This window comes from Dermacentor variabilis, unplaced genomic scaffold (genome assembly GCF_050947875.1).
Source record: "Dermacentor variabilis isolate Ectoservices unplaced genomic scaffold, ASM5094787v1 scaffold_15, whole genome shotgun sequence".
NCBI lineage: Eukaryota > Metazoa > Arthropoda > Arachnida > Ixodida > Ixodidae > Dermacentor > Dermacentor variabilis.
The window spans coordinates 146683-207630 of record NW_027460313.1 but is presented as its reverse complement, the minus strand read 5'-3'; the positions used below and the strand labels follow the sequence as shown (position 1 = coordinate 207630).

Below are 60948 nucleotides of genomic sequence, written 5' to 3'. Positions count from 1 at the left end.
GGGTCAGATTTTGTGGTAAATGCCACGACTTTTATTTTTGCGGTATTCATTTCCATTTCCTATTGCGTGCACCAATCGTTAATCTTATCTTAGTCTGATTGCAACTGAAGTGAATTAGAAGGCTAATTAATATACCTGTATATTACGCAATCATCTGCAAATAATCTGACCGTAGAACTCAGGTTATTGCTTATGTTATTAATATAAACCAAGAATAAGATTGGTCCGAGTACAGACTCTTGTGGTACTCAATATTTAACGTGGGAGAAGGTTGATCAATGGTCATTAGCGAAGACTTGTCATTTGCGAAGTTTCACAAACACTGCATTCCACCTGAGGCAATTGAGTACTAGGATTGTGCACTAGTTCTCTTGCCGTGACTTCTGAACTACATGTGGGAAATCGTCTTTGTGTATTGATGTGAGTTTGTTATGCTAAGTGTGTGTGTCGGTGCAGAGGAGCAGCAGGCGCCTCTTCACGTCTCCGTGCATTAGAAAATGAACCTTTTCTTTTTGTACCTTAGAATAATGTATCTTCCTTTTTTTACCTTAATGTAACAGCACGTTACCTATATATATATATATATATATATATTATTCCGTGTAGTTTAATACAATTTCTGCTCTGAGACGGCCCTCATGTCATGGATTCTATTTTTTTTTTAGCAAGTATGATCCTGTATTACAACTAGCCCATGTTGCCGTCCCGATTCAAACAGGCCTTGTTGGGCTAGCCGCCAGCTTGCCTGGTGGTCACTTTGGCTCGGTCGCATGCTCATACACCGTGTCCCATTCACAGATGAGCCGTTGCTTGTGCTTAAGTGTGAGCCAACATCATTGTAAGGATAGGAAGTTATTATTGTGCGATGAAGAAAAAGCACATGACATATGCGGTTTTGTAGTGCTTCTTTCCTGTCTTCCCGCGCACTAATAATATGTGCACTTCATCAGGATGGCACTATGTGGCCTTGGAGGTAATTCATTGAAAGGAGAACCCTATTTCGTTTAGATGGGTAGCTAATTTACACTATGTTGTTTTCGTGCAAAAATATTGCACTAGATTGGAAAACATAGCAAAACGTCGCTTAGCCTGATGCTGTTAACCTTCTCCCGGAAACAGCATATTCAATTGCTTTATGTTGACATGATAACAAGTGATAAATTAATTGACAGTGGCGAACGAGCACACAGCAATAGTGTGTTGGTGAAGTTCAGCAGACCGAGAGCATGCATTTGGCTTTATTTTCACACCAGTGTCAAAAACGTAAAAAAAAGGTTACGTACCAAACAGTTCCAGCATTGCGCTGGCAGCTGCGGATGAGGTCGCAGCAGGCGGTGGGATACCCTCCAGGGGTGGTCAGCATTCAGTCCCCGTGGTCCTTGAGAAAGGTTAACCACGCGCTTGAGCTGCTGCTGGCCCCTCACGTAGCGCGGTGCTAGCACCCGTATCGGTGGTGGCGGATATCTGCAGCCTGCTGGACAGCTGGCGGGAACTGCCTGTCACCATCGTCCTCTTCGAGGGCAGGCTCACGTGCCGCCGAGGCAATGTTGTGGAGAGCTACGCAAGCAGCATTGATGTTGGCTGCCCCATTCGGTTTGTAGAGCAGGATCCGGTAACGCTACAAGGAGCGGAATCTGCTCTGCAGGACTCCGAAGCACCCCTCCACAACAATGAGCATGACAGTGTGCTCCTTCTTGTTGTGGTCTCGGGGGTGCCACCAGCTGGATACTCAGGCACTCGTGTCAACAGCCATAGCTCCAACGCATAGCCGGAGTCTCATGCGCAAGGGCACGATGACAGCTTTAGTGATATCACCTTCAATGTGGCATACATTTGCAGCATTTACCAAGCAAATATTCACCAGGCCGCCGTTCTGCTTCTAGGTAGCCACGGAGAGGGTTCTTACGCCACACCCATGAATCGTCACATGATCACGGGAAGCAGGGGCTTATGTGTGGGCCCGGCAGCAAGGTAGCGATGGCCCGTGCTAACGTTCCACGCTTCTTCCTGGTGCAGTTCCTCGGACTTTGGAGCTTGCAGCTTCTGGAGCCTTCCAGCTTTCGTTCCCCGTGCCCAGAATCTGTCGCCGGGTTAGGTCCACGCGCAAGACTTCCGGTCTACGGGCGTATTGCGGCGGAGCCAGTGGAGCCGTGCTGGGCTTCAAATCACCGGCTCACCAACAGCACATCGCGGTCCGCGCACTTTGTACACGGCCGCCGACTATATCTGCAAGCATCGTGGCATTCACTCAGTCATCTAAACACCGGAACCACCCCTGTGCATTCTGCGCATGCGTGGAGTTTTGTTAAAAAGCTGCGCCCGAGCAACGCGCCCTTCAGTGGGCCCGGCAGCAAGCTAGTGATGGCCCGTGCTAACGTTCCACGCTTCTTCCTGGTGCAGGTAACCAACTCTTATTGCCTTTACGCAAAACCTAGTAGCCACCGTGCACTTTTTGTGCTGCCGGGCCCACGGCGCTTTTGTTCCATTGTGTGTGATTGTGCGCATATACTGTTAAAACTTCTCATGCTAGCTGGTGATATCGAATCTAACCGCGGCCCCGACAAAGAGATTCTTAATGTATTGAAAGAACTGCAATCTGGACAGACGGTAATGCTTGAACAGCTAAAGTGTATTGAAAAAAAACTAGTTGATCATGATAAAACGTTCAGTGAAATTAAAACACGGCTAGACAAAATTGAGACAGCCTGTGCTGGTATCGATGACATGCAAACTAAATTAGGCAGACTACATGAGCTAAGCACTCAAAATACGGCACAGATAGGTGTACTGTCTGCCCGGATAAACGATGCTGAAAATAGATCTAGAAGAAATAACCTTGTTTTTTACAGCATCGCCGATAAACCTAAAGAATCATGGTCTGATTCTGAGAAAATTATTATTGCACATTGTACACAACATTTAGATGTACAAATAGAACCGCGTGATATTGAACGTGCACATCGCATTGGGTCTTTCCAAACTGGAAAGTCCAGGCCTATAATTGTGAGGTTTGCTAACTTTAAAAGCAAAGATCTTGTCCTTTATTCGGCTCGTAAGTTCAAAGGTACGTGCTATGCCGTTGCACAAGATCTCGCCCCCAGCACGCGCCTTGTCCAGAAACGCCTCATCGAGTTTGGAAGGGCCCGTAAACTGCGGTTCAAGTTGCGACATGAAAAGCTTATAGTAGGTGAAAAAACCTACTACTTCGACCACACTACTAACCAGGTCATTGAGGAACGCCTTTAGCCATCATTGAGACCAAAATGTACACCGCAACCACAGAACTGTCAGCTTTTATCATTCCTGCTCGCTAACATTCGAAGTGTTGTTCCCAAGCGTGATGCACTGTGCAGTCTAATAGGCTCATCTTCTTGCGATGTCTTGCTGCTAACAGAAACATGGCTTAACACATCAATCTATGCTACCGAAATTCTCCCTTAGCTCTCGCATTTTGACATTTTTCAGAAAGATAGACCCGATAACTCACGCGGTGGGGGTGTATTAATCGCCACTAAGCGTAAGCTACATTGTTCACTTGTAAACCTCTCTTCACAACTGGAAATGATTTGGATTCGATGCATTGCTACACACCCGCACATTCTGATTGGTATTTGCTATCGGTCTCCTAGTACCGACAGTTCTTTCACGCCTTCACTTCATGAAGCCTTAAATACGTTAACAAAAACATATCCTAACAGTCCTGTCCTTCTGTTTGGCGATTTTAATTTTCCAACTATTGATTGGTCCGATCCTGCCTCTACATTATCTAAAAGCAGCCCCGCTAGTGACTTCTTAAACATGTATAACATTCGGCTTAACGCAGCTCGTCACTGACTCAACACGCGTCACTGCTCACTCGTCCAACGTTTTAGATCTTGTACTAACAACTCACCCCGATAACTTTACCCCTGTCACCTTATTGCGCGGTTTGAGCGACCACCTGACAGTACATATTTCGTTTCGTTGCAACGCACTAAAGAAACAAAAAAATCGGAAAACACTTACACTCTATGATAAAGGGGACTATGTCAGCATGAACCGAGAATTATCGGAGTACTTCGATACGTTCGTCGCTAACTTTCAACTAAATTCTATCGAGTCGAACTGGCTGATTTTCAAAGCAGAGATGCATCGCCTTATACGTCTTTACATCCCCACCATTACAATAACAGAAAGAACAACATCAACGTGGTTTAATGTATCCTTCAAACGACTAAATAATAAGAAAAAACGGTTGTTTCGATCAGCCAAACGATCTAATTCTTCTTGCACATGGCAGAAGTATTACGCAGTCGAGAAAAAATATGACAAGTTAACCTCTCAAACTAAACACAAGTTTCTTTCTACCACTTTACCAGCTATGCTACAAACTAACCCGAAGCGATTTTGGAAAACTATTAATCCTAATCAGCGGAATGAGATATCACTTATCAATAGCTCCGGACTTCCGATCCCTGAGACTGAGGCTGCGGATCTTCTTAACAGAACATTTAGTTCCGTTTTTACTAATGAATTACTTGATGGCTTGCCCGATCCACCATACTTCGCATATCCGCTCATGCAAAATATCACATTCGATCCCATTGGCATTGTCAAAGTAATTGAATCATTGAAGAACTCGTCATCTACAGCAGTAGACGGTATCAATGCCAAAGTTCTAAAAAATACCAAACATGTGTGTAGCCTGTTTTTATCACTCATATTCCAGGAATCGCTTAAGAGCGCCTCAATTCCACATGACTGGCAGGTGGGCAAGGTCATCCCAGTCTTCAAGAAAGGAAGCCGATCATCACCGAGTAACTACCGCCCTATTTCCATAACAAGCGTGTCTTGTAAAATAATGGAACATATTTTATACTCGCATATTGCTAACTTCCTAACATCCGTCAATTTTTTTCACTCAAGTCAACACGGTTTCCGCAAAAATTATTCCTGTGACACTCAACTTGCTCTTTTCTTGCACGACTTACATTTAAACCTAGATCGTAACATCCCGACTGACACAATATTTTTAGATTTCGAAAAACCATTCGATAAGGTCTCTCATGATCGTCTCTTAATAAAGTTATCGCGTCTTAACATTCATCCTTGTGTTCTAAGCTGGATTCGAGGGTTTTTAACTAACCGTGAGCAATTCGTATACGCTAACTCACACTCTTCATCCTTAACACCCGTGCTTTCAGGCGTACCTCAAGGTACCGTACTTGGTCCCCTCCTTTTCTTAATATACATCAATGACCTATCTTGTAATATTTCTTCTCATATCCGACTCTTCGCTGATGATTGTGTGGTTTACCGAGCAGTTACTAACCCCAGCGACCATTTGGCGTTACAAAATGACCTATCGCGCTTACAAAACTGGTGTACCACTTGGCTCATGTCATTAAATGTAGCTAAAACCGTGTTAATGTCTATTCATCGTCGTCGTAATTACGATATCCCTAATTATAGCATCAGTAACACGCAGATTGCAACAACGCATTCATTCAAATATCTTGGTGTGTACATCTCGCGTGACTTAACTTGGACCTGTCATGTTAACCACATAATAAACTCTGCTAATCGTACTCTAGGTTATCTACGCCGTAACCTTTTCCTCGCTCCTCCCTCTATTAAACAACTTGCTTTTCTAACCTTTGTGCGGCCCAAGCTTGAGTATGCCGAAGCTATTTTTGACCCCCACCACAATAACCTTATTAAAGCCCTCGAGTCGGTTCAGAACCGCGCGACACGATTTATCCTGTCAACTTATTCATACAATTCAAGCATCTCGGCACTAAAAGCCCAAATAAACCTACCCTCTCTAGCCTCACGCCTTAGAATAGCCCGTCTTAACCTTTTTCATAAATTCTTTCATTCCTTGCCTTTTGACAACCCGCACATAAAAAGAGCACATCGCATTGCCCGCACCAGTCACTCTAATACGGTATATCCCCCACAAGCCCATACCGTTACTTTTCAGCAATCATTTTTTCTGCGCACAACACGAGACTGGAATGGCCTGCCCGCCGAAGTTGCCACTATCATCGACCCACTTGCATTCAAGCGACTCATCGGAAATATCCCTTTGTAATTTGTAGTATCTATATTTGTCACTAACTCCCCACTCCCTCATGTAATGTCTCAACAGAGACCTTTGAGGAAATGAATAAATAAATAAATGTGCTGGATTCAGAGTTCGGCATCGTATGGTCTGCAAATTAAAAATTAGTGCAAATTGTAGTCGTAAAGGTTCTCTAAACACTTTGTTCTATGGGCCTAACTGAATCTGTGTACACTTTGACGAACTATCCGAGTACCACGGGCACAAATGGCAGACAATGAAGGACTTGTAGCCAACGTTTCAACACGCGGACACGCCTTCTGCAGGATATTGTCAGATGATAGCCAGCCTGTCCACAGCTCGGAACGTCTCAGTTTCGTGTCACCGCCTCGTTTTACCCACAACAGTGCTACATTATTTCAGCCGATGTTCCATAATACCTCCAACATAAAAAACTGCTGACCCAAAACCGGGATAAAATAGACACGTTTACTACTATTAAGGGCATATGTATTGCTACACAGAACACTTATCACGAAACGCGTAAACATTGAACAACGAGGACGCAGGACTGCTGCAAAGGACAGCGAGTACTACGGCGCCGTCTAGGAGTGGTATTCTGAATCTATCCACATTGGGAATCAAGCTTCGGGGATATCTGGCGATCGAGGACTGATAATGTTATGCGCTGTAGAGCCTGCTGAACTGAAGCGTGTCCCGCATCGCATGATTTCATCACTGTTGCATCGCCAAGTACGCTCGAAACGAATAAATTCCCGTTGAGGGGAGAAATAGAATGCCGCTCCTACTTGATTCTGTCGCAACAGTCAGAGTAAAATGGCAAATTTCAGCGATACAAAAGAAAAAAAATGACTGCGGATACAATGCGATATGTCGTCAGAAGACAACGATGAAATGCGCATGCGAAGGCGCTGGCGACTTTTGGCACAAGCGCGACTCACGGAACGAACGCCTCGCCAGTGCTCGCTCCTACGCCGGAACTAGTGTCTGCTACTACGTGCCTGTTTCTTTGACTTAATAAATCGCCGGCAGTCAACCGCGGCTGTACCGACGTAACAATTGGCGTCGAGGAAGACGCTGGACTGACCGGCACTTCGACGACGTCAAGGATGAACATGGCGACGCCTGACTTTGGTCGGCTACCCGAGTTCAGTGGCAGCTCCTGCTCCTGGAGATCCTAGTATAAGTAGCTTCAATTCTTTTTCGAAGCTAACGACATTACGAACGCTTCCAAGAAACGTGCTCATCTGCTAACGCTGTACGGGGAACAGACGTACGACGTTGTGTGCGCGAAAGGCCGTCGGAGATGAGAAAAACGTGAAGGCGGAATTTAAGGGCATTCACGAAACCAGCACAAGCATCTACAATAAAGAAAAGCAAGGTAGCTCTAGTACTACATATACCCAAAAGAAGAATCAGCGCTGTTGGCTTTGTGACGCGCTACATAGTCCGGACACTTCCAAGTTTCAGACAGCTTCCTGCAACTATTGCAAGAAACACGGACACTGAACTTGAAAATCAGACCATGAACTTGTTTCGAAGGTTCTGGGCAAGTACCAGTCTGTGTTCGACGAGGACATCTCAGGACATGTCGGTCCTGTGGTACAAGTCGAACTTTTGGAAGGAGCAACGCCAATGTTTCTAAAAGCACGTCCGGTTCTCTTCGCGCTGCGGTTAGCCGTAGAGGTTCAATTGGATCGACTGCAAGATCAAGGCATAAACTAGCCTGCGCAGCATTCGGATTGGGCAACGCCTCTCTTACTCTTTCGAAAGAAGAATGGTTCGTTACGAATTTGCGGTGACTACCGTTGTACATTGAATTAGGTATCGAAGAAGGCAGAGAACCCGCTTCCCACAACAAATGAGGTCCTCAGCCACTTGAGGGGCGGCAAGGTTTTCAGCACCCTGGATTTAGCATAAGCTTACCACAACTTCACGTGACACCACAGAGAGCAGAGCTATTGCCCCTGAACGCGCTGAAAGGGCTCTACAAGGTCAAACGGTTGCCCTTTGGAATCTTTGCAGCACCAGCCATTTTTCAGTGGTTCATGGAGACTTGATGTGTGGCATCACAGGCGTTTGTTCATACTTAGATGACGTTATTACCAGTGAAAAGGACGCCGCGGAACACGCCGTCCGATTGGAAGAAGTCCTTAAGAGGCTGCACAAGTACAATCTGCGCCTCGGAAAAGACCCCCGTTTTGCGGTGAGACAAGTTACATTTCTAGGACACCGAATTGACGAAACAGGAGTTCACACCAGCGAATAGAAAGTTCGAGCTATCTATTGAGGCTCTAGCACCAAACTGCAAACAAGCGCTGCAGTCTTTTTTCGGAATGCTGGCTTTCTGCGACAGATTCGTGAAGGCGACAGATTCGTGAATAGGGCAACAATTTCCAGCTGTCTCTACCAGCTCCTTCAGCAGGACGCCACGTTGAGATGGGGAAACTCGGCATCAAGAAGCACTTGACGAACTTAAGAAATTGCTGCTCAATTAGACCGTACTGGCACACTACGACTAACGGAAGGAGCTTCTTGTCTCATGCGACGCTTCACCATACAGCATAGGAGTTGTTCTGTCTCAACGTGACGACCAGAATAGAGAAGCACCGATCGCATTTGCATCCAGGACTCTTGGGCCTGCGGAATGAAACTATGCACAGCTGGACAGAGAAGGCCTTGCTGTAGTGTTTGCAGTTCATCAGTTCCACAAATATATTGTGGGAAGAAAGGTAACTTTCGTCGCTGACTATCAGCCGCTGCTCGGCATACTGGGCCCGAAGAAACCAACGGCTCAAGTACTTTCACCACGAATGACCATATGGTGCATCAAGTTATCTGCGTATGACTACGACATTGTCTACAGGCATGGCAAGAGCCAAAACGCAGACACGTCGACCCGATTGCCATTACGAGAACGCACCGACGAGCCATGGCCACCAGGCGACGTGCTCTTGTTTGAGGCGTTGTAGAGGCTGCCGTTTACAGTCACTGAGATAGAACGTCTGACCCAACAAGACAGTATTCTGCAAAGGCTATACAAGTCAGTAGAGAATGGTACAGTGGAGAAACTCACTGGAGGTGACTTCACTCCTTACCGACAAACAGCGATTACACTGGCAGTTCATCGTGACTGTCTCACGATTGGGTCACGGGTGATTATACCAAGCTCAGCGCGATCTCACGTCTTCGAACTTCTACATGCTGATCACCGAGGAATGGTAGCCATGAAAAAGTGCACAAAAAGCTACGTATGGTGTCCCGGAATCGACGAGGTTTTCGAAGAAACGGTACGACAGTGCTGCGAATGCCAATCAACGCAGAAGAGTCCACCCAAAGTTCCTACTCCCACCTGGGACCGCCCCCAGACACCCTGGAACACAGTGCACGTTGATATCGCGGGGCCACTACACGGGCACACCTACGTAGTTGTTGTGGACGCGTACACAAGATGGGTGGAAGTCCGTCACGTGACACAACCAACATCCGCACCAACATCCGCAGCTGTCATCTATGTACTCCAAAATTTCTTTGCTACTTTCGGCTTTCCCCGAAAGGTCGTCTCCAACAACGGAAGAGCCTTTATTTCTAGCGATATAAAGCAGTTCTATGCGTCAAATGGCATACAGGCCATCACATCAGCAGCGTATCACCCTGCGACAAATGTCCAGGCAGAAATGCTATGTGGCAGAACTGCAGGGAGCGCTCCTGATGGATACAAAGTGGTCCATACAGTGTCGACTTGCGAGGTTCCTGTATCGGCAACACACGACAGTTCATACAGTTACAGGAATGACACCTGCGAGAGCGATGTTTGAACGGGAACTCTTGTGTCCCCTCGACCTACTCAAGCCGGAGACGGAAACACAAGTCCATGAACGCCAGGACACACTGAAGCAATCACATCGCTTCTCAGTAGGGGAAAAATGCTTATCCGTCAGTTTTTAAAAAAGCCAGACTGGATTGAAGGCGACATACTGCGCCGTGTCGAACCACGACCCTGAATTATAAAGAGCGTCCTCGCAAAGGTTCGGCGTCACCTCAACCACATAAAAAAAAACGAGTCAGTATGGACCCCCGCCCACACGGACCCTCCGCTCCCGGGAAACGAGACGGCCCACGCCACGGCTTGAGGACTTACATGCCGAGCCGCGGCGCCCGCCGGCAATCCCGACGTCTCGCCCACCGCGAGAGCGATGCGGGAGTGGACGTGGGGGGATCGCATGACCACTTTCAGAGACATCACGTAACACTACAGATTGAACAGATGTAAATACCCACCACCGCACGCCAAACTAAACAAGAAACAGGCGGTTGCCTGGAGGCAATTGCAGACACACACATATCCTAACCCGGCGATCCTTGACCTCTGCTACCCCGACATTTATCCGTCCGACGACTGTAAAGCGTGCGGAGCCAGAGCGGCGCTGCAGCACATGCTGTGGGCATGCGCCGGTAGCCAGCAGCAGGAGTTCCCGACGAACGGGATAGAAATGGCAGTCTCGAACCGAGGGGCACGTTGGGAGGCGGCCCTGCTCAGCCACGACCTCGCCGATCAACTGTGGGCCGTCCGGCACGCCGAGGAAGCCGCCCGAGTCCAAGGACTCGAGGCCATCACCTAGGCTGGGGTGCTTATGGCCCCACCCCGCCCAAATCGCCGGACATTTTCAATAAAGTTTTCACTACTACTACTCAGGCTAGGCAAGCAACCCAAGCGCATAGCAGAGCATAGGAGACGAATTGTCGGACGCTATGCCAAAAGTAACAAGTTCTGCTATTCCTCTGGTACCAGACGCACTCGATACAAAAGACACTTCCTGTCAACCATCGACCTCGACGTCACGAGCAGAGAGAACGACGCGGCAACTGCGGCCACCAAAGGTTAGGCAGCCTCCAGACCGCTATGGAGACTTCGTCTATGGGAGGAAAAATTTATTGGTCGTCAGAAGACGACAACGATGAAGTGCGCGTGCAAAGGCGCTGGCGGCTTTTGGCATGCGCGGGCCTCACGGAACGAACGCCTGGTCAGTGCTGGCTCCTACGCCGGAAGTAACTTCTGCTACTATGTGCCTGTCTCCTTGACTTAATAAATCGTCGGCACTCAACCACGGCTGTACCGACGTAAGAGAATGCAAGAATAATACTTACGATCATGGTGTTCATTGCGCAGAAACCTTTCCTGGATATGTAGCTTTGCGTATCGCCGGGTCTCGTGCCTTGGGGCTGCTCAATAACGACGAGTGTGCATTTACGCAGCCGAGCGCACCGGGATTCAGTCTGAACCGCGCAAACGCCGCCTTTGCTATGGCCTTCACGGCTGTGGTCAACGGGAAGTCCACCCACCGCTTTTGTCTGTCAACGACAGTTATGGCGTTTTCAAATTCGTGGATAGTGTAGCAGACGGACGACTGCGACCAGTTGATGAATTCTTCGCTGCCGACACCCCGCTGGAATCTTCCCGTAGCAAAAAACCTAATTTCGCACATCTTATGCTCTGTTGAAATTCTACAGCCTCGCTGGCACCTCATGTTGGCGTCGAGTTCGCCGCACAACCAACGCACTGTTCGTTTCGAGAGACGAAAGCGACGCCGGAATTCACTTCCTGCCGTCTCTTCAAACGCATTTCGCGTCTCCAACCGCTCGCCTTTCTCCTGCAACAACGCCCACGCGCTAACCGAAGCTTCCATTTCAAGCGCCATATTATCGAATTAAACAATGGATTGTATTCAAACGTGCTGTTCCGTAGCCGCAGCCGCCGTTTGCATCCAATCCAATTCACCCGACGTGCCAAGCGAAGCCGGTCTCGTAGCGAGCGCATGACCACTCGAAGTACGCACCTCTCGTCGCGTTTTGCTCCTAGCAGACGACGTGCTCGGTTTAAAAATGATTGACAGAAGTGTGTCGTCATTTTGACGCCACCAAAAATGTGCCGCGCCCCAAGACCGACGACGTCGGCGCGGCCTAGTCCAATCGCGCGCGGTGCAACCGAACGCTGCTCCGAACAACGACCTCCGATCGCGCCCTGATCTGTTCAAGACACGGCGTTTAGCTTCAGAATCGAGTCAGGCACATCGGCGATACTTTGGATGACGCCACGACCATATTCCCCAATCAAAGCCGCTATTACTGCGATCCTCCTTCCCGGCTCTGTGCTACTTGTCCTTTTTTTTTTTTTTGCTAAATTAAACCGACTTGAGGTGTCTAGTAAGCTGCGATTTTCGCATTCACATGGCGATTGACGGTAATAACTCGCTGCAAGCTCGCTTTTTTCGTTTGGAAAGATTCGTTGCGCTTTGTAGACGATCACAAGGAAGAAGACAGGAGAGGCGCTTTTTTCATGTAGCGCTGCAGCTTCCCTTGAAACAGCCCTTCGCCAAGCTGAGCTAAATTATTGGTTTATGAAGCTTTATTTGCATTCTAAATAGTTATGGGCACATTGCAAGGGGTACGACGACTGAATATAAATAAATAATTAGCAACCCAAAAGGAAATAACATCAGTAGTGGCCAATCCATTGTATGTGGCCCATACCTAAAACCTGTCTACGAAATATCGCATACCTAAAGTACATATCATCTACGAAGCCAGACTTGTAGGCCAAATTTATTTTAGTGTCAAATGGAACAATTCCCCTGCTCGTAAAACTTGCAAACTTATCCCGAAATTTATGTCAGTATAACAAATCTACACCAAAAACATGAGACATTTTCCGTTTTAGAACTTCGGCACGAAAATGCCAAAAAACCGTCATAACTACTGAATTTGTACGCAACAGGTTCAAATGTGCACAATATAACGCTGTTGTAATTATTTCTTACCCGCTCTCCCTTTTTTATCCTATGCTGTACTCGCGTATGTCGAGTGGGAACACTCGACTGCGCCGTGTCCACTGATGTTTTTTTCCGCATGCACCTCACGCCTCCTGAAACCTGGCTGCCCCGCATCCCACACACGCGTGGAGGGACCCAATGTAGTAGCTACGCAATGCGAGAGATGGCGTGAGTGTTCCAGTGCTAACGCCATCTGACGGGCTCGATACTAGGGTGCGAAAAAAACTTACTCTTCAGCTTGAGAACGCTCTCGTGGGCGGACTTACCCGGCATTCACCAGTGCGCTTGGCGGGGCCGATGTGGGTAAAAATTAGCGATCCTTGCATTGCGAATAGGACGTCATCGATTTCTCAACGCGTGCTATTTGTTGTATTGTGGCCGGTGGAAATTCTCGTGTAAACGGAGCAGCTAAATGTCCGTGTTTGTGTTTACAATATTGTGTGTGCTATCTCCAATGTTTCTTGAACACGAGACCCCACAGTTATGAAGTTTAGGTTTTAGATATTCTTTTTTCACTGTAGCAATTCACGATGTCTTACCAAATATTTCCTGCATTTTTCAGTCACAACCTACATTATCTTTTATGCATCTGTGCTTTGTCATCGTGTTACGTGTTTGATTTTATGCAGCCAGATGTAACAACGGGGTCAGTGTCCCTCATGATGGGTTTGTGTGGCGTTTATGTCACCTTCCTCTATTTAATATGCGTACATATGCAGTTCAATAAAAAGAAATCATGTTTGCGTTATATGTGATTTTGTCGTTGCAGACATGACAACAAGGGCACACTTCATGTGCTCAAACAATTAAGCATAGAACCTCGCCTTAAGACAATAAAAGCATGTATCACAAATCACTAGTCGCTCAATGCGAAGATCTCCAATTGCAGTGGTAATGGTGCAAAACAAGCTATAAAACTAAAGGCGTGGTTGGGCAAATGAACAGATGCATGCCAAAGCAACAGTCAAGAGGAGAGCAGCTAGCAATTTTGGAAACTTGAGTTCTCCTAAATGTTTTTCTTCAGCGCTGCAGCTGTTAAATTTTTTTCGGATGCAAAGCAGTCTTTGGCACACCACAGGCACATTGCCGTAAGTAGATATATATGTTCCTGTCTAGTCTAGTTTTTGGCATCTACAATAAAAATAAAATACAACAGTGCGATCTGGGGATTGAGCCGGACTGTCAGCACAAAAGCGTGATGCTCAGTCCATTTGCGCACAATCGCTTCTTTTCTTACCGAACACACTGAAAGAACGGCAACACCTTTTCTGTCAACGACACGTACCAAGTGATGTGATCTCGTGGATCAGGTTCATCCTGAACGCATCTCTAATATGAATAGCATCCTCAATAACATTCTCAAGTACAAAACGGAACCTTGATAGCTGCGTGGTGAACTTGCACGCGCGTATTCCGTAAACTGTGTCGGCCCAGGAGCATTATAAGTCATACAGTATTATAAATCATCATGCATTAAAAATACCTAATTGAAACGTTAGAGCGGACCCAGAACAAAGAAAGCCGCTTCATCATAAACGATTACAGCAACCAGTCCCACTGTAATACGTATAAAACTTAAGCTTTTTTTACAATCCTTGAACACTTGCCGAGACATTGTCATTTTATCGCTGTTCCACAAATTCATTCACTCCATTCGAAGACCAGCATGCTTGAAACGACCTTACTCCATGTCACGTAGGCTTCATAATCATTTCAGCTATGCCCGCATTTTGCTGTTCAACAAATGCATTACACTACTCTGTTGTTCCTCGTGCTATCAGATTATGGAATTCTCTCCCGGATAGCATTTTGGGAGAGAATTCATTCCCGGCATGGCGGTAACCTACGATTCATTCCGTGACGCCTTGACGGACTAGATGGCTAAAAAATTGTGAGGTTTTACGGTTGTCGCACCATGCTTTCTTGTACTTGCAATATGCTTTACACCTTATTGTCGCGTTAGTACCGTTATGTCGCTATGTTTACCGTTCCGTCAGAATGTCGCGTTAGTAAGTTTTCTGTCATTCTTTAAAATCTCTAATACTGTTTAACACTCTGGTCTTTTTATTTACATGATTTCATTGTAAATACTCTATGTGATTCATTCCTTGTAATTATATTATGTTTTTTTTACAAGTGAATCATGAACTAAGCAATTTTTTCCCACCTTGGTTGCACTTACGGTTGTGGTATGTAAACTGCTGCGGTTTTGCGGATGTCATATATTCTATGTATTTTCAATGTTACCCCCCTTACTCCATGCCTGACCTTGAGACCTGTAAGGTACATTTGAATAAATAAATTAGGAACACGGCCTCTATTATAAAGCTGCAAGAATCGTATACCGTACGCGTCCAGTGGCAACATTCTTTAAAAATCGTTCACTCGAGCATATCCCAATAGAGAACTCCTGGCCAACACAATGAAAAAAAAACATGTTCAATTGCTTTTTTTATATATAAGAGACCATCAATCGTTCAGGGAGCAAAAATTCGTTTTTACGGGATTGACATTTTAACGGGTAATGTATTTGTGTGTAGCTTAAAAGAGGAACTCCAAGCAGTATGTGCGACCTGCATTTTTTTAAACACTTTGCTACACTTTCTCCTTATCCTCCAGAATGTGATAGGCGTTACAGTGGCGCAGGCATCATACCATCAAATGACCTTTGTAAAGTTCATTTTGTGACAAAAATATAAATGGAACGACCTGAATTGCCGAATGCGGCAAACAACCAAGACCGCGCACATATATCCAGTAATAAAATTTCTCAAGTAGCGTACTAAGCGCATTAGTGCGGCTCTACGCAATTGCCCCATCGTTTTCACCATAAAGAAACAACAACAACGAGAAACCGTTCGCCTTGTAAATAGATGGGCCAGACCGAGACCACCTTGTTTAACAGAGAGAAACAGATTTGTCCAAACACTTCCCTTCCTCGTTCAAGTCGAACTAAAAACAGCAAACGCAAAATCAATTGTTTGTCTACAGTGTGCGATGAATACAATAGCAGATGTTAGATATTGCAGACCGTAAAACGCGCGACCAATAAGAGTTGCCTGCTTTCCCACGTGTCTGTATTTTCTTTGACGCTTCACGTTGGGTCTACCCAGTGATCATTGTTCTCATTGTACTTGTTTAAAGAAACGCTGAGGTACTACATCGGCAAAGCTTACCAACGCAAACGAGAAACGTGTTTGGACATTGTAACCCATTCGCCATTCCAGAAATCAGATGTCTTGGGTCAAAATATACGGGAACCTGTTTCTTTGAAAATTACTTCGACAAGATCAACAGCCGCGCGTATACGCTGCACATGGTGTAAAGCATAGCGATGTCGTCCGCATAATCTCAGATGTCTTCATTTTACACTAACATCTTGCACAGGTATGCTCCAAGTTACCTTCACAATGTAATTTGCAGTTTCACCTGCAAGTCAAGCAACCTAGTCCACTGTCTAGAGCGTGCCATTTGTAACAAACAATACATATGTGAGACCGGACGATAAATTCATACCAGACTTAACGGTCATCGCGCACATACAAAACACAAATTACCTAAAGCAGTAGGCAGTCACTTCAATGAACACGGGAATATGTATTCGATAAAGCAAGGCTCTATATAGTACAAAGCCATTACCGCTCACCTCCCGAGAGGAAATATACAGATCATAACTGACACACAAGTCTAAATACCTACACCCGACGTGAATCAATTTCATACGTGGCAACTTAGAATCACTGAAAGCTGTAACTTAAACCTGAAATTCTCATACCACTACCAAAGGAACAAAATCACTCTATCTCACCAGGTGACCTCGATTCTTAAGCTCCGTCTATTGCTCCGTTTCCAGCTCTTCCTTACCCCTACCCTTAAATTTAATATTTTTTCACCGGCACTTTTTCCGTGTGCACCTGCCCCTCCCCCTCCCGCTTTTTGGGCTGTTACCCTCCAATTTCTTCTTCCTTGTATTCTTTCCTCCTGCTTTTTTCCAATTATTTATCCTTTTTTGTTTGATAGACCTCCAGCGACACATTCAAAGTCCCAGAAGTGAGCATATATTTTTTCGATGCCTCCACCAAGCCGGGTCGTGCCATTTTTGTATGGCGCCATGACGACGCCTATGCCGCATTGTCGTCGAAATGTACATTAGCCGCTGTTCTTACGAACAAAGTTTGTGCGAATTTAGACCTCTGTATTTTCTTGTATATTCTCGCGCTAATCAACATGCTTTACCATCGTATACCAACACGGCCAACTTGCTTCGGCTGCGAACGTCATTTCTCTTCACAGCGGACGCCCTCAATTGTACGACCCTACAGCGCCAGTGGAGCCTTGCCAACGTGCCGCACTCGCTGACTCTCCTTCTTAGACGATGCCGCTTTCGTGTGGTAAGCCGTCAGACGGGTCACTGCCTCAATGACCGCCTCCGTGTGCATGCATGCAAATAATGGGGAAAATGCACGTGATGTTTGACTGGCGCTTCATTTTACAACCTGCGGATACAAGCCCTCTTTGATGCTTGTACTGTTGTCTGTAAAAATCGTGACCAGCTGACTTGCGAAATTATGGAAACGAGCCTGATTTTAAGACTCCGTCCACATAGTGTGTGTTCTCCATCAATGCTTTTGACTGATAAAGAAATTGACTTCCTAAAAAGGCGAATAATTGCTCTCACGTGCTGTAGTTGCAATGTATATTAGCCGCTGTTTTTACGAACAAAGTTTGTTGAAAGTTAGAGCGCTGTCTTTCCTGTTATTCTCACGTACTCTCCCTATTCAAAAATATTTTGCTTTGCTCCCTACAGTCACGAATTAGGACAGATGATTGATAAGTGCGTCGGTTATATAACTTCATTAAGAGAGTCTGTGGACTCCCCGGAAGAAAGATCAAGGCAGTAGGATGATGCTTTGTGCTGTTTCTAATAAGTACTCGTTATTGCGGAGCACCTAAATATTGATTTCGTGCAGAATTATTCATGTGTCATTTTTTTAAGTAGAGACACTTGACAGACAGCTGAAAGCACATGCACATGTTACTCATTGGTTGAAACGAATGCGAGAAAGTAGAAACAATTCTTTCGCCATGGCAAACACCTAACATGGCTTCTCAAAAAGGAGCTCAGCGTGAACTGAAATCAAGCCACACTCAGCCGGCAGATTTAGCCGCGGCGATAACTCAGACCTTTCTTTCATTGCACCAATTCAGAAGAACCGACAAAAATAGGTCGCCTACACAGATGTATATGCTGTGATTGAAGGGGTTCTGTAATAATGTCTATCATTCCTAGTTTTCAATTTTTTTTCGTGAACTTGACTTCATATCTTAAAGTCGTACCTGAAACGGCCGGTTGCTGTGTAGTTATGCCCCGTGCCAATACCGCAGCTCAGCGCAGTCAATTTCATGCCAGCGTACAAACATTGCAAAGTGAGTGCTGTGCATTACTGCTGTGCAAACACCAGGTAAATCACCGTTGTTTGCTTACTGAGCGCCACGGCCCCTCCCCCCCCCCCCCCAACCGACACTTTGCAGTGAATAAAAAAAATCATGTGCCAATAACGAACCGGCCAAAAGCTGCCTAGCGCGATATATTTACCATAAGGAAAGAATGCGTTAGGGGTATTCACTGACCAGGTGTTCTGATGCAGTCTAGGTGGGTACACCGCCTTCCAGGTTAAGAAAGGGGTTGACAACCAGCAAACAAACATCATTTTTGTGTTGTGCCCGCAAAGCAGGCGCTACAGCTCAATTTAGCGGGAAATCTACACAGAGCTACCGGAAAAGCTACAGGATGGCTACACAAACGGCTGCGAGTAGGCTCATGAGGGCCATAGATATGAGTCACATAAGCGCACCCTGTGCAGCTTCATCAGTGGCGTACTTTAGCGGCTTTCACTTCGTCATAAGACATGAAGGGCATGGGCTCTTTCTTTCGAGTAAGTGTCCTCTTTACGACATATCGATAGTGTAACGCTATAGGCGTCTATTCACTTGTTAGAGTAATGTTCCGCTCATCAGTACACGATGACGCAAGTCGTCTTTGCTCTACTGATGATGTGGTACGAGTTTTGCGATTGCTATGCGAACCAGCACTGTCAATTAGCGGACGCGTAGGATATGGTTTCGAGGTGGGCGGAGGGGCGGGTCATGTGGTGCCTACGAGCAAAATGCCACCCTCCAACCCATTGTCTAGCAATGTCAGCAGACGTTGGGGACTACAGAGCCACAAAACGGTAGCTTTCTTCCGCGATTTCGCATCCACTTCTACAAACTACTGAACGTTTATATATGTGTGGCTACGGAAATGCTCAACTTTAGTAGTGGATGATCCTTTCTAAGACGTGCACTTGGTAATCGCGCACGGGATTGTAGGCAAGTTCCAATGACTGGAAGGATGGTTTGCTAAGCGAGTTGGCATTCCATCTAAATGATCGTTTTGAAATACGGAGAGAAGGTCAACTCCTATGGTTTCTTTCATCTTGTTGTAGATGCAATTTCTGCTTTCACTGCAGGGTCGCTCACTGCATTACTAGCAGTGTGCTGTGGCCGCCAACTCAGCTATTGACAAATAAATCAGATAAATGGTCGCGCGATGGCTTTTGATTCGCATTCGATGTCCTTTTCTTTTGTCTGCAGCCAATAAGTTCTTTCTTGCCTGTTGCCGTAAGAATGAATGAATAATTCATCATCGTGTTATATTTTACATTGCAACACTTCACCTTCCTTATGAAATACTTCGTGAAAAAGAAGGGGAGCGCTCCAAAATTACTTTTTACGTAAGCATTCTTTTTACTAGCACCGAAGTTGTGTTCATCTTATTATCTCTGTTGTGAAGCTGAGAATGAAATTGACAACACATGCGCGATTCTCACAGCTTTTTACAGGCAATGCATTCGCATGCTGCACAACAAACGTCATAAACACCGCCAGGCGTGTATATCGCTGTATCACTTCACCTCTACTAGTGTTTTATCTCATTGTATCGTCTCTCAAAGTATATTCAAATATGCCTTTGTGTCATATATTTCGAGCGCAAGGTGTACTGAGGAATTAAAGCGTGTTAGACTCTGTGGCGTGCACGTGGGGCGGGCCTCGATCTGCATCACTGCACTCGGAAACGCTACATCGCCGGCGCAAATGCGTTCTTCGCGAGCCCCAACGCAAGCCTGACCCAGAGACGGTCAGGTCTACCCGCTGTGTCGCAGAGTTGCTGAGCCACGACCCTCGCCTCGTTTGCTTCTGCCCCGTCGACGCCATAGTATACGCAATTCGTTTTTTTTTTCGCTTCCACGTCTCGGTGTCCTCATTCCTTAATTTATTTTCTTTCGCTTCATTTACAAAGGTCTTTCGTGGTCGTTTCGTTTTGCGCAGGCGTGTTGTAATGATGTTGCGCGACAACTTTCTCCTACAGTGGAACACGAACAGAAAAGGGACGTGAACACGAAAAAGCCGGAACGAACGACGAACGCTGGAAGAAGAGGCGCGGGTCATACTTAAAGCGACATGATTAAAAAAAAATTTAACGAGACCCACTGCGTCTGTGTTAACACGTGATGAAGTCAAAGCAGTCAAATGTGGACTATTTCGACTATTTCGCAATTTATTTGGTTGTCCAATAGCCACATCCGCGTTAGGAGAGACTCCACAGCGGAAGAAATAATTTCCACAATCTGGTTAACTAGCTGAGTAATGCAGTCGCACTGTAGTCCACTTTATGGCCTGGAACCCAACCCACATCCTTACGCTCCACGATGTTATAAAACTCGACAGATGCCACTTGGGTTTTTTCCGTACTTGCAAAGTGTAACAGCCACACACTAGACCATTCAAGAAGCATGCTTCTTGCGCTGGAGTGCAGCCATACAGATTATCAATGAAACGTAACTTGCAAGTTTAACTCTGTATTGGGAATCGGATACTCTCTTAGGCATCCGCCGGAGACATTGAAACACGGGACAGGCTAGTTGACGCCATGCCGTACAATGGACACAACGGCAATGGCTAGACGAAATGCCTAACTTTAGAAAGCATTTTTGTGTGCCCTCATGAATTCTCATCTTCAACTTGTGAAACAACTCAAGGGAAAGAGTGATATTCAGCGAATATTGCGCAGGGCGTACCACACGACTGTCTCATTGCTCGCGTCATGCAAGCCACGCTTATAGCACTGCCAACTTGAGGCAAATAGTGTGAGTAGTCCCCATATGCAACCGCACTGGTTCGTTCTCTCCCTTCAGTGTAGGAATTACTCTATCGACCAGCCTTCGTTGCCAATTTTCAGTTCACTTTTTCAACAAAGGTGCTCTTGAAAATTTTGCATTCATTTAGCGATCTCCGCTTTTTTCTTCAGGAGTTTTTTCCCGAGTTGAGAGACTCGAAAAGAGGTGCCTTGTTGCCCAACTTAATCGTCGCCATTCCAGTCCCTCTCTTGTCTAATCATCGCGCACCGAAGGTTAGTGTAATGAATGCTCTCACCACAATCTCGCACCGTTAGAATCCCTTCAATAATGTTTTCTGCCTAAGTATTTGCCTACAAATACGCTCAACAGCTGAATTTTGGCATGGACAAGAAGATTGACCACATTTCGTTGAGTCGCTCAGTTGAGATGAAGCTTTAGCTTGGCGCCAACACCGACATCACCTATTCAAGTACATGCACATTCGTCATAAATGCATATACAATTAAAAAATAAGATTTGAAATAATTCTACAAATAGGTGTAAAACGGTCAGAAATACTTTTTGATACAACTAGTGGACCGATCTGAAGGAAATTTGTTGTATTTGAGAAAAACGTTTAACACTAGTAATTGTAGAAGAAGAATGTTAATTTACAATCTGAATGCTTGTACAAATAATTTCGAAAATTAGTGTGTAGAGAAAAAATAGAAGCATAAAGTTTCCAAATCCGTGACTCTGCACGCAAAACATATAGTTCTGTAAGCTCCGAGATCCGTACTTATCAGCACACCATGTATGTTATAGCACCCGTTGTGCGCAGAGCTTTTCACTGCAAGCAAACTAAATGCACGAGCCAGATTGTAACCACCATGTTATCGACCTTAGAGGGGACGCTTCCCTTAATTTTTACAGACCACGCCTAGTAGATAATGCGTGTTCCACAGGTCACATAGAATGTTCCCAGAAGGTACTTCATTGTAGCTAAACAGCACAAAATAACACGCACACGCATGAAGAAACAAGACAAAGCGCTAAATTTCGGCTACACTTTATTGCCAGGTCCACAAGCAGGCTGACAGTATTGCTAAATTAACGCACAAAAACAAGACAAGCGACTAAAATAACAGCAAGCGACAAACATAAAATTACAGTGAACACGGCGTTCAGGGTGGATTTTAAAGAGCTCTGGTATTTCGTTCCCCAAGATTAACTGTGTCTAGCACAGGAACTAATTGAATACCATGGAGACACTTTTCAAAGCAGCTACCGACTCTAAACAGACAACTACATCGAATTGTCAAGTTTTTTGCGCGTGCGCAACATTTGTTAATTTGATGACAATATGAACTACGGCATTTGTATAATGTAGCGCCTGTTGTGGGAAGCGTATTCGGGACAATATTTGACAAGTCTCTTTGTGGTACTGTAAATGATGACCGGGTTGCCCACATTTTTAGATGTGTTGCAGATTTTCTTTATTTTTGAAAATATCGGATCAAGTGGCTGTTTCACTAATTCAATTCAGGATGTCGTCTCAGTGTTTCCGGCTTGGTCGAGTCATCTTTGGTTCACTAGTTAGGTGTCCCAAGAAATTTACAACACGTTTTCAGATTTGTCACTAACCTTATTTTCCCCATGGTCATACTTGTTTGGATTTACAGTCGATGAACTAAAAGGTCGCTGCTTTCATACGAGTCCTCACAATCCAAACTTGTTAAGCGCAATATTGCCAACATGTGCCTTGCATTCGGTTGGGAAAAGTGGTACGCATCAAAGGCAAAGCGGTTTCATAGCAAGATGAAAGCCTGCTGACCGCAGGCTACACGCTGAACAGTATGACATACTTTGTGAATTCCTCCCCAAACGAGCAGCGCCCTTGTGGTGGTAATACAAGCACCCTTATTTGAATAAAACCCTTAAGAATTGTGCTCGGCTCAAGCAAAAGCGAAATGCCGTCCTCAGCTCGTTACTACACAAACGGCAACAAATGGCAAACAATTTATCCCTAAATAGGTTACGAAAGAAATGCATGGAGGTGGATTCCAACCAGGAACATCACGTGGAAACCAGGCACCCTAACCATGACTACACGCAAGAGCAACGCTTCCGCTCTTCAAATATCGGTATCTTATGTGTAAATTGTGCAAAAACTCTAACTGCTGTATTTTATAAGAGACCATGCACAAAGTCACACCGTGCATCGAAGAAAATGCATTCGTTACGCTCGAAACGTGACATTCTTATCGGGGAGAGGACTTGCGGAGTCGTCATCTGTCGGAAGCGCCTCGCTTGCGTAATATGAGGGATAATTTGCCACGCTCCTCATTGGTTTCGCTGCAGGCGTTCAATAAAAGCACCACGCGGGAGCCCTTCTGGAAGTTTCTGTATGTATTCTCGAAACGAGGGAAGTTTTTTACTGTCGAAATAACATTGGGCAAACAAAAAGCCCAGAATGATTTATAGACGCTATCTCTAGCGAATACGTACAGTGTACGCCCACTGCGCGAGGCCGCCACGATGGAGTCCCCCGAACGGGCCTCTTGCGTGAAAGGTAGGAGTCGCTGAGAGCATGCTATGTAAGATATGCTCTTACAGTGGGTTATTGTCACGATCCACCCGGGTTCGTGAACGAGGGAGGGCTCGCGGCAACCTCCGTTAGACAGACGCTCCGCACCGTGGTGGTGATGAACGATGACTGACCCGCGAGGAGCTGTGCTCGTCGGTGTCTATTGGGTGCGGTGCCCAATGTTGCCTACCGAGCATGGCAGGCCACCGAGCCTTGCGGGCCAACGAATATTATGCCCGAGGGCGCGTCACATGCTTCCTACTTGTTTATTTTAGTTACCAACAAACTGGGGGTAAGCCCGCAGTTTGTTTATTAACTAAAATAAACAAACGTCCAAGTTCAAAGTACGAGGCTCTGCCTCTGTACTAGCTGGGTCGACGGTGCCTGCTACACAGGCGAGTAACGGTCCGGTGGCCTCCGCCGTCGAGTACTCCGCCTGGGCACCGGTGTTGACGGGCCTGGTGTGGCAACACCGGGTGCTGCCTGAGACAGCCTCGCTCAGTCCGGAGTATTCGCAGTGGCCCTTGTGAGTGGTGACGACCTCGACACCGGCCGAATGGGTGCCACACCACTGGCAACGCTTGCCGCCTCCGAGGCAGGCGGTGCTCTGCTGGAAGCGACTGGTGCTGCCGCTAGTCCTCCTGCGGGTTGGAACTCGGAAGTGGCAGTCGACGGTGTTGGTCAGATCACAAGGCGAGGCCTCACATGGCCGGCGTGTCTGTGCCACGTGGCCCCGTCTGGTATGCGGACGAGCAGCGATGAGGCGCTGGAAGTAGACACCTCCTGTCCGGCGGACCAGGGTGGGCCAGGACGGAAGTTCCTGGCGAATACTGGAGCTCCCGACTCCGGCAAAGCCCCGGGACGGCACCCTCGGTCATCAGCCATCTTGTGCTTCAGCTGCTTAAGGAGCACTGTTGATCAGACGTCCCGATGCAAGACGTCCAAGGGTGTCTTGACCATCCGACCCAGCAGGAGCTCACAGGGGGCACGGCCAGTCACATCGTGGGGCGTGGTCCGGTACTGAAACAGTACCCGGATAATCTGCGTCCCGAAATCCCCAGTCTCGCTCTTCTTGAGCTTGTCCTTGACGGTTTGCGCCACCCGCTCGGCTGCACCATTTGAAGCAGGCTGGTACGGCAGATGATGGTTCCGTCTTCGTCAGCCAGGCCAGATACTCTGTGCTAGCGAAAGCGGCACCATTGTCGGACATTATGACACCCGGCAACCCCTGGGCGGCGAAGACCTGTCGTAGCGCTGCGATGATGGCGCCTGCTGATGGAGTGGTGACAGGTAGAACCTCCACCCACTTCGAAATGGCGTCCAGCACTACAAGGAAGTAATGATCTTTGAAGGATCCCCCAAAATCCACATGTACGCGGGACCAGGGTCTCTGTGGGAACGGCCAGGGGTGCTTTCCCCATGACGTGAGGCCCGCTGATGCTCCTGGCAGATTTGGCAGCTCTGCACCATTTTAGCGATGTCCTGGTCCAGGCCAGGCCACCAAACATGGGACCGGGCCACCATCTTGGTCTTTTCCACGCCAGCATGACCCGCGTGCAGCAACTGCAGGACCCTGGACCGATGACTTTGTGGGATCATCACCCTGGAACCCCACAGTAAGCAGCCTTGCTGCAAGCTCAGCTCAGCGGCCGTACGCCTATAGGCTTTCTGAACCAATTCCTCCCCACGGGATACCGCCTTGGCCACCTGAGACAGGACTGGGTCCCGGCTGGTCGCTTGCGATACCGCAGATCTGAAGAGCACCTCCGGGTACGCATGCTCCAGAATGAACACTTCAGCAGGTTCCGGGACAGCATCAGGCACCTCTGGCAGGAAAGGCGGCTCAGGGCATCAGCAGGTCGCAGCAGATCCTTTCCCGGAAGGCAAACCAGCTGGTAGCTGTAAGCCGCCAGCCTCAAGGCCCAGCGTACCACTCGAGGTGATGCCTGCACGGGGACTGCCTTGTCAGGCCCCAGCAGTTCCAATAGCGGCTTGTGGTCCGTGACCACCTCGAACTTCTGGCCCCACAGATACTGGTGGAAGCATTCGAGACCTTCCTTGTGCAGCTGGCTGTAGTGTTGCTCTGCAGCATGAAGCCGACGAGAAGCAAACGACACATTGCGTTCCTGGCCATCGTTGTCCCAGTCTGCCAGGACGGGTCCCACGCCGTACGGTGGCACATCTACGGTCGGGACGACAGGCTTGGCAGGGTCGAAGTGTGCCAGCACTGGAGCCTTGGTGATTAGCTCCTTGCTGCGCTGGAAGTGCCGGTCCTGGTCCTTTTTTCAGACCCATTGCTGACGATCTCGAAGCAGAAGATGGAGCGGCTGTAGATGCTCCGACATGTTCGGCAGAAAACTCCTGTAGAAGTTGATGAGGCCGAGGTAGCTCTGAAGCTCCTTCTTTTTCTGGGGCTTAGGCGACTTGAGCACAGCATCAACTTTGCGGGGAGGCGGGGCTAGGCCAGCCTAGGAAATGACATGTCCCAAGTAGTCAAAATTGGGGGCCGTGAAATTGCACTTTTCCACCTTAAGCTTGAGGCCGGCGTCCTGCAGCCGTGCCAGAACGTTGTGAAGGTTTTGCAGGTGGTCCCTGTTGTCGCTGCGACTAACCAGGATGTCATCCAAGTACACCGCCACGTGCCTCATGTCCCTGAAGAGGTTATCCATCTCCCTTTGAAATATGGCTGGGGGCTGAGGCCACGCCAAGGGTAAGCGCGTGTACTGGAAGAGTCTCAAAGTAGTCGATATTGTGACATACTTCCGGGAGGCATCCTGGAGCACCAGCTGCTGGTAAGCATCTCTGAGGTCCAGCTTGGTGAACTTATGTCCACTGGACAACGCTGACCAGAGATCTTCAATCCGGGGCACGGGTACTTTTCGACGGTAGCGACGGGGGTGATGGTAACCTTGAAATCCCCGCAGATATTGACCCTGCCGCCTCGCTTGAGGACTGGCACGATGGGAGCGGTCCATTCAGACGTCTTGACGGGCACCCAGATGTCGTCTCGCTGTAACCATTCCAGCTTCAGGGTGACTCCTTCCTTCAGGGCTGACGGCAGTGGGCCAGGCTTGAAAAAACGAGTCCGGCCTCCCTCAGGTACATAGATGCCAGCCGTCGTGCCGGCGAATGTGCCCACTCCTTGCTGGAACAGGGCCTTGAACTCGGTCAGAAGGCTGGGGACGTCTTTCACCACATGCAGGCTGGCTTCCTGGTACTCTGGCAGACGAACGCCCAGTGCATGAATCCAGTTTCGGCCCAGCAGCGTCGGTGAAGACCCCTTGGTTAAGTAAAGGGGAAGGCTTGCCTCTCTGTCGCCAATGCGAACGCTGACCTGTGCCTGACCTTGGACCTGGGAGAGCTGCCCGGAGTAGCTGCGCAGCATCATGCCCGAAGCCTCGACGGACACGCTGGGGAAAGTACGCTTGAAGAGTTTCCCGGCCATGACCGACACGCTGACCCCTGTGTCCAGCTCCATGGAAATGGGGTGCCCGCAGATTTCGACCGTCAGCATGTACGACGGCACAGACGCCGGTACAAGGCCTGTGTGCCACATGTCGAAAATCCGCTGGTCCTCGGCCACGACGTGGAGCCGGGCCGCGGAAGAGCCTGCTGCCGCACGCCCCCACCGCGTACCCTTGCGACGGCTACCCTGGCCGCGGGCTTGTGTAGTACCTGGGCTTGAACCAGGCTGCTGCTGCTGTTTGCTGTTCGTCCTCCCCCTTTTGCATACACGTGCCAGGTGCCCAGTTTTCCCGCAGGTGAAAAATTGTGCTTGAGAGAACTGGCTCTGTGAGGGGGCGTGGGCACCACCACAGCGACCGCAGGTACTACCCTTTGTCGCCAACTTGTTGACCGTCACTTCCGCCGACGGTGAGCCAGTCGCACGGGCTATCTCGCCGGCGTCCTTGGCGGCAGCTTCCATTGCCAGCGCTGCCTTCATAGCGTCGTCCAGCGAGGCGTGCAGAAGCTCCAGGAGTCGCGTCTGCATGGCGGGGTTGTTGATGCCACGGGCGAAACGGTCCCGCAGCAGGGAGTCCAGCTGGTCCCCGAAAACACAGGCACTCGCTAACCCTCGTAGCGCAGCAACGAACTGCCCGAGGGTCTCTCCTTTCCGGCGGCTCCTGTTGTTGAAGCGGAAATGCTCCATTAGTGTGGACGGTGCTTGGTTGAAATGCGAACGCAGTATGATGAGCAGCTCACCCAGCGTGTGAACATGCGGCGTGGCTGGCTTGAGAAGGTTGAGCAGGAGACTGTAGACGCAGGTCCCGCAGCTGGCCAGGAAAATGTCCGGCTGTTTGGCCTCGGGTGTGTCGTTCGCCCGGGAGAACACGAGGACTTGTTCCTCGTATATTGGCCAGGCGGACCCATCTCCCTCTAACGGCTCGAGCCTTCCGTACAGCGGCATGGCGGCAGCAACGGGGGGCGGTGTTTCGCCGCTCGCGGTGGCGTGGGACGATCCGTGTGTACTCCTCGCCAGTGTCACCAGCCGCCCGGGTTCGTGAGCAAGGGAGGGCTAGAGGCACCCTCCGTTAGACGGACGCTACACAGCGTGGTGGTGATGAACGATGACTGACCCCCAAGCAGCCGTGCTCGTCGGTGTTGGGTGCGGTGCCCAATGTTGCCTACCGAGCATGGCAGGCCACCGAGCCTGGCTGGCCAACGAAGATTATGCCCGAGGGGGAGTCACACGCTTGCTACAGTTATCTCTATAACCAAATGGAACATAACAGAACGAAGCCTCAATGCAGCGATTGCACGGGTTCGTAGCGCCCGACAGTGCGTCTGCATGCATGTCCGTGCACAATGTTACGCTTCGTGCCATGAGCTTTAGGCCGCAGCATGTGAGCACTTGATAGTACACAAGCAACCATTGTTGCATTAACGATCAGAGAGAGCTGTTCACAAATAATTTCCTTATATCTAGGGACTTCGACGCCTATGGAGACTTGTGACGTGCCGTCGGGACAATTAAATCTTATTTTTCTTCTTCTAAATTCTTGTACGTTTCAGCATTATTCTTTCTCAGGTTGTGTCGCACTGCGTGTGTATCGGTCTTCTCAGCGAACAATTTCCCGCTGCTTCTTTTTCTTAATCCAGTACAATCATTGTTTGGTGCTAACATAAACATGAGCACATGCTATGGCCTTTTACACTGTGCTTCTTACCGTTCATTTTCCATTCCAGTGAACGTGCCACTATCTGGCATCAACCAATTCCTAGACCAAATATTCATGACATTAGCCGGGCAGTGCGTGCGGGCGAGCGTCTCAGCGCGCACTTTCTGCTACTCACTGGGAAAATCGCAGCCTCGACCCCGTTGCAGAAATCTTCCTCGCGGAAGTGCTGGCTGCGTACCCGGGTGTAGCTGATGACTGCTTGCCGGTTCTAAGTTTCGTGATCCAAGCTTCACGCACCTTCTTATCCTGCAGGTACGTGGGAAGACTGACACCGAGATTCGTTCCGTACGTCCGGCACTGCGGCCCCGAGCAGCAGCCTAACATGTTGGACGCCTTCAAAGACAGCCACTACCTATTGCTTCCAAGTGTTGTTAAACAGGCACCCGAAGCGGGAAAGACCTCGCCACTTAATCAGATCCGCAGTGCGTGTGGTACTTTAAATTTTCGTTTTCAGCTCGCTTCGGCGCTTTCAAAGCAGCCGACGCGGCTGCTGTTTCCCCGTGATGCCTCATACCACGTCACGCCGCATCAGCGTCAGCATTTCCAGTGGTGTCGCTCGCTCCCAGTAGCTGCAAAGACAGTTTTGAACGTAGCGAACGGGCGAACACTTTTCGTATAGAGAGTTTTCTTCTTAAGGTGTTAATTTTTTTATTGTGTTTTGATTTTTTTCACGCAACCCCTTGCTAGAGTAATCTGTTATAGGGTGTTTCGAGTAATATAGTTGATAAGTTGGTTTAATAAAGGATGTAGAGTGAGAAAACACCATCAAGAGTGCGAAGATGTTTAGAGTACCCCTCCTCTGAGGTCATAGCTGTGGCTGACTCTTTGCACAAGCGACAGAACGTGATTCGCAAAAGCCATAGCGATCCTGAAGAGAGCAATCAAGTGAGAAACAATATAATTATAGTGCTGAACTTACACTACTTTTCACGCAATGTTAAATAAATTGCGGCTAGGAACGCCGTTATGCTGGTTTTTTCTTTCTCTTGAAAGTTGGCTAATATGTGTAAGCGGATCTCAGAGCACGCTGCGCAAAAGGCCGAGTGCGATATCAAACATGTGAACAAGATTTGTAGGTGCGACACTTGTGTGGTTTACAGCATATATTGCCATTGCTTGTGACAAGCAGTATACACATGCAGTCAGCTAGATGTGCTAATATTAGGATGCGTGATCATTTCCATTGAGTTCCCATAAGCACGACCAGAAAGCTACCGATACGCCCTATTCAGTGTGGTTGCGTCCCCCTCTTCAGTAACGCCTCAGTAGTTGCCAAATCTAAGACGCAAAAGGAAAGAGATTATAGAAGCTTTTGATATTATTACGGTGAGGCGGGGAAAAGAACGACGACGGTCCCGATGACGACGAAAAGTCGACATAGCCTCGTTTGGCTCTCTTCCGTTTCCGCGAACATTCTCTATTTCTAAATACCTCTGGTATATAGTTAAATACGCGCAGCATTCGGTGGAGCTACTGGGCGCCCGTCTTCTCTGCAACGGAGCTCTGCAGCGGTCTCCAGATCCTGCTTGTGAGCATGCCTCCTGGGGTGACACGTCGTCTACGCCTGCACCTGCATCGTCGGCTACCCAGACCAAGTACGTTGCCCTTCCACACCCGCATGACCCGGGCAGGTTCTCAGGCCTCGGTGGTATGGGTGTAGAAGAATGGCTCAACATGTTGGAACATGTCAGCAAAGGGAACAGGTGGGACTCGACCATAACCCTAAGCAATGTCATTTTCTATCTGGATGACAGTCTGCGCATTTAGTTCCAAACATAGGAGAGTAACTCTCTGCCTGGGAGCTATTCAGGCAGAAACTGTCCTACCTTTCTGGCAATCCATCTGGTGGACAGCTAGCTGCCATAAAACAGGTCCCTACTCGCGCCCAAAGTGCTACCGAGTCATACGTCTCCTACACTGAAGACGTCCTCACCCTTTGCCAAAACATCTGCAAATCAATGGGAGAGTCCTACAGAGAAGGACATATCCTCAAAAGTATGCGAATGACGCATTCAATCTCCTGGTTTTCAACATCTCTACTGTCGACACCATCATAAAGCAATGACGCTGCTTCTAGCTAGCGCAGAGCCGCCGTGTCGCCCGTCCGTTTTTCCATCTTCCGAATACCACCGCGGCATCGTCCTGCATCGACCAAGACAGCCCGCCACCATCTTGCGACAACGTGACTCGTATTGTGTGTCGCGAACTCAAAGCTGCGCTTCCCGCCTCGCCCTAGCACATTCCATGGGACCACTCCGACGCAACAATATCTTTAATCAAGTTCATGGTTCGTCAGGAAGTTGGTAACTTGGGCCTTCCCATCGCCTTCTCTCTTAATCGCCCTGAAGTCAGGATGGCTCCTCCTGTGTATGGCTGTTCTATGACCATGTCCCGCCGCAGCCAGTCCATTACTCCCCGTAACCGAAAGAGATCTGAATGGAGCACACCTAACGACAAGCCACTCTGTTTCTGCTGCGGCCGAATTGATCAGGTTTCCCGTACCTGTCACAGTCGTTGGACGACCCAGCCCCAAGACACCTTTTGGAATCTCTTCTCCACGAAGCGCTTCTCCTTGCCGCTTGAACGGCGCTTCCGATGCTTCTTCTGCTGATCGCCATTAGGCTCGCTCGTCCTGACTACAAGGTCGTCAGCCACGTCCGCGCCAACTTCGCCGCTCTTCTTCGGCGACGTACCCAGGATCCAGCCAATCAGAAACCTAGACGGTGCGGCACCTAGCCGTGGTGCATAAATGTTCGATTTGCCGAAAAATCCTCCAATGACGCTATCAACAAGACTAAACTTTCTAGATATTGAGATCGATGGCGCACCTGCCACAGCACTCGTCGCTACCGGCCCACACATCTCCATTATAAGCGCTCAGCTTCGCCATGATCTAAAGAAAATTCTCACACTTGGCATCCCTCGTGTCGTATGCATCGACGACGGCAGAACGCTTAGCGTGGTGGGAATGTGTATTGCTCGCGTAAGCATTGCTAGTCGGCATACTGTCCCTTTCACCACGCTCGCCTACTGCGTCTATGATCTGAAACCTGGCATAGACTTTTCTGTGATCATGCGGCGCTTATCAATTGTTTGGTACGCACTGTCCTCCTTGACCTGCCTCTCCTCTCCGATCCTCCTGCTCCCCCCAAGATTCGCCTAAGTCCGACCTATTACGTTCATGCGCACCGCAGGGCCTGACGTATGTACATCGAACTGTCGCTTTCGCCGCCAGTTCCAGATGGTGGTTACATCACAGCCCCAATCACTGCCGTTGTTATCACACACAACATCACCGTCCCCCGTACCGCAATGACTGTTACCGACAACCGTACGAGCCTTGCCATGGAGAATTTTGGTCTCACACAGCAAGGGCTACCACAGAGATTATCCTTGGCCACTGTGCTTTAACAGATCGCAGTGTTCAGACTTTCGCCGTTGACGACTCCTGTGAGCCATTCAAGTCTGCCAGCTGTTCTGACGACGACATTGCGAAAAGGATTGTCCTGGACCTCTTGCCTGGCGGAGCTGAAGCTCTCTACAACTTGGTTTTTATAGAGGTATTTTTTAACTAAATGACCATCCATTTGGCCAGGCAACCCTTGCATCCACACCGGATCCACACCGGAGACGTTCAGCGAATTCCTCTGTGACCCTACCGAGCTTCAGCGCAAGCCTGTGGCTTTTTTCGCCAGGCTTACACGCAGCTCAACTCGAAAAAAATTCCACTTTGGCCACCGTCAGGTAAATGTGCTTGGACCTCTCGTGGACGCTTCTGGAATGCGACCTCACCCGGGGAAAAATTTCCCCGTCAAAGACTTGTTTGTGCCGCGCTCAGCAAAAGATGTTCGCAGCTTCGTGAGCCTTTGCTCTTACTTCCACCGCTTTGTTAATGATTTTGCCACGATAGCGCTGCCTCTCACAGACCTCCTCAAAGAAGGCGCGCATTTTTCATAGGGCTCCTCTCCAACTGCCTCCTTCTATCGTATCACTACTTTACTCACCACCCCTCCTATCCTCGGTCACTTCGATCCTTCCGCCCCTACAAAGGTGCGCACCGATGCACGCGACCACGTAATTGGTGCTCTTTTGGCGCAGGTTAAGCGTAGTCGAGAACTTGTTATTGCGTACGGTAGCCGCCTTTTATCATATTCGGAGTGAAACTGCTCTATTACCGAGTCATACTGTCTGGGCGGTTGCAAAATCCCGTACCTACTATATGGCCGGTCCTTTTGTCACCGACTATCACGCTCTGTGTTAGCCTTCTTTTTAAAAGGGCCCGCAGGGCGGCTTGGACGATGGGGTGTGCGCCTCCAGGAGTATTCCTATTCAGTGGTTTACAAATTTGCACGCCACCACATCGACGCCGAATGCGTGTCCCGTTATGACGCAGACACGCCCACCATCGACGACACGGACATTTCCGCTTGCGTTCTCTCCATCTACCACTTTTCGGTATGGCCGATGATCAACGCCGTAAGGCCACTTTGAGGGAGAGAGAGAAAGAAACAAGCTTTAATGGTATGCTGGCCTCCTTGAGGACCCTCATTGATCGAGTTGAATCTGCGCCTACTAATCCATCTATACGGTTATTCATCCTCCAGGACAGCGTTTTGTACCACCGTAATTTTCACGTCGACGATCCTTCCCTTCTTTGCGTCGTCCTTCGACGCCTTTGCTCAGCCATTCTCTATTAGCTTCATGACGCGCAAATTGCAGACCATCTTAGTGTCACAACTACAACCGTGTCATTCGTCGCTAATTCTACTGGCCCGTCCTTGCTCGCTCTGCACGGCGATACGTTGCTGCGTGCGAGCGATGTCAGCATCGAAAAAAAATAAGAATCAAGTGACGCTTCCTCCCGGGTATCTTTCACACCTGGACATTCGAACTGAGCCATTCTTTCGTGGGGGTTTTGATTTGCTCGGTCGTTTCCCCGAGTGCAGGTCCGGCAAGAGGTGTGTCGCTGTGGCTACTGATTATTCGACACACTACGCCATTACCCGATTGCTTCCGTCCAGTTTCATACCTGACGTCGCCGATTTCTTCCTCCACGACATAATTTTAGCGCACGGTGTCCCACGACAGCTACTCGCAGACCGTGATCGTATCTGCCTCTCCCAAGTCATCGCCGACATCTTGCACTCCTGTTCTGGAAAGCACGAGCTTATTTCCTCGTACCATCCTCAGGCCAATGGTGCGACTGAGCGATTGAACCGGACCATCACCGATGTGCTGTCTGAGTACATTTCGCCAGAATACCATGACTGGGACTTTGCACTTCCCTACGTCACGTTCGCTTACAATTCTTTACGCCAAGAAACTATCTGTTATTTGCCATTTTACCTGTTGTTTGGTCGCGACCCTGCATGCCCTTCGACGCTTCACTTCCTTCCGCTAGTGCGTCGAGCAGCGTGTATGGCCGCGACGCCATGTGCTATGCTGACCACACGAGGAAGCTTGCTCGTGCCCGTCTTTTGGCATCCCAAGAAACTCAAAAGCGCGTTTCTAATCAGCGGTACCGTGACCTAAACTTTTCACGAGGGGTCAAATTCTCAAAGCTTTTCCTTCATAAGTTCTGTTTTTTATTGACTGATCGCCTTCGCTAATAATTTGCCCTACATCACTATTGGCTGGCACAAACGCTTTTAGCATAAGAACGTTTTGTGAATACGGGCCGAGGTTTGCTTGTGATACTTGGGTCCGCTTCCCATCGAGTGTGGCTTACAGAAAAACTCTTTCCCTGCTAAAACGGCCCTTATCTCGCCTGACGTCAAGTGACAAATGTCACCTATGAGATAGCTCCCGTAAACTTGTCATATGTGAAGTGCGCAAAACCGTGCCGCGGTGAAAGAAGAGAAAGAAGAGGAGCACAGATTTCTTGCGCGGAGGCGAGTTCAGTGCTGAACGGAAAACGACGACGTCGAGGATCGTCAAGCACGCGAACGTGCGGTGCAAAAAGATAAAACGAAAAGGAAAATTATCCAATTGGGAAAGTGCACGGAGTTCCCAGGGGCGAATCAGGAAAAGGCAAATCGGCCAAAGTGGCAGCAAAACGAGGCGCGCTGGCGAAAGAGGGGGCAAGTTTGTAGAAGCGAAGCAAGGATGAAGAAGGGCCACCGGACCGGGAGCTGAAGACGGGTCGTCGGGTTCCGGACCCGAGCCTCCAGGACTTCACCTGACCGGGGTCTCCTGCCATCCTGTTCCCGGGCGTCGCTGCTCTTCCCGAGCATGGACGGCTACCGGAGGTCAGCGAACTTCTGCGCCCGCAGGCAGAGTGCGAGCAGTCGGGCCAGGGACCCGAGTTTACTCATAACTCGAGTGCTGTGGCTACTGTTATTGGTCTTACTGTATTTTGTGTCTTGTTATGAGTATTTTATTGAGTGGTTATATTATGTATTCTATTTTCGTTTGTGGCATTAAAAGTGTCGTGTGTGTTTTGGAAGAAACGGCTTTGTCCTCAATTGAGTTCTCGGAGGCTCCGCCTCAGGGAACCATTTGCAACAATTAAAGAACTTGCATCACACAGCGCTACCACGACATCTGGCATAGCCTCACCTGACTTCATTCATGTCACACGGCTATAACATTACCACACTCTTCCCGATAGTCCCGTTTGACGCACCCGGAAAGTGCCTTTTCCGCTAAGAGTCACGTTACGGTGAGGCGAAGAAGAGTACGATGACGGTCCCGAAGACGACGAAAGCTCGACACAGCCTGGCTCGCCTTTCTACCGTCTCCGTGAACATTCTCTGTTTCTAAAGACATCTTCTAAAGAGCTTTATACGCGTAACAATATATACAACTTGGTCCGGACGAGTGTCTGAGCGCGCCGTCTATGTTCCTGACATGCAAATAACTCCCGTTTCAAGATAAATATTGACTCTTGTAGCTAGAACGACTGCCTTGAAGTTACTTGCAGTGCTTTCCACGCATGCTACGTTTGGTCCTGGTGGACATGGTTTCTCAGAAATAAAATCAATTCTTACCAGCACCCTTGCTGTTCGTTTCTCTGTGCCTCCCCTGAACGTCGATCCTTTCCGTTTGCCGATGTACCATTTCAAAGTACCATGTAACAACTAGCCCAAGAAGCAGCTCTTATGAACCTGAATGCTGTCATAGACAGTCATGGTGGCACAGCCGTGTTTATCTTTCCTCATCTATCGTACTTGCGCAGACACAACCTTCCAATAAGTCATAGCGAGTGGGTTTGCGCTGATTTTATCCTGCTTTTCTACCTTCGCCTAGAAAGAATGTCCTGTTAGGATGCATTTAACCTTCACCGTCTGCACCAGTTCCGGGACTCTTACACGGCCTGGATAGCATCTCGCATGAATAAAGAAATGCGCTGCTCATAGGTGAGATTACCATAAATGTGTTTACAACTCCAGGAACTGCGTAGCCAATACTGATCACTCAAAAGGTTTTGGTTTCCAGTCGCTAATTACGATTCCTTCCGGACCCGCGCTGTATAGCACTTTCACGCTGCTTGACAACAGTTCAACTAAGATATCCCACTATCCCATCTCTAGAGTAGTGGCTTCTGACATTTCTGACCACTATATCCTGCTTTTACTAAGCCTAAAGGGACGGACAGCAGGCAAGAATATGTTCTGAGACTTTCATTGAAGTGAAATGGCTATGATTTAATTTGATAGAATCCAGCACGCTTTTCGCGATTCAGGTAGAAGATCTAATTTTAAATTGGCAAAGAATGTCTGAAAAACCAGTAACTGGCGAGGCCTCGCAGTGAAATCTTGGTACTTTGAATGTAGTCTATGAGATTACTGTACGTATGTCGGCTGTTGTTATGTACAACATAATTATTGCTTAAAATTGCAGTTGCTATATCGTCACACTTGCACTTCATTCTAAACTTTGGAAAACAAAAGCGCGCGCACAGCTACGGCAACACATTGGATTGCGTGTCACGTATAAAAGCGTCGTTTCCTTTTCGACCCAGTTGCTTTCGTTTTGACTGGTTGAATACCAAAGTAATTGGACAGGAAACCATGAAAACACGGAGTTATTATCGCAAGAATACTTTAACTCTTTGAAACACATGAATCGCAGTAACATCAACATCATAAGCAAAATAATGCTTTATCACAGTTACGGCCGCACTTGTCGTCTGCCTCCCACTAATGCCGGCGCATAATCGCTATCGCGCTCTCCTATCAACGTTTTCAACATGCTTCCAGTGAACGACAACATCCTCACTCCAGATATAAAAATTCTGATAAAAAATGTTACCACTTCATGATTAGACACTCTGACCGGCAAGCTTTCGATTCAATTAAAAGATCGGTACCATAAAAATTGGTTGTTATTTCTTTAAAACGGAAATTTCACGTGGTGTGACCGAATAAGTCGCGTCCATTCACGACCACTAAAAAGTTATCTATGGTATTAGTCTTATTGATTGGTCATTAACTTACTCCTTATCTATCCCAAACGTTGCCATGTGTAACTTCTGCAAAATTATTGGAGGTGGTAGGCCACGTTCACAGTTTTTTTCTTCTTGACAAGATTGTTTTTTTTTTACATTTTATGTATGCACAAACATTCCGCAACATACTGGGAGAAAATACCTCCCTGTCATCATATGGGAAGGAGTAACAGTGAGTTTTCCAAACCATACCCTCGTATCGCGAAAACGAAAACCAGTACTATTTCTTTAAAAGATATTGATAATACTTATGTTTTCATTTTATGTTTTCGCCGAGCAGCCACACGAAGAAAAGGAAACTATTGTCCCTCTCGCGGGGACTCTAGTTGTGAATCCGGTGCATTTTAGGCGTGTGTGTAGTTTTTGACATCTTTCACATGGTTGGAAGATTTGTTTACGTTTTTTCTCAAAACAAGATTTTGCTCCACCTAATGGTACGCAAACCTTGTTAACTGTTCTTTGAATGAACTTTTTGATATGAAATTTTGCCCACCCATTATTCAAACATAGAGATGTGTGCAACGAACAAGAACAAAAGAAGTTTGTGCAAAATTTTATGCATTTACAATTCATTTTACAAGTAAATTTGGTAGGCATTGGCAATTTTTGTTCCCCTTGCTTAGTTTTTCGAAGATTACTTCCTTAATATTTATCACATTGCATTTATCCAATTTCATTGCACAGATTTCACACTTAGTTAAATAAATTCCAAAGCTTTACTCGATTCAGTAATCCATTAATTACTTATCACTGCAGGCGCTACTATCACTTTTACCACATTTTATGAGAAAATTATGTGCCAAAAATAACATCAGCCAGTTTCTGTACTTTAAATACTTGAATAAGCTAAGACAGGAAAAATGTTTAAATACTACTTCAGAATTTTTTTTATTGCGATAGCAATTATAAGGACACTCCAGGCGCATCTCTGCCGTCGGCGTCGCGGTCGCCGTCGCCGTCACCGTCACCGTGAGGTTCTGTATGAGTAAAAGCGTGGGAGGGTTAGCCGGCGAACGGCGGTTCAATCTCGCGTGCGCGAGCGAGGAACGCGGCCCGGGCGCGTATTTACATTTGCTAGTAGGTACAGCGGGCGCGGCACTTGCGGAGACGACGGACGTTTGCGCGAGTAAGAGCAAGTGCGAGAGAGGAAATGTGGGGACTTTTGCTCCTTGAATCTACGACTCTGCCTAGGCCTAGGCCTAGGCGTGTTGTATGCGCTTGTCCCTAGGCGTGCCGGCAGAAGTCGCGCGGCGCCGTAGTGCTGAACTTAGCATCGCAAGTTGGCGGCTCGACGCAATTTTATTTATTCAGTCTTGTTTTTTTTACTAATTACAACAACCTGTCATTATTTCGTATTATTGGCGGCGCCTCCAGGACACCGTAGTGACAACGGGGACATCAAAGCTAGAACCCAGAGTGGTTCGGGAGTTGTCCAGCGTAACCAAGCAAACGAGCGCAACATCGAAAGATGAAATGAGCGAACGTGGAGCGGCAGATGAAAGACACGAGTCACGAACGGTGGAGACCAATGAGAGCGGCCCCTGTAGAGACGTGCGCACGGGAAACTCGTTTCATGCGGACCCGCTCGATGCATACTCGTATCTGGTCTCAGCCGGACCGCTCGTTTCGAACTATCATCTGCTCGTGTAAGCTCTCGCTCGCGCTTGTTTGGTTTGCTTGGTTTGGTCTCGTTCGCGCCTGTTTCGATTGTCATGGTTTGCGAATGCTTGGTAATCTGATTGTATGCGTGATGCGAATTGTGTAGTTTGTTGATCGTTCCAGCGTAATCGCTCGTGGCAGCCTGCCTTCAAGAAGGTACTACACAATTTGTGTCGCGCATAATATCTGATTTCGCAAAGTTTGGGAAAAACATAGACAACAGACAGAAACAACGACAACATTCGAGCCAGTTCCGAATCACAGAGGAGTATTACGCTGATGGATAACTTTGAGTGGAAAAAGGATAGATAAGTACACGTGGGAATATCTTCTTGTTACTTCAAAACAGAAAATTGCTCGACAATTGGGATGCTTAAAAGATACTGTGTGTTGGTGCTAGTAAACTTAGAATGATAGTTATAGTTTGCAATGTTAATTCGCGTTCGAACTACTGTTTGCTGATATGGGACGTTACTTCTGCGACCAATATGAATAGTGTTTACCTATTGCAAAAGAAGGCGATTCGCTTCATCAACAACTTATCTAAGCACGATCCCACACAAGCTCCCTTTAGACTGTACAACATTCCACATGTGCAATCCATGTATTAACAAAGGCTATCTGAAATAAGACGTCTATGCTATAAATCCGGCCATGAATTATTTCCTTATAAACTAACACTGAAAGAAGCTACAGCCTCAGGTACATTAAGTGAGGAATGATTGCATCGAGAACTAACCGTGCAATGCAATTGATGGGCTGGCAAATCCCACACTGAATAACTATTTACCCTCTATTACACACGATAATGAAAAAATCATATTGGCTTCTTGTTTTTAGGAAGCAGTCGAGATCCTTCTTTCACGACCCTCTTTAATAAGATACTTCTTCCTTTCATTTTCTCAGGCAATTTGGTGGAGGTAGAGTGCACGTAATAAAGGTGATCGTTCGTGTTTTAAATGTGTAAACAAATTCATTACAGTGCCCTCACCATGATGGTGTGTATTATTAATGGCGTCCCTTGTAATACCTAAATTGTATCTTCTCAATTTTGGTATAAATTGAAACTTACATAAATATTTACATAAACATTACATTACATAAATATTTAATCCTACCCTCGCCGGTCCCCCTATGAAACATATTGTTTACCGCCTGTATTGCATTTTCTTACTGTATATGCATATCTTGTATTACGAAACCTATATTATCTTGTTGTAGAGTAGAATTTTTCTTGTATAGTGCTGCTACTGTACAAGTTCCCAGTATTTTTCCTCTGCCTGTGTGCAAATAGGTTATGCATTTAAAAAATAGAAATACATAATGAAAACATTACCAAAATTGACTCATTAATTTTTTTACCTATTTACCTTAAGGCATATATTGGAATTTACAAATTCTAGTGGATGAGACTGCAAGGAACAACCAATCGAAAAAGAATTGTGTGGATGACAACAGTTTCGAGGTATGCGCCGTCAAACATGTGGTAAAGATGCACTGTCGTTCCACTTGCTTTCTTAAGAGAACGTAGTATTATGCATTGAAGCATAAGAGTAACTGGAACGCCATGCATTTCCCCAAAAATTTCGGGAATTATAACCTCGAAACTGGTGCCATCCGCAGAATTTGTTCCAAGTGGATCCGGCTAGCAGTATCAGCCGCTAGAATTTGCAAATTGCAATATTTGCCATAAGGTAATTAGTGCAAAACCCAATTAGTGAATTTCTGGCAATCAGGCGATTATCCATTCCAACTTTTATCCACGTAAAGTCTCCGTCTTCTAGTAGACCACCTTATAAAGCGGAAATGCGCGATCTGCCACGGGCAAGGTGGATGATCAGGGAGGTGTTCAACGCACGACACAAAGGTGACACAGTCTTTGGCAAAGGTACGAATATATTCATTGTCCTGATCCGTGGTCATCGTGACGATATAGCTACGCACACACATTAGCGCATCGCCTCTGTTACTATGTGTGCCCGTCACGTAAGACCGTGAATGGCTCATACCCCTTGAGCAATGGCTCATACGCGCGTAAACACGGCCTCCCCCCTCACGGCGACGGAAGAGACGTGAAATTCTACGCTGCAATGATGAGCGGCACCGGAGCCAGCTGTGGAAAGAGACGACGACCGCGAACGTGTGAGCAGCAGCACGAGCGCTTGCGCGTGCTGGCTGCGAGGGGCGCCAACGGAGCCAGCTGCGGAAGGAAGACGAGGATGCTCGCGCCATTAATGATGATGATAGTTTGGGTCGCAAGTGTGACAAGGGCTGTTCCAGGGGCGCGTTACAGGTCCCCGAATCCACATGGTTATGTACCATTGAGCTTGGACCCTTTGTGCACTATCACCAGGATCGGCCCACGTAATGCACACAGACTCCCCAAAACCCCGGATCTTAGCCATATACAGCCTTCGCTGTAAAAAAAAAAGAAAAAGAAAATCACCGCCCAAGCACTCCGTACAGATGGTTAACCAGCGAAGCTGAAACGTGCGGCTCCTGTGTTTATCACTCGGTTATTACCGACGGTTCATTAAACGACGGCTTGGTAGGCTGCCGGATGCTTGGTACGCAGTTCCTGCTTGCGCTGGACTGCACGAGCCTGTTCTTGTGCCCGCGCTGCAGCATCGGCACGACGTAGACGAGCTCGTTCGCGGTTTTGCTCGCGGCGTTGATGATCGAAAGCTGCGTGCTCCTTAGGAGTACGTACGATGCAAGCCCTACCCGTTTTCGAGCCCGAAAGAAACTACTGTACGTGCGCTCGGGTGCGACGGAGAGCAACGACGTCACTACTGGCGCAGCTAATCCAACACCACCTAGATAGTACAAGGCCTTTTCACTCCGATCCATGACATAAGGGTACCTGGCCCGACTGCCATAGAATCTACAGGGGATGCTCCCGAATAGGCAACATTGATTTTGACGTCACCGCTTTCGTCACGCCAGCCTTAGAAATTTAACATAGAAATTTCGGGCCAGGTATCGTGAGGTCATGCATCGGAGTAAACAAGTATTGTGCTATCTAGGGAGTGTTGGCTAATCGCGCGCCTCCCTTCCTTTTCTTTTTCACGTATGCGAATGGGTTGCGCCGGAGTTTTTGGCGTTCAGGCGACCGACAGACTGACGGACGGACGAATCGGCGAGCAATACACAGCTTTGCTGTAAAAATTTTTTTGGCTTGTTCGCTGAGGCACCCATTATTTGGCTATGTCATGCTGTGTATCTTAATACTACGATGGCGTATGCACTCCGGCAATGAAGCTTTAAAACCTGCCAGACCTCGGTCGATCATGAAAGCCGTACAGCGCCACATACTTTCCATGCAGCAGCCAGCAGCTGCTAGTAGAGAACTGGGGAGTGTGGGCCGACTCCGGAGATCTTGGGGTTGCATTTTAACAGACTGGCTCAAGCGCAAGCTCTCACGCGATGCATGTGGCAAACATCTTATAGAGCTAGACGGCTTTAGAACTATCGCAGGAGATGAAAGATCTGATCAAGAAACGCCAATGTATGAAAGCCTCTAACCCTACAGCTAGAATAGAACTGGCAGAAATTTCGAAGTTAATCAACAAGCGTAAGACAGTTGACATAAGGAAGTATAATATGGACAGAATTGAACATGCTCTCAGCAATGGAGGAAGCCTGAAATCAGTGAAGAAGAAACTAGGAATTGGCAAGAATCAGATGTATGCGTTAAGAGACAAAGCCGGCAATATCATTACTAATATGGATGAGATAGTTCAAGTGGCTGAGGAGTTCTATAGAGATTTATACAGTACCAGTGGCACCCACGATGATAATGGAAGAGAAAATAGTCTAGAGGAATTCGAAATCCCACAGGTAACGCCGGAAGAAGTAAAGAAAGCCTTGGGAGATATGCAAAGGGGGAAGGCAGTTGGGGAGGATCAGGTAACAGCAGATTTGTTGAAGGATGGTGGGCAGATTGTTCTAGAGAAACTGGCCACCCTGTATACGCAATGCCTCATGACCTCGAGCGTACCGGAATCTTGGAAAAACGCTAACATAATCCTAATCCATAAGAAAGGGGACGCCAAAGACTTGAAAAATTATAGACCGATCAGCTTACTGTCGGTTGCCTACAAACTATTTACTAAGGTAATCGCAAATAGAATCAGGAACACCTTAGACTTCTGTCAACTAAAGGACCAGACAGGATTCCGTAAAGGCTACTCAACAATAGACCATATTCACACTATCAATCAGGTGACAGAGAAATGTGCGGAATATAACCAACCCTTATATATAGCTTTCATTGATTACGAGAAAGTGTTTGATTCTGTCGAAACCTCAGCAGTCATGGAGGCATTACGGAACCAGGGTGTAGACGAGCCGTATGTAAAAATACTGAAAGATATCTATAGCGGCTCCACAGCCACCGTAGCCCTCCATAAAGAAAGCAACAAAATCCCAATAAAGAAAGGCGTCAGGCAGGGAGATACAATCTCTCCAATGCCATTCACAGCAAAGGTAACTTGCTATTCACAGCATTGGTAACCAAGGTAACATTTCTATACAAATTAGGGGGGGTACTCTAACTAGTACAAATGTGAATAACGCCCACCATTCGCAACAAAAACGCGTAAACCCAGAAAAGAGATATGAACTAAGCTGCATTTTACAGCTACGCCTGTGCGATACACCTCTCCTTTACTTGGCAAACAAAGAACCACGCCAAATGGACTCGTGCAGGAAACAAGCGCAGGAAGAACACTGCCAAGAACAAGTAAAGAACCGGAAGTGTAAAATAAAGATGACTTTAGTATAATAGAACTTTAAAAACAGTAGTTGGCAACAAACGTACACGGATCGCGCGGAGTTGTGTTACTCCGCCAGCCAATGACAGAAGCAAACAAAGTCGTCGTCATGCAGCCTTTTTAAAATGGCGTAGTACTTGATACCTCCGGATTGTCTGCTGCTCTTCAAAAGTCTTTTCATCGGCAGAAACAATGAAGTGTGCAAGAGACATGGACAAACTGTATCGAGTCTGAGCATTTCACTCTTCAAAAGTCTGCTGTGCAGTTCATTTCACTGCTGAACTCGTTTTACTCATGAAACTTCACTGCCAACTGAAGTGAAACTTCACAACAAATAGTTGTAGCGAAGCAAGCATGTTATTTCAGTTCAATAATGAATTAGGCATTCGCCATTACACTATAATAGGCGAGGGGAAAGGTATAAAATTACGCGCTAATAATTTTATTTTTGTAGTTACCGCCTTATTTGAGTTACAGAAGAGGTTTGAAGTACGAATTATTTGCAGCCTCGCGGAGGAACAGTGGCTGGCGGTTATGAGGGCGTGGGCGGGGCTTCATTGCAGACTTAATAGGAAGCTTTAGCTCGGGTGTTCCTATCTAAATACATGTAAAAGGAGAATTCGTTTTTCTCAGCAACAACTGCACCAAATTTGACGAGGTTTGTTGCATTTAAAAGAAAAGCCTAAACTCTAGTGACTGTTGGTTTCGAATTTTTGCTGTAAATCGTCAATTTTTATTAAAAATTATCAAAAATCGAGAATTTTCAGAAAACGAGACTATCAAGTTTACAACTCTGCCATTCGGCAACGAAAAATTATATCACAATTCTGTGAATTGCATCTTATAGTACATTTAAAGCGGGCAAAAGTGATATGTCACATATGACTCTCAAAAAATTTATTAATATGGAAATACACCTTTTGCGGAACCCTTGTAAACAACGTAAAAAATTCACATAATATGTAAAATGATATATCGAATTTGTCCGCTGTGAATGGTCTAATGGATGCCGTTTGCAGAACCGCGACATCTGTTGTTGAAGCAGAGCTATGGATTTGTAGACTTCGTGCTGCTATTTTTTTCAAGCTGGCGAATATTTGAAAATCTTTTTAACAATATTCAGGCACTAAATCGAAATTCCGCTTAAAACAGCCACTAGAATTTAACTGTCTCTCTCCAATGCAACAAATTGCATTAAAATCGGACCAGGGGTTACCTCAGAAAAACGTTCTTTTTTTGCGTTTTACGTGTATTTGAATAGGCCACCTCGGAGTTGGGCCCGAGCTAAAGCTTCCTCTTAAATTGTATCCACTATTGTAGCGTTTTTTGAATTATCTCTGGAAGAAATATACAGAAATATATATTTGCAGAACAATCAGTTCTTTTGGATCGCTCGTTTACTTCTCTAACAAGTTAAGTGCCACAACCAACTCTTATTGTTATTTGGGAAGTTACGTAATGATGCGTGGCAGCCACTCGCGTACAACCGCGTATGGCGCAGGAAGCTACGACTCTACACGTATTGCGTCCACCGCGGAAGGTTAGAAAAACATCTACATAAGCACAGCAGAGAAGTGGAAACGTTAAGCGGATCGAATGATAACTGTAAAAGCGTCATTCAGAACACATATTCAGAATTGTCCTCCACATCCGGCGGCGTTTTCTCTGCTTCCTTTTTAAATAAAAAGATGTTGATCGATGAATATTTTAATAAACAACGATTACATTTGTTAATTTTCGCTTTTTCTTCCTGTTTGGCTCTTTCCTTGGCTCCCTTCCTTCGTAGATCGCTTAATTTCTGAAATCCTTGCGAGTCTTGTTTCCAGTTGGCAATTTTGCACGAAAATTTAAGAGCTATACAATTAGGGAAAAACCAGACGAGTTAACAGGTGACAGTCATATTGCCTATGAGTTTCAAGGTTACTGCAGGGATTGATGAAGGATGCTATCTCGCGTTATTTTGTTTTCCACCATATCTAACCCATAGCACGGGTATATGGTACCGAGGATTTGTCATCGTCGCGGCGAGCCGTCACTCGAGGAAATAATGAAACAAAAAGGAAAGTTAAACGAAATTGGCAATTTCTCTGGCCGCAACTCATTCCACGTGCATACAGACCAGCTGAGCACCAACTGAATCCCTTTACTGGTCTCTGGATCACTCTAAACGAAGAAGGTTGAACTTACGAAGCAACAACGATGGGCGTGACTATTGAATAGACGGTAACAACTGAATGCATCTCGAGTTAATCGCGCGGGCACCGAATTGATGAGGGAACTGGCCATCACATCCCTGGAGACGCCGATAACTACTGCCATCCAAAACGAGTGAAAAAGGCAGCAAAATCTTGACCGCCGGATAGCTGTCAAGTCTCAACATTGATTTGGCGGCGCTTTAGGAATGTGGGTGAGAAATGGCGTGGGCGGGGAGCGGGGTAGGGGGGGCGCCTCCCCCCCCCCCGGGCCCCCCTTTGGGTACGTGCCTGGTGTAGCGATAAGTTGTTCTGTCGCCAGGCTGTCTCGCACATCTTCGATGTATAGTGTAACACTACAGCCGCCCAGTAAGATGTAGGTGCCAGTCAAGCACTCCCGCAACGTCGAAACAGTCGTGGTGGGAACGGCATGCAGAGAGAAACGTAAGAGCTCCAGAGGAGGAATGGATACAAGCAATACAGTACATTGGGTTGTTCTTGATGGCGCCGATTGACATCGCATCAATAAAATTCTGAATTTTGTGCGCCTTTTACACCTAAATCTAAATTTTTTCTGGAAAGCTATAAGTTCGCGTTGCTGAGGCACATCCTACCCAGACAAGAAGAGCCCAAGCGAAATTTCTGTGGCATAATACCGCCTCACTTCCGTCGCAGACTAACGGCATCGCACACCACATTTACCAGGCACACATCATTGATTCGTGCATCACCGATTACGTACACAAAACAGGATGTAGTGGCGTAACGATGGCGGCTGAGGGCTCGCGCATTCAGGCATTGTCTGGTGTCCTTGGGTCGTCGATTGCGGTGCGTTGAAGGCCAATGCCTTCGGCGACCAGAAGAGATTACTTATTTACTTATGCTTGACCAAACATACACGACTGAAAACGGTGTAGGGGTGGAGTAATCGTTCAAAGACGCAGAAAGAAATATTAGGCACCCGAAGGATCATGCAAGTTCATATGATTACGTCTGATGATCACAGTATCATGGTCAAGAACAATAAGACGTTTCGTTCAAGGACTGTTTAACGCGAGGCGTCGCTGGCGGCAATGCGTTGAACCTAATGACTGAAGCAATATCTCTTTTTTTCGCATTTAACCTAACTAAAATTTCATGGAAACCTCTTTGAGAAGCACATGACAAAGTTCGAACAAATTCTTTCTCTTTTCCGTCAATTATAACAAAGGTGTGTCATTGTAAGGTTCGATTTGGCATTCTTGCCATACTTGTAAAGCGATACGACAGTGAAGAGTCAATTTACCAGTTGGAAACTAACTTGCGGGTACACCGGCAACCGTCGGTGATCGATGATATGAGGTGACGCGCCAAAGGTCCGATAGATACGCGAGAAAACGCAGCTAGCGTAATCTGTAATCTGCAAGCCTTGAGACACGGTGCCTCAACCTTACATAAGCACCTCGGTTTGACGTACGGGCTTTCGGGAATAAAATGGTTTGTTGCTGCCCGCGCGGCTCCTTGCTGACAGTTCTTCCTGGGAACTACAAAAGCGTGCAGGCATTTGGGCTGCTTGAGGAGAAACGGCGCCAAAGAGCATCGCCGTTGTCTCTCTCACGTGCGCTTCCTTCGCGTGCTCGAGGTTTTCAAGACGCCATTTGGCCATTACCCTATTGATTGGGCCTTGTGGCGCACCCTTAAAACATAACATGTCAAAAGGTATGCCGTAATATCACCAAGTTGGTAATAGTCTTTTTTTTTTTCTTAAGCCCAAAGCACAGTAGCTATCTGCTTCCCTACCGTGCACAAAGAAGAGAGAAGCAGCGAAGGATGCCCTCGCGAGCACATGAGGGCCACTCTTTGGCTGGTATCGCTTTAGGCACATGACGTCACTCTAGCCTTGCGGCGAATCCTCCCCACTGCCCGTTGAGCGCGGTGGCTTAGCATCTTGCGCTGCTAAGCACGAGTCGCGGGACCAAATCCCGGCCTGTGGCGGCCGAACTCCGATGGGGGCGATAATCAATGGTGGGGGCGATGGGGGCGAATCGATAGGGGCGATTTTGCAATAATCTTGTTAGAGATGCTTCATTACAAACAGAAGACACCGTAGTTTATTCAATTGTTTATTCAACTATTATTCGTGTTTTACTCAAGTGTTCAATTGCGCAGTTTCTTCAGTATCATATACATTTTCTTATAAAATCCTTTATAATACAGAAGGTGGTCCCAAGCTATCAGGGGGATTGCCTGTTAAAACATGTACAAAATATCGAACTTATGGTGAGCGAACACTGGTCAAAACAACGGAAAAATACTAGTCAACATACTGGAAGTGAATAAACAGTGTACTTACAGATTAACAGTGTATTTACTCATTGCCTAACAAATGTATTTTTCTGTACCTGCACATTTGTTCTGCATTCAAACAAATCACTTATGAAGTCATCTGATGTTATGGCAATTTTCAACGTTGCTATAGGAATTTCTAAATTATCTCTAACACTTCATGCGTTGGCGAACAAAAATAGCTATTGGCTGAACTCTTGCGTCGTTATAGATTTTTACGCCATAAAGAAAAATTCGCCAATGACTGCCTCCGCGAATAAGGTGAGATGAAATATTTCTGTTATATTAGAATATTGAGGAGAGGTTCGCATTCTTTAAGCGGGAGCCAGGCACGTACCCAGGATTTTTTTTCGGGGGGGGCCCACCACCTCCATCATCATCATCATCATCATAATCATCATCATCACTGTCATCATCATGTTTTATGTCCACTGCAGGACGAAGGCCTCTCCCTGCGATCTCCAATTACCCCTGTCCTGCGCCAACCGATTCCAACTAGCGCCCGCGAATTTCCTAATTTCATCGCTCCACCTAGTGTTCTGTCGTCCTCGATTGCGTTTCCCTTCTCTTGGTACCCATTCTGTAACCCTAATGGTCCAACGGTTATCTAACCGGCGCATTACATGACCTGCCCAGCTACATTTTTTCCTCTTGATGTCAATTACAATATCGTCTATACCCGTTCGCTCTCTGATCCAAACCACTCTCTTTCTCTCTTAACGTTATGCCTATCAATCTTCGTTCGATCGCTCTTTGCGTGGTCCTTAACTTGCTCTCAAGTCTCTGCCCCATATGCACTGGCAAAATGCACTGGGAAATGCACTGGCAAATGCATTGGCACTGGACATATTGCACTGGCAAAATGCACTGATTGCACACCTTACTTTTCAATAATAATGGTAAGCTTCCAGTCAGGAGCTGGCAATGTCTGCCGTATGCGATCCAACCTATTTTTAGTCTTCTGTGAATTTCCTTCTCATGATCAGGGTTCCCTCTGATTAATTGACCTAGGTAAACGTACTCCTTCACAGTCTCTAGTGGCCGACTGGCCATCCTGATCTCTTGTTCCTTTGCCCGGCTATTTATCATTATCTTCATCTTCTGCATAATGATATTCAACCCCACTCTTACACTCTCTCTGTTAAGGTCTCCAATCATTTGTTGTAACTCGTCTGCATTGTTGTTGAATAGAACAATGTCATCCGCAAACCAAAGGTTGCCGAGATATTTGCCGTCGATCTTTACTCCTAAGCCTTCCCAGCTTAATAGCTTGAATTCTTCTAAGCACGCAGAAAATAGCTTTGGAGAAATTGTGTCTCCCTGTCTGACCCCTTTCTCTATAGGTATCTCCATGATTTTTTGTGTAGAATTAAGGTAGCTGTAGAACCTCTGTAGATATTCTAACGCGAAAGACGAGTCAGTAAGACGAGAAACTATTTACAAATTGTATTTACAACAACGGTTGCAGCGCTGACCGATTAGATTCACAGCGCGAGCCCAGTTCGTTCTTCCTCCTCTTTTATGGAGTGATGGCGCCTACGCGCCTCGTTCAAACAAACAAATACCTCAAGCATGTAGCAATATTTTCCAAGCTTTTTACGTAAGCGTTCTGTACTCCTTGATTACGTAGTGCCTCTACGATTGCTGGTATCTCTACTGAATCAAATGCCTTTTCGTAATCTATATAAGCCACATAGAGAGGCTTATTGTACTCTGCGCGATAACCTGATTGATGACATGGATGTGATCCATTGTAGAGTATCTCTTCCTGAAGCCAGCCTGTTCCCTTGGTTGACAAAATCCAGTGTTAACCTCATTCTATTGGAGATTATTTTGGTAAATATTTTATATAATACTGGGAGCAAGCCAATGGTCCCAGAATTGTTCAATTCTTTAACGTCTCCTTTTTTTTTTGTGGATTAGTATAATGTCCGCATTCTTCCAGTTTTCGGGGACCCTTGCAGTTGATAGACACTTCGTATAAAGAGCCGCCAGTTTTCCAAGCATTATGTCTCCTCCATCTTTGATTAAATCGACTGTTATTCCACGTTATCCTCCCGCTCTTCATCGTTTCATGTCTTGCAGGGCCCTTCTGACCTCATCGCTAGTTATAGGAGGGTTTCTGTATACTGTTCATTACTGTTTCTAAGTCAACTATCATGACTCCTCTGGGTATTGTATACAGGTCAGCTTAGAATTTTTCCGCTGCTTTTACTATATCTTCGAGATTGCTGATGATATTATATCCTTCTTATCTTTTAGTGCATACATCATGGTTTGTCCTATGCCAGATTTATTTTTTTACTGATTTCAGGCTGCGTTCATTTTTTACGGCTTCTTCAGTCTTTCTCATGTTATAGTTTCGAATATCAGTTATTTTCCCCTCGTTGATCAGTTTTGACAGTTCTGCGAATTGCGTAACGCTGTGCGGCCGCCAGTCCCATACAACCGCGTAGAGCGCAGTACTCTGCGATTCTAGACGTACTGCGCTCACTGCGAAAGGTTAGAAAAACACCCACATAAGCACAGCAGAGAAGTGGCTACGTGAGGCGGTACGACCGATAACTGTAGAAGCGTCATTCAAAACAAGTAATTGATCTCCACTTCCGGCGGCGTTTTCTCTACTTCCTTTTTAAATAAAAAGATGTTGATCCATAAATATTCTCATAAACAAGGGTTAACTTTTTTATTATTCGCTTTTGCTTGCAGTTTGGTTGTTGCCTTGGCTCTCTCCCTTAGTAGATCGCTTAATTTCTCAACTCCTTGCTATTTTTGTTTCCAGTTGCCAATTTTGAACGAAAAGTGCTATACAGTTAGGGAAAAACATACGAGGTAACGGGCGACAGTCATCTTGCTTATGGGTTTAAGGGTTATTGCAGGGTTTCATGATGGAGGCTCTTTCACATTATTTTATTTCCCACCTTATCTAACTCATATCACGTGTATATGGTTCCGGGCATCTGCCAGCGTCGCGGCGAGCCGTAACTCAGGGAAATAATGAAGCAAAGGGAAAAGTTAAACGCAATTGGCGTTTTCTCCGGCCGCAACTCGTTCCATGAGAGTACAGACCAGCTGAGTAACAGCCGCATCCCTCTCCTGGTCCCAGGATCAGCCTAAACAAAGAAGGTTGAACTAACAAAAGCAACAGCTATGCGCGTGACGGTTGAATAGATGGTGACAACTAAACGTATCTCGAGTTAATCGCGTGGGTGCGGAATCTACGAGAAAACTGTCCTTCACATTACAAGAGATGCCGATAACTACCGCCATCTAAAAGGAGTGAAAAAGGCAGCATAATGCTAACCGATGAAGAGCTGCGAAGTCTCAACATTGATCTGGCGGCGCTTTAGGAATGTGTGAGGAGTGGTGGCGTGGGTAGGGAGAGGGGGGGGTATGGTACTTGATTTCGGGGGGGGGGGGGGGGGGGGGGCCCGGGCCCCCCCGGGCCCCCCCGGGCCCCCCCCCCCCTGGGTACGTGCCTGGCGGGAGCGATTCGTGTAGCCACTCGAAACATGAAAGCGACCTTCACAAGCACCAACCCATAAAAACATTGCTTTTATTCATTCCGTGGTCTGGACATGTCTCTGTGAAATTACACGTGGCCAACTTAGACGGAACTCAGCCATCTTTAATTCTCTACGACCATGTCGTCTATTCTTCCATTCTGCCTGCAGCAAGAATTCACTGGGCGCGAGGAGCCTTTCTTAGGTGTGAGCGTAAGGGTTGTAGTGGCCGTGTATCGCTAGCGCCTCATTATCCCTCTTGTTGGAACCTATGGTGGGTGGCCAGTAAAGCTACCTAACGTGAAGCTTCCTTGTGGATGCTACCGCATCCCCATTTGACATAAAAAAAATATTGCCCTCGAAACAGTCCTTCGATTGAAATCGAAAAAAATCGATAATGAACATGATCCTCTCAAACTGCAGGCCGACCTAGATCGTATTCGCGAATGGTGCTCTTAGTGGAAAATGAATTCGAATACCGGTAAGCGCGTCCATGTGTGGTTTACTAAGAAGAAAAAAGCAATCGATGCCAGCTACTGTCTAATGAATAATATGAATATCAAAGCCTCAGGAGACTGTCAGCGGCGATGTTCCTGGATGTCAAAGGCGCATATGACAACGTAACCCATCAAGCCATCCTGGACGCCTTGGGTGAGGTCGGCCTAGGCGGCCTTGTTTTTCGGTGGATATCCAGCTTCTTGAAGGACAGGTCATTCTTTGTGCAAACAGAGGACGGTGCGTCATCGCAACGCAACACCTACCGAGGCGTACCACAAGGCGGAGTTTTGAGCCCCACTCTATTTAACCTGGTGCTCATCGACCTGGTCCATACCCTTCCGGAATCCGTCCATGTGTCGATCTATGCAGACGATATATGCCTTTGGTCATCAGGAGCGACGCGTCCTCAGGTGCGCGCCAGACTTCAAAAAGCGGCCACAGTAACATCAGGTTATCTTCGAGCACGAGGTCTGGAGCTGTCCTGCGAGAAGTGCTCTATAGGCGCTTTCACGCGTAAAGCAATGAAACCGTACGTTATCAGAATTAATGGACAGCCAATTGCCTACGAGAAGACGCACCGGTTTCTAGGAGTGATAAGAGATCGAGACCTTTCCTGGAGTTCTCATATCTCCTACCTAAAAAGGAAATTAGTCATGATAACCCACGTGCTCAGATTTCTTGCGGGAAAGTCATGGGGTGCGTCTGTGAGTGCGATGCTCCAACTCTATAACGCACTGTTCCTCGGTCTCCTGCGCTATAGCTTACCTGTACTGGGTGGGACCGGCAAGACCAACCTCCGTGCCCTCCAATCTGTACAAGCGCAAGCTCTGCGAATTTGCCTTGGTCTTCACAGATGTGCGTCCACGGCAGCAACAATAGCCATCGCGCATGACCACCCCATCAACACGTATCTTCAAGTCGACACTTTAAGGATGCATATCAGGCACTTCGCCGCCTTCCATCGCATCATCTCGCCTCCCTTCCTGCCGCTCGACCTCATTCAGCGTTTAGCAAGATTATTGCCGCCAACCATGGAACTTTACCGTCAAACTTCACGCCTGCAGCACGACCACCTCAACCGCGGTGGTGCCTCCATCCACTCCAGGCTCTTCTTGCTATTCCAGGTATCAAAAGGAAAACGGAGATGTCCACTTTCGCCCTCAAACAAACCGTGCTTTCAGTGCTACATGAACAGCACAGAGGACGCATCCACGTTTACACAGACGGTTCTGTATCCTCTAATAGTTCTGCTGGAGCAGTGGTGATTCCCGCAGAGTGCGTCACCCTCAACTTCAAGACATCTCACATTACGTCATCGACGGCTGCGGAACTCGCAGCTATCCGTGCTGCTCTGGAGTTTATTGTTCACAAATCATCACATGCATGGTCCATCTTATGTGCCTCAAAGGCAGCTCTTCAGTGTCTGATGTCTCCTTTCAACCATGGACCAAATGAGCAACTAGTCGCAGACATCCGACTGCTCCACCATCACGCAATCAACAAGGGACACAACATCATCTACCAGTGGATACCGGGTCACTGTGGAATTTCAGGAAATGACAGTGCGGATGACGCTGCCCGGTCGGCTCATGATGGTGCCCAGATTATACCCATACCGCTGTCAAGAACGGATGCAGCCACAAGTCTTCGCTCCCTCGCCCGCGAGCTTACGCAGAATCTGTGGAACACCAGTGATTTCACGAACGCACGTCTCCACAAATTGGATCCACGTCTGCAACTCCGCCTACCACCAGGGTTGCCACGAGCGGAAGCAACACTTCTGTGCCGCCTGTGGCTCGGCGTGGCATTCACGAACTCCTATTCATTCCGCATTGCCATGGCCGACAGCCCTACTTGTGACACCTGCGGCTGCGAGGAGACGATTCAACACCTCCTATGTGACTGTCCCCGTTACGCAGTGCGAAGAAAAGTGCTCGTGACCGCTCTCGCAAAACTGGACAATCGCCCCTTTACAGAGGAAAAAGCTCTAGGACATTGGTCCAGACGGGCTTCGGCACTCAAGGCCTTAAGGGCTTTGTTGAAGTTTTTAAGGAACTGCGAATTGTGCGACCGCCTTTGAACGTTGTAGCGCGTAGTTTCGCGTTACTGTGTGAATTTTCTCTTTTTTTTCCATTTTTTTCCCTCTTCTTCTTTCTCCTTTTATTCCCTTTACCCCTTTCCCCAGCACAGGGTAGCCAGCCGCTACTTACACTGGCTAACCTCCCTGTCTTTCCTCTCCTTTGTCTCCTCCTCCTCTCCTTAAGAAATAAATCCACGACTAAATATTTGGGCGTGATGCTGTCAGGCGACTGCTCTTGGCGGGCACACGTGGACTATGTAGTTGGCGAAGCGACAGTTGCTTTGAGTTACATTCAAAGAAACTTAAAATGCGCAAATTCTAACCTTAGAAGCACGGCGCACCTAACTTGTATACGACCTATTTTGGATTATGCTTGTACCCTTTGGGACCCGTCACAGATATGTCTTATAAATAAACTAGAAAAAATGCAAAACAGAGCAGCCAGGTTCGTCTCGGGTAGGTACGGGAGGAGGTACAGTTGCACAGCAATGAAAACAGAGCTCAACTGGGAATCCCTGTCGTCTCGCCGAAAGAAACTGCGGCTAAAGCTTCTGTATGAAATTTATCACAACAAAACTGCAATTGATAGGGAATTGTACATAAAACCACCAAACTATATATCGGCACGCACTGACCGCCAGTGCAAAATTAGAGAATACCGGGCTAGGACTGCCTTGTATGCAAATTCTTTTTTTTTGTAAAAACTATCGCTCAGTGGAATCGACTGTCACGTGGACAGGTGTGCAGTGTGAATCAAGATGTATTCTTTTCATGCTTGTAACCCCCCTGCTGTAACGCTTTCGGGCTAAGCGGGGATATGCCTGAATAAAGACTGAATAAAGAATAAAGACCGTGAAAAAAAGCAGCGGAGCCCATCTAACGATGAATGTCGACGGTAATGCGCTTAGCATTCGATCACTATAGCAACACAATGTATTGCCACCTTCGAAACGAGTTATGTATGAGACGTGTGTTGTAGTGGGACTCCTCTTTCGCGCTTTCGTAAAAGCAATCGGTGTCATCTAGCGCTGGCTCCGGGAAACGTGCGCTTGACCACGGAAATGCATTGTGTGCCTATTCGTAGATAACGCTGAGAAATATGTCATGCGGCAACCGGGCTACTCCCTCGCCCTTCTTTCTGGACACGCTGCGCCATCTGATGGCACTGGCGAAAAGTTCGCGCGTAGCATCCGAGACGAGAAGCGTGGCGCGCCGCTGCCTGCGAACATTTGGAATCATTCCCTCGCTTGCCGCACACGCAGTAACCCAAGTTGGTGAGAGGTTCGTTGAAGAGTGCCCAGAACATTCTTGGCGCAGCTCGCTAAAGCGTTGACGTGAAAGACGGTCATTGAAAAGCGGCACGTACCCGATGCATTTGTGGCGCACCTTGATAACGCGTCGGGTTGCTGTCCAAGAAGAGCCCTTGTGACGGGGGTTTGATTGAGCTCAAGAAACAAGACATTAAGAGGAAGCTTTAGCTCGGGTGCTCCTATCTAAATACATGTAAAAGGAGAATTCGTTTTTCTCGGCAACCACTGCACCGAATTTGACGAGGTTTGTTGCATTTAAAAGAAAAACTTAAAATCTAGTGACTGTTGGTTTCGAATTTTTGAGTTAGGTCGTCAATCTTTTATTAAAAATTGGCGAAAATCAAAAATTTTCAAAAAACGAAACTATCAAGTTTACAACTCTGTAACTCAACCACCAAAGATTATAATACAATTCTGTGAATTGCATCTAAAAGTACATCCATAGCGGACAAAATTGATATGTTACACATGAATATAAAAAAATTTAATCATAGGGAAATACAACTTTTGTAAAACCGTTGTAACTAACGTAACAAATTCATGTAAGATGTAAAATGACATACTGAATTTGTCCGCTTTGAATGATCTAATGGATGCCGTTTACAGAACCGCGATATCAGTTCTTGATGCATAGCTATCAATTTGTAAACTTCGTGCTTCTATTTTTTTCAAACGGTCAAATATTTGAAAATCGTTTTAGGAAAATTCAAGCCCTAAATCGAAATTCCGCTTCCAACAGTCACTTGAATTTAACTTTCTCTTTCAAATGCAACAAATTTCATCAAAATCGGTCCAGGGGTTATCTCATAAAAACGTTTTTGCGTTTTACATGTATTTGAATAGGCCGCGTCGGAGTTGGGCCCGAGCTAAAGCTTCCTCTTAAGGGACCTTTTTCATCATTGGGGAGCAGAAAATCCCAGTCCCCACGTACCTAGGTACCCAAGTTGGTGCCAAATACGTTCCTTGAAGAGTAGGACACACCTACGCACACATACACAGTGACAGGAATGGCGTCAGAGAGGTTCATTGAAAACCAGCACTGAGTGAGTGGCACATACCCAGTGCTCCAAGTCGGCACCAGAGAGGTTCTTCGAACAAACGTACCTACCTAATCCCGTCTCTACCGTGACCCATGTCGGCATGAAAGAGGTTTGTTGAAGATCGGCACGTATGTGCACTTTGCCACATACTCAGTGGGCCAAGTTGGTGCAGTGGTTGGTTCCCTTTACCCGAGCAGCCCGATGCTGAGGGCTGCTGAGCTGAGATAACAGCGTTCGACCACGAACTACCCAGTGACCCAGTTAGGTGGTAAAACAGTTAGATACAAACGTTGATACCTAGCCCCCGTGAAATGACCCAAGAATGTTAACGCCTTAAACGAACATAAGGTTGATACCGAGCCTTGACCAAGCTTCCTTCCTTTCCCTTGTGTGCCGACTCCATGGTAGCAGGGACTTTGGTTGATTCATCACCATCATCGTTATGATCATCAGCCTATTTTTATGTGCACTGCAGGATGAAGGCGTCTCTGTGCGATAAGGATGAAAGCCTTCTCTTAGTACCCATTGTGTCAGCCTAGTGGTCCAACGGTTATCTCACCTGCGCAATACATGACCTGCCCAGTTACATTTTTTGTCTTAATATCAATTAGAATATCGGGTACATCCTCTCTGATCCAAATCGCTTTCTTTTTCTGTCTCTTCACGGTATGCCTAGCATTCTTCGTGTCATCGCTCTCTGCGTGCTCCTTAATTTGTTCTCAAACTTCTTTGTCAGACTCCAAGTTCCTGCCCCATATGTCAGCCCCGGTAAAATGCACTGATTATACACCTACCTTTTCAATGACAAGGGTAAGCTTCCACTCAGGAACTGACAAATGTCTGCCGTATGCGCCCCAACCCATTTTTATTCTGTGAATTTTCTTCTCGTGATCACGGTTCCTTGTTATTAATTAACCTAGGTAAACGTACTCCTTCACCGACTCTAGAGGCTGACTGGCGATCGTGAACTCTTGCTCCCTTGCCCGGCTATTGATCATTATCTTTATCTTGGGCATATAAACCTTCCACCCCACTCTTGCATTCTCTCTTTTATGGTCCTCAATCATTTGTTGCAAATCGTGTTCAGTGGTGCTCAATAGAACAATGTCATCAGCAAACCGAAGGTTGCTGAGATATTCGCCGTTGATCATTTCTCCTAAGCCTTGCCAGTTTAATGGCTTGAATACTTCTTCCAAGCACGCAGTGAATAGCATTGGATAGATTGTGCCTCCTTGTCTGTCCCCTTTCTTTACAGGTATCTTCCAACTTTTTTAGTGTAGAATGAAGGTAGCTGTGGAATCTTTATATATATTTTCCAAGATATTTACGTAAGCGCTCTGTACTCCTTGATGACGCAATGCCTCTATGACTGCTGGTATCTCTACTGAATCAAATGCGTCTTCGTAATCTATGAAATTCATATAGAGAGGCTGATTGTATTCTGCGGATTACTCAATTACCTGATTAATGACATGGATGTGATCCACTGTAGAGTATCCCTTCATGAAGCCAGGCTGTTCCCTCGGTTGACTAAAATCCAGTGTTGCCCTTATTTGATTGCAAATAACCTTGATAAATAGTTTATGGAATACTCGGAGTAAGCTAATGGGTCCATAATTTTCCAATTCTTCAACGTCTCCATTTTGGTGGATTAGTATAATGTTGGCATGCTTCCAGTTTTCTGGGAGATTTGAAGTCAATAGACACTTTGTATAGAGAGTCGCCAGTTTTTCAAGCAATATGTCTCCTTCATCTTTGGTTAAATCAACTGTTATTCCATCTTCTGCTGCCGCTTTCCCCCATTTCATGTCTTGTAAGGCCCTTCTGACCTCATCGCTAGTTATAGGAGCAGTATCTGCAACCTGTTCATTACTGCTTTGAATGGAAGTATCATGGCTCCTCGGGGTACTGTACAGGTCAGTATAGAATTCTTGCACTACGTTTACTATACCTTGGGAATTGCTGATATTACCCTTCTTATATTTCAGTGCATATAGCTTGTTTTGTCCTATGCCAAGGGACTTTCTCACTGATTTAAGGCTGCGTCCACTTTTTACGGATTTTTCAGTCTTTCTCACATTATAATTTCGAATTTGCCTTATTTTCGCCTTGTTGATACGTTTTGACAGTTCCGCGTATCTATCTCTATCTTATCTCTTGAGTTGAACAATCTCATTCTTTGTCGTTTCTTTACTAGGTTCTTTGTTACTTCGAATAGCTAGCCTACTGGTTCCCTTGGTGCCTTGCCTCCCACTTCTATTGGTTGATTCAGTGGAAGTCATATCAATATGGACTTTTGGATCTTTGTGCCATCAGTGATGCCATGAAGGCAGGACGTCTAATTCCGTTCAGCTTAACGCCTTTTGTTCGCGGCTCAAATGACGCCTAACGCAGCTTCTGGAAATGAAACACAACTAGTCTGATTCACGTGCATTATCCTGTTTGGGTCTCCTTAGGAGACAGTATGTCTTAGGTTTTTAAAAATCCTTCGATAAGGGAAATGACAAGTTGCTAATGCATAAATATCGCTATTTAAGCGTTGAAAAAAAGCTATTTGCCTGTATTCTTAATTAATCCTTCCCATTAAAAGCCTCGGTGGGGCAGCTCCAGGATCCGTGGTCACTCCTCTTCTCGGTCTTAGGTGCCTTACCGACCTGCTATAACGTTTAGCGACGTTTGTGGCATATTTCATGAAATAACATCTCTATATGACATACCTATTCCTCATAATTATCCTAACGCTTTTTCGAAATGGTGTAACATACTGTCTATGAACTTAAACATTTAGAAGTGTGAATTCAATGGTGTGTCACGAAATGCGCTGGTCGCTTACTCTCCCAATAAGGTACCACCAAACCGCCCGAATAGCTACAAATACATTGGTGCACATATCAGCAGTAATCTAAGCTCAACCACTCGCTGTGCGAACGTCGTAAACAACGCAAACAATAGAATACGTTTCTTTCACTACAATGTTTCCCTCCCCGCTTCTTCCTTGAAGCTGATGCTCTATGAAACATTAATATGCCCGAAGCTCACACACGCTGCGTCTATCTGATATCCTAGTACAAAAAAACCTAGTGCAATTCTGTTGAAACGACCTCGAACTACTCTTTTCGTTTTATTCAGTGAAATTATAACAAGAATACATGAACAACCATAATTAAATGAAGTTTTAGTCTACTTGCCCACTCATCGCGTCGGAAACAGCTTCCATCTATGCCTCTCTCATAAAGTACTTTATCAGCCTATGCTGGACAGCGAATTGCTTCTGGAGCCGCCAATTACACGTGTGATCATAATACCAAGTTCTGCATACCATCTTGCAGAACGAAGTCCCACATTTCTTTCACGCGCATCTGTTGAATCAAATCATCTTTACGCGGAAATCGCAACGCTTGAAAACATTAACTACGCTGAAAAAAGTACCTTGGGTCATTCTATGAATAGGCTCCACATCGGTAACTGCTTTTTATTCGTAATAATCGTTCGTTCTATCCTGTTTTATTATTATGCAGCAACATTTTATAAATACGATATAATATTGTTCCTGCTTTCTTTTCTTATTACTCCCTCGTGTGTATTTTGTTTCTGTAATATCTATATTGCTTTTTCTTTATTGCGCTTTTTTGTTTACCACTACCCTCTGTAATGATTTTGCTTTGAGGGTATCTGAAATAAAAAAAAAGAAAACTAATACGAAAATCTTGTCCGGCTTTTGCTCACATCATGTCACCCCACGTCGGCATTGGCTGAAGCGTTTTCTGGGTATCGAATAATCTGGCCGTGTACAAGAGCATCATTCAACATGTTAAAATACGGGCCACTTTTTAACTTTCCACCCCGACGAATACATTTGGAAAAGCGCCCAAGCAATCGTTATGTTCGAGATAATGAAGTGCCGGGAAATTTACCTTTGAGAGAGATAATTCGGAAACAAATGAAACTTAGTTCTTGGAAAACAAAAAACGGCAAATATGCTTCATAGGGTTCAAAGGCCCTTCATAATTTGTATTGTTGGTTTAGAATACCTTTAGGTAGGAAGTGTTATTTTCTTCCTAGCACGCATAATGCACACACAAGCAGAATATTTTCACATGTTCGCGCGTTTTCAACACACCGACACAACGGACACATTTATGGCGGCGTTAAATTGGAAGTGAACGAATAAACCTTTAGCAAGATAGCTCACAGCAAATTGCAGAAAAGGAGAAAAGCAGCAGCACTTTCGAGTCAAACAAGACTTCAAAGTGTGATTTCGAGACAGATAGCGCGTTTCGCAGAAGGCGGTGTTTTA

The 60948-nt window shown here is 46.7% G+C and overlaps 1 protein-coding gene across 1 annotated transcript; it reads right to left on the bottom strand.

The window, feature by feature from the left end:
- Nucleotides 1–1435: 1435 nt before the first annotated feature.
- On the bottom strand, nt 1436–29144 carry LOC142567969 (uncharacterized). Its single transcript, XM_075678068.1, has 5 exons — nt 29058–29144; nt 26488–26710; nt 26169–26326; nt 25602–25919; nt 1436–1618 (listed from the first exon to the last, which is right to left on the bottom strand). Exons 1-5 carry the CDS (start codon nt 29142–29144, stop codon nt 1436–1438), a joined length of 969 nt encoding a protein of 322 aa, XP_075534183.1.
- Nucleotides 29145–60948: the final 31804 nt, after the last annotated feature.

Excerpts from the sequence above, each read along its gene's own strand:
- LOC142567969 (XM_075678068.1), bottom strand. The coding sequence starts at position 29,144 with ATGTTAGGCTGCTGCTCGGGGCCGCAGTGCCGGACGTACGGAACGAAT. Across the intron at positions 26,711-29,057 it reads CGTACCTGCAGGATAAGAAG|CCTGGCCCACTGCCGTCAGC; the intron begins GTGCGTGAAGCT and ends CGTTTTTTCAAG. Across the intron at positions 25,920-26,168 it reads ACGCCGGCCTCAAGCTTAAG|GACCAGGACCGGCACTTCCA; the intron begins GTGGAAAAGTGC and ends GTCTGAAAAAAG.